At 37.4% G+C, this 56,464-nt stretch overlaps 11 protein-coding genes across 19 annotated transcripts; 7 read left to right on the top strand and 4 right to left on the bottom strand.

Annotated features, from left to right (window-relative positions):
* Window positions 1–441: 441 nt before the first annotated feature.
* On the top strand, window positions 442–5,222 carry LOC140761217 (calcium-dependent protein kinase 3). Its single transcript, XM_073098464.1, has 7 exons — window positions 442–1,351; window positions 1,755–1,898; window positions 2,056–2,208; window positions 2,903–3,018; window positions 3,119–3,286; window positions 4,457–4,687; window positions 4,774–5,222. Exons 1-7 carry the CDS (start codon window positions 685–687, stop codon window positions 4,921–4,923), a joined length of 1,629 nt encoding a protein of 542 aa, XP_072954565.1. The 5' UTR covers window positions 442–684; the 3' UTR covers window positions 4,924–5,222.
* Window positions 5,223–11,098: 5,876 nt separating this feature from the next.
* LOC140761706 (jasmonate-induced oxygenase 1-like) lies at window positions 11,099–14,749 on the top strand. Its single transcript, XM_073099139.1, has 3 exons — window positions 11,099–11,698; window positions 11,799–12,132; window positions 14,255–14,749. Exons 1-3 carry the CDS (start codon window positions 11,208–11,210, stop codon window positions 14,498–14,500), a joined length of 1,071 nt encoding a protein of 356 aa, XP_072955240.1. The 5' UTR covers window positions 11,099–11,207; the 3' UTR covers window positions 14,501–14,749.
* Window positions 14,750–20,239: 5,490 nt separating this feature from the next.
* LOC140761612 (uncharacterized) lies at window positions 20,240–26,201 on the top strand. 3 transcript variants are annotated; one of them, XM_073099026.1, is made up of 9 exons: window positions 20,240–20,774; window positions 20,893–21,480; window positions 21,681–21,984; window positions 22,075–22,354; window positions 23,126–23,233; window positions 23,819–24,097; window positions 24,502–24,645; window positions 25,477–25,698; window positions 25,967–26,201. In XM_073099026.1, exons 1-8 carry the CDS (start codon window positions 20,519–20,521, stop codon window positions 25,648–25,650), a joined length of 2,133 nt encoding a protein of 710 aa, XP_072955127.1. In that variant the 5' UTR covers window positions 20,240–20,518; the 3' UTR covers window positions 25,651–25,698; window positions 25,967–26,201. The 3 variants fall into 3 exon arrangements, with proteins under 3 accessions (XP_072955127.1, XP_072955125.1, XP_072955128.1); XM_073099024.1 differs by lacking the exon at window positions 25,967–26,201 and having other exon boundaries at window positions 20,241–20,774; window positions 25,477–25,942; XM_073099027.1 differs by lacking the exon at window positions 25,967–26,201 and having other exon boundaries at window positions 20,247–20,774; window positions 21,684–21,984; window positions 25,477–25,942.
* Window positions 26,202–26,568: 367 nt separating this feature from the next.
* Window positions 26,569–29,084, top strand: LOC140761765 (uncharacterized). 2 transcript variants are annotated; one of them, XM_073099230.1, is made up of 4 exons: window positions 26,569–26,728; window positions 26,811–26,974; window positions 27,406–27,748; window positions 28,865–29,084. In XM_073099230.1, the coding sequence occupies exons 2-4, from the start codon at window positions 26,826–26,828 to the stop codon at window positions 28,928–28,930; spliced, it is 558 nt and encodes a 185-aa protein (XP_072955331.1). In that variant the 5' UTR covers window positions 26,569–26,728; window positions 26,811–26,825; the 3' UTR covers window positions 28,931–29,084. The 2 variants fall into 2 exon arrangements, with proteins under 2 accessions (XP_072955331.1, XP_072955332.1); XM_073099231.1 differs by having other exon boundaries at window positions 26,575–26,974.
* A 1,505-nt stretch (window positions 29,085–30,589) lies between these two features.
* Window positions 30,590–31,799, top strand: LOC140760980 (uncharacterized protein At4g08330, chloroplastic-like). Its single transcript, XM_073098110.1, has 2 exons — window positions 30,590–30,835; window positions 31,247–31,799. The coding sequence occupies exons 1-2, from the start codon at window positions 30,756–30,758 to the stop codon at window positions 31,638–31,640; spliced, it is 474 nt and encodes a 157-aa protein (XP_072954211.1). The 5' UTR covers window positions 30,590–30,755; the 3' UTR covers window positions 31,641–31,799.
* Window positions 31,800–34,170: 2,371 nt separating this feature from the next.
* Window positions 34,171–37,088, bottom strand: LOC140760978 (uncharacterized). The gene is made up of 6 exons (XM_073098109.1): window positions 36,738–37,088; window positions 36,628–36,655; window positions 35,464–35,691; window positions 35,322–35,385; window positions 35,171–35,230; window positions 34,171–34,646 (listed from the first exon to the last, which is right to left on the bottom strand). The coding sequence occupies exons 1-6, from the start codon at window positions 36,848–36,850 to the stop codon at window positions 34,588–34,590; spliced, it is 552 nt and encodes a 183-aa protein (XP_072954210.1). The 5' UTR covers window positions 36,851–37,088; the 3' UTR covers window positions 34,171–34,587.
* A 3,509-nt stretch (window positions 37,089–40,597) lies between these two features.
* On the bottom strand, window positions 40,598–41,159 carry LOC140761255 (uncharacterized). Its single transcript, XM_073098517.1, has one exon. It carries the CDS (start codon window positions 41,102–41,104, stop codon window positions 40,796–40,798), a length of 309 nt encoding a protein of 102 aa, XP_072954618.1. The 5' UTR covers window positions 41,105–41,159; the 3' UTR covers window positions 40,598–40,795.
* A 511-nt stretch (window positions 41,160–41,670) lies between these two features.
* Window positions 41,671–43,941, top strand: LOC140760827 (DNA-binding protein S1FA). 2 transcript variants are annotated; one of them, XM_073097854.1, is made up of 3 exons: window positions 41,671–41,791; window positions 41,898–41,984; window positions 43,456–43,941. In XM_073097854.1, the coding sequence occupies exons 2-3, from the start codon at window positions 41,952–41,954 to the stop codon at window positions 43,669–43,671; spliced, it is 249 nt and encodes an 82-aa protein (XP_072953955.1). In that variant the 5' UTR covers window positions 41,671–41,791; window positions 41,898–41,951; the 3' UTR covers window positions 43,672–43,941. The 2 variants fall into 2 exon arrangements, with proteins under 2 accessions (XP_072953955.1, XP_072953956.1); XM_073097855.1 differs by having other exon boundaries at window positions 41,722–41,786.
* A 1,925-nt stretch (window positions 43,942–45,866) lies between these two features.
* On the top strand, window positions 45,867–47,001 carry LOC140760826 (uncharacterized). 2 transcript variants are annotated; one of them, XM_073097851.1, is made up of 2 exons: window positions 45,867–46,174; window positions 46,253–47,001. In XM_073097851.1, exons 1-2 carry the CDS (start codon window positions 45,989–45,991, stop codon window positions 46,811–46,813), a joined length of 747 nt encoding a protein of 248 aa, XP_072953952.1. In that variant the 5' UTR covers window positions 45,867–45,988; the 3' UTR covers window positions 46,814–47,001. The 2 variants fall into 2 exon arrangements, with proteins under 2 accessions (XP_072953952.1, XP_072953953.1); XM_073097852.1 differs by having other exon boundaries at window positions 45,868–46,174; window positions 46,277–47,001.
* A 1,077-nt stretch (window positions 47,002–48,078) lies between these two features.
* LOC140760825 (probable serine/threonine-protein kinase PBL26) lies at window positions 48,079–50,565 on the bottom strand. Its single transcript, XM_073097850.1, has 5 exons — window positions 50,197–50,565; window positions 49,574–49,758; window positions 49,303–49,492; window positions 48,774–49,165; window positions 48,079–48,649 (listed from the first exon to the last, which is right to left on the bottom strand). Exons 1-5 carry the CDS (start codon window positions 50,282–50,284, stop codon window positions 48,329–48,331), a joined length of 1,176 nt encoding a protein of 391 aa, XP_072953951.1. The 5' UTR covers window positions 50,285–50,565; the 3' UTR covers window positions 48,079–48,328.
* Window positions 50,566–53,010: 2,445 nt separating this feature from the next.
* Window positions 53,011–56,221, bottom strand: LOC140760824 (protein IQ-DOMAIN 3-like). Of its 4 annotated transcripts, none has more exons than XM_073097847.1 (6): window positions 56,011–56,221; window positions 55,798–55,925; window positions 55,347–55,697; window positions 54,430–54,651; window positions 54,163–54,282; window positions 53,011–54,066 (listed from the first exon to the last, which is right to left on the bottom strand). In XM_073097847.1, the coding sequence occupies exons 2-6, from the start codon at window positions 55,870–55,872 to the stop codon at window positions 53,326–53,328; spliced, it is 1,509 nt and encodes a 502-aa protein (XP_072953948.1). In that variant the 5' UTR covers window positions 55,873–55,925; window positions 56,011–56,221; the 3' UTR covers window positions 53,011–53,325. The 4 variants fall into 4 exon arrangements, with proteins under 4 accessions (XP_072953948.1, XP_072953949.1, XP_072953950.1 ...); XM_073097848.1 differs by having other exon boundaries at window positions 55,798–55,920; XM_073097849.1 differs by having other exon boundaries at window positions 55,798–55,911.
* Window positions 56,222–56,464: the final 243 nt, after the last annotated feature.

Raw genomic sequence — 56,464 nt, 5'->3', positions numbered from 1 at the left:
TTTTATTATTTTATCCATATTTTCCTAAATTCTTTTTTTCCTTCGTTTTAGTCAAAGTATTTATTAGCAGCCCCTCCAAAATAAATAAAAATAAATAAATAAAAATAAAAAAATAGCAGCAGCCCCTATATTACCTCTTGCATACGTCATTGCGACAGTTAAGTTTTAACGTTCGATTCTCTCACACGCCATTGGCGTGATCAACTGAAGTTGGAACCGACTTCCCATTGAAGTCCAAATGCCTCTATCATCGGTTTCTAGAAGACGAGACGAGCATTTAATTTAAGTTAATAACTCCTTTTTCTTGTGATATATTTGCAGAAAGAAAAATCAGAAAAAGAAGGGGGACATATTTGCAAACTCGTGAAGAAAGTAGGAGTTCTTATATATATATATATATATATATATTTATATATATATATATTTATCATTATTTTTTGGGCAGGAGCAAAAAGCTCCCCAAAAATTTCGCCACTCTCCTTCGGTTACCCCGACAAAAGTCTCAGCTTCCTCCAAACTAAAGCTGACCCCCTTCTTTCCGTTCACACCTTTCCCCTTCCCCTCTTCTCCCTTCTATTTTTCCTTCTCTAAAGCCCCCAAATCCACGACAGTACTCCCAAATGTGGAAACCCTAGCTAGGGCTTGCGCTTCCGGATCGCCGCCGGAGTCAGAGGAGAGACCGAGATGGGCAACTGCTGCCGCTCCCCCTCCGCCGCCGCTCGCGAGGACGTCAAGTCCCACTTCTCCGGCGGCGCCGCCGCAAAGAACCACCACTACCACCCCAATGGCGGCGCGGCCGGCGCCGGCGGCTACCACCACAGCCCTAAGCGCCTCACCGTCCTCTCCGACGAGGTCTCCTCCGCCGTCTCGTCGATCGACGAGAAGTACATCCTCGACCGCGAGCTCGGGCGAGGGGAGTTCGGGGTCACCTACCTCTGCATGGATCGGAACACCAAGGAGCTCCTTGCGTGCAAGTCGATCTCGAAACGGAAGCTTCGGACGGCCGTCGATGTCGAGGACGTGCGCCGCGAGGTGGCGATCATGCGGCATTTGCCCAAGAGCCCGAGCATTGTGAGCTTGAGGGAGGCGTGCGAGGATGACGGTGCGGTGCACCTCGTGATGGAGCTCTGCGAAGGGGGCGAGCTATTTGATCGGATCGTCGCGAGGGGGCACTATACCGAGCGGGCTGCAGCCGCCGTCACGAGAACGATAGTTGAGGTGGTGCAATTGTGCCACAAGCACGGCGTCATCCACCGTGACCTCAAGCCGGAGAATTTCTTGTTCGCTAACAAGAAAGAGAACTCGCCACTCAAAGCTATCGACTTTGGGCTCTCAATATTCTTCAAGCCTGGTGAGTGCTAGCCCCACCTAAGATATGATCAATCGGCAATACAATGCCCGCCTGATTAAGAATATTAGTAATCAGTGCAGATAGTTACTAAATCAATTAGTAAATATAGCTTTTCTTAATTTTAGTTGTTAGTGTATGCTAATTAGACACACATAGAAAGTGAATATTAATAGGTAACGGGCTTTAGTTTTTATAAGTTACTGTCTGATAGAAGAATTTCTTTCTCTCCTATGTTTAATGATGGCTTGCCATTTTTCGAAACTTGTTCCCACTTCCCATTGCAACAAGAGTTTGTTGGTTAGAAAGAAATTAACGGAAAGAGAAAAGAAGAACGGGACATCTCTACTTCTAATCTTGATTGTAGGTATGTCCTCTGTTCTGACGGTAATGTTCGGTTTTCTAGGTGAAAGGTTCTCTGAAATTGTTGGAAGCCCTTACTACATGGCCCCTGAAGTTTTGAAGCGGAATTATGGACCAGAAATAGACATATGGAGTGCAGGAGTTATTCTATATATTCTGTTATGTGGAGTTCCCCCGTTTTGGGCAGGTAAAATTTTCATGCTTAAGATGCTGTCCTCCCTTGTCCTTAGGATTAATACATCACCCTGTTATGGTTTTCTCTGGAACCTCTAATATATTTCAAAATATTCTTTTCGCCAGTCAAAAGTTTGACTAATTCAAGTTTTTTTTTGACTAAATTACAGAGACTGAACAGGGGGTTGCACAAGCTATTCTTCGTGGAAATATAGACTTTAAGCGTGAACCTTGGCCTAGTGTTTCGGAAAATGCGAAAGATCTGGTACAGCAGATGTTGGAGCCTGATCCAAAAGTCAGATTAACAGCGAACAAAGTTTTGGGTATGGTATTTCTTATGCTATTGCTAGCAAAAAACTACTAAAATTGTTGATTGCTTTTTCTTTAAGCACTCCTAGGTTGTAGTTACCATGTAGTGTTGGTTAACGTACAATAGATACTTGTGTTCAGGTGACCCAATTTTTCTAGTTGGCTGCATTTCCTGTGTTTATTCCTTTGAGATCTAAGATTTAACTGAGTTGGCTGACAAGTATGTAGGCACCTCCCAAATGTTTTCATCTTTGTTTTCTTGTGCTATATAATTTGTCTTTTAAAGATGAAAGGCTGGTGAAGTTCTTGGAATCACAAGAAATAGCATGACATTATGGAAATGTATGTTGAAAACATGCTTTTGTTTGCATATTTTTGAATAGTTTAGGCCTAGAAGTATCATTAATATCTTCAGAATTCTTAAATAAATTGTCATCAGAACCTCCAGACTATATTATGTTTCTTTCTTTTCCCATTCTTTTTCTCGTATGTTAAAAAGTGATGCGCACCTTGTCTCTCTCTCTCTCTCTATATGTGTATAATAAAATAACAGTAGTGAATATATTGTAATTGGGGTTCTTAATATGTTAAATTTCATTAAGTATGACAAGAACAATTTGTCACTATTATATCTTGTGTTTCAGATTTTGAGACCTACAACCTTTTGTCTTTTCGTGTGATATATTGTAACATCTTTGTCACTTGCAGAACATCCTTGGCTTCAAAATGCTAAGAAAGCTCCAAATGTTCCTCTCGGAGATGTTGTTAAGTCAAGGCTCAAGCAATTCTCAAGGATGAACAGATTTAAAAGGAGAGCTTTAAGGGTTAGTTGGCATTTCCTTTTGACCCAGTTTGTACTTTAGATTCCTCAGGTTCCGTTATGAGCATATCTGGATTCTTAACCAGAAATCCTTTCTTAATTAGGTTATTGCTGATCATTTGTCCACTGAAGAAGTAGAAGACATAAAGGAGATGTTTAAGATGATGGATACAGACAACGATGGAATTGTTTCCCATGAAGAACTGAAAACTGGACTTGCAAAATTTGGTTCTCACCTTGCAGAGTCCGAAGTGCAGATGCTAATTGAAGCTGTAAGTTTTGCTTTAGTATGATTTTTTATTTTTGATTAGCTTTGACATTGATAAATATGAGGCTACCATTTTTGAGGCAAGTATTAGGCCAGTTCCATTTTGCAAAATTTTAATAAGCTTTATTTTAAATAAGTCTTGGAGTTTTTCATTTCTTTTCCTTTTGGGCTTTCCTGAGTAACCATAAGAACTTGCCATCTCTATGAGGCATCCATTTTGCTAATGAAATTCTACAGGTTCAGTGTGCTAGATGGTGGCTACAATACAGAGTAGAGTAACTACTATGTTCAATGAATTGCTCTTTTTCTCTATTTTGGTGAAATCTTAACTTGTCATACAGTCTTGTTGTTTTTGCTGTTGCTGTTTTCTCATAAAAGGATTTCACCTTTTCCAGTCAGAACTACTCTCGGCTTTGCTTCAATGATCATCTATCTGTGCCGATTAATCAATTGAAGTCAGATTTAGTGGGCATTACAGATCTCTGTAGATCTTTTTTTCAAATATATATCTTTAGAGTGAATTTGACACATTTTTAGGAAAGCATCTGAAATTTGCAAATTCTGTTTATATATATTTCGAAATGGAAAGCTCTGTTAGGATACTGCATCGTCCTTACTTATCTTGATTCTTGAATTCTGTCCTTGTGCCACCATGTTCCTGCCTTGAGAGTATGTCAGTGCCATGAATTGTTCTCTTAATGGTGTAACCATTTGCTGAATTGCGGGAAAAAGGACCCCTGTTATGTGTAATGATAGTCTTGTGTCGAGTTGAGAGAATCTGAGTCAATTTCTTCTATTGACTGTGCATGTCTCTCTACAACATAAAATTCTGTTTTAGGCTTATGTAGTGGAGGATATACTATAATGCTCAGTGATGTGGAAATAATACTACAAAAGGGCAGGAAATTGAAGTGAGGGGTAAAGCTGCTGGAACATGTGATGAGGCTGCGTAATATCTCTGGAAGGACATGGATCTTATCCATCCTTGGAACTTTTAATCACAAATGTCACATTTTTTTGTCATGTTGGTCTCCATCATTTACTCGGGTGTATATTCTAGTTAGTAGAGTAGATCCCTTCAGATTCTTGTCTTGTCGGATTGTAATAAGTTTAGAATGATGGGTACCGCACATTCTGAAATTCAGAAATTCTGATCTACAAGTTCATCAAACAGGTAGATACTAATGGAAAGGGAAAGCTAGACTATGGCGAGTTCCTGGCAGTGTCCCTTCATTTGCAAAGGATGGCAAATGATGAACATCTTCGGAAGGCCTTCTCATATTTTGATACGGACAGGAATGGCTACATTGAGCCCGAGGAACTTCGAAAGGCGCTGGTGGAAGATGGAGCTGCTGATACAATGGAGGTGGTAAATGATATCTTACAAGAAGTTGACACAGACAAGGTGAACAGTCTCTTCTTTCTGACAAACCTGCTATAATTCTATCATCATTCACTTGTCTTATTAGTGATGTTTCTTTTGTACTTCAGGATGGCCGAATCAGCTATGATGAATTTGTAGCAATGATGAAGACAGGAACAGATTGGAGAAAGGCATCGCGTCACTACTCAAGAGGAAGATTTAACAGCCTTAGCATAAGATTGATGAAGGATGGGTCTTTGAATTTGGGCAATGAGTAAAAGCCATTGCCTGGATTCTTGATTCTCTAACATGAGGCAGTCTACCAAGCAGAAACAATTTTCTCTTTCTTATGATTATTTCGGGTGGGAATCTTAGATAGGCGGAGCCCCAAGATTCGCTTACCCTGTAATTAGTTCTTCCACAAGTGCAATGGGCATATCTAATACGTACTTTCTTGCCACGTAACAATGTCGGCATTTGATTTTGCCCATTCTGTATCTGCTATCAAAGTGTTGTACAATGTTGGTTTGTTGTGATCTTCAGATGAACTTTGTTAGTTCAGTATGTCAATTATTCTCATAGGGTAATTCAGCAGTTGTGATGCAACATTGTCAAAATAATGTTCATACGAGGGACAATCTAGGACTTCCCATTTCTCTCATCACCAGGGATACAAGGGAATGAATACCACAAGCGCAGGAAGAAATGGAAATGTAGAGCTGAACATACTAATTCTCTGTATATGTAGCAGAATGTACATAGATGTCTTTTGAGATAAGTGGGCTAGGCCCAGTTAGATTTGTTGATGAAAGTTCAGATGTTAATTTGCTTCTCTAGTAGCATAGCAGGCAGCTTGCTTGTAGATTCTAACCACAAGAAAAGGAATATGTGGAACAAAATAATAAGATATCCTGTTATACAGAGTTGCAGACTTGGGATATTCTGGTTTGATTGGATGGTGAATATTCACCAGATGCAAACTAATAGAATATTAGCGTGAATATGTTTGTTTGTACGAGCCAGTGTAATAACACTGCCGCTCATAACTTTAAGTCACTTTTGCTATTCATGATCGTGTTTTTATATACTGGAGTAGTTCACCTTTCGATCTTATCTATAATTCCGATATGAAATTTAGTCTACATTCAAAAAAAAAAAAAAAAAAACATGAAGGAAAACAAAAAATCAAGCTCGAACTTTTTTTTATTATCAACGGCTTTTTTGGAATAAAAATAAACGTTTCTTCTAGTGGTGAATTTTTTTTATTATTATTCATGAGTCTGAATACTAGATATAGGCCGAACAAAATATCAACTCTATTTAGATATAGAGACACTTAGATTCCATCAAGTTTTTAACTGCTTAGTCTAGGTTTTAAATCATACGCGTCACCGAATAATTGCTCCGAACCAAATGCCGCCGAAACCTGTTCCAAACCGTTGCATTGCCAAACTGTTTCTCTAAACTAACCGCACTGCCGAGCTATCAACCGAATCGAGCTAAACCACCAACCACCAAATAATTTCTCTACAATATTATTTGGGATTGAAATTAAACTCATGACCTACTAGAGATGGTTGGTCTTTTTTAACCGCAAACTTAACATCATCCGTTCTCCATCCTCTCCCCTCTCCTTTATTTCTAAAATACACATTACGCCACGCAGCTACTACTACTGCTACTAGACAATAATCCAAAAAAATCTTTTCCTTATTCGGCAGCAATCAAACACTCTTCCTCTCTGTCTTCCCAATCCACATCACTTTATCCAAAAGTGGCTCTGCCCTTCTCTTTCCTCTAATCTTCTTTTCCGAAGAATATCGCGCTTTTCGGCTTCATGGTGGGCCTAAAAATTGGCCCATTACAAACAGCCAAATGGGCCGCCGCAAAACGCAATACGCCTAATAAAGCCAAACGAAAAAGTTCCAGATATGCAGCAAATTTATTGGCTCTCTTGATTCAGACCACATAGAGAGCTTGAAGTAGACATTATATTCAAATATTATTATAAAACATATATAAAGTTAAAAATTTCAAATTATTCCTTCTTTAGTTCTTTGTCGACTAAAACCTTTTTTTTTAGTAGTCCGTGAATCGACCGAGCATTAGAGCAAGAGATTCTCCACCAAAAATGCCGACAATTGATGTCATAGCTTAGGATAGTTGAGGGGTCTGATTGTAATCCATTGGTATTTACTGCATACATTATTTTTTAGTGTGTGTTTAGATGGTGAGAAGTGGGGAGGAGAGAGAGAGAGAGAGAGAGAGAGAGAGAGAGAGAGTTGGAAGTTTAAGAGTAACTAATATTGGTATTGTTTAGTAAAAAACTAATGGTGTTTAATAAAAATAAGTCATTAATATATAAAATAATCTCTAAGTAAAGCACAAATCTTCTGTTTACAGAATTTTTGATACAAAAAAAAAGAACTTGTGAAGCAGGATGTGAATATGGATATATTTGACTAGAAAAGTATAGAAAAAAGTATAAATTAATTATTATGCTATTTTGTTATGCTTTTAATCATAGGAGGACCCTCTCTGGAAGCTCTCCTAGTAGTTGCTTTCATGACATTAGCATATAAATATATTCATACATAAAACATAAAAGAAGAAGAAGATATAATAAGACTAAGAGAGAAACATATGTGAGAAAACCTATATGAATCCAATTAATTATTTAAATAAATAAATAAAGGGGTGTGTTAGAACATCATAGTACTACAACTACCATAAGCTGGTAGTCTTGGTAGTGTTATTTATTTATATTGTAAAGATTAAGGAGAAATCTTTTGCACTTGTGTTAAGATTGGTGAATTGTGGTATAAGGAAATCATGAAGAAGAAAGTGAGAGCTGAACAGGACTGCATTAATTAAGATCATTTAGAAGTCAATGCTAAGAGATCCGTTTAATTAAGACTCTTAACAACCAATCATGGGATGCTCACATTAAGCTCTTTTATTATGCTAAATTATGAAGCAATTTGCTCTCAAAGTCCGCAATTTATGTACCCAAAAGTATGCCAATTTGGGCCTGTGAGAAGAATGCTTCATTGGGAACATTTTAAAATTTTGCAGCCAAATTAGATTGTTGATCATATCTAGAGTCCCTTTGATTTGCTTCAAGATTACATCACTGCTTCTTGATTAGAATAAAGTTCTAATTCATTGTACCTATCCTTGGTGAAGAGAAGTTGGATAAGCAATGAGATCAATTAATTTGGGATTATAGATGCACTTACATTTTAATGCTTAATTCTGAGCATCATTAGATGTTATCTGGATTTAGCTTGAGTAATAACTGAGATTCAATGCATCATTTGCACAAAAAATATAAAATGATTTATTGCTTTGTAAATTAATTTATTTTCTTATTTTACTTTATAAAAATTAATAAATTTTAGTTATATATCACTGAATTATTATTACTCTAGAGACGGCGGGCCGATAATAATTATCTTTGGTAGGAGAGGAAGAATTGAGATTTGGTACGAGCTGACTATATGCATATGGATAATCGATGAGTTAATGCATATCTAATCATAAGCCCGGACGAGAGGCTAGAGTCACGATGACATAAAAATGATAACAAAGATACCAAAGTGACTCTCAATTAGGGATAAAGACTCAATTGTACTCTCAATTTTTATTAAATTCAACACCTTCGTTTTCCTTGTGATTGCATTCAAATAATTGCGTGCTGTTGCAAGGCGTTGAATAAAAGATACGATCTGCATTCAAAGAACTAATTAATTTTGTACTTCAAAACTATTAACAAGCTAAGTTGACTCCTTAATCGCATTTAGGGCATGAGGTTTAATCCCAAGTTTCTTCGTGGTTGATTACCTTCAGGTGGATTAAGTTCAAAATATGTTCCTTAATATGTGCAGGAATTCGCGCCACCTGCATGGAAAGATTAATTAAATAAATAAATTCGAATTAATTATGGGTAATGATGTGAAAAGAAAGCTAAAACCATGTGCATAAACAGCTGCAGTGTGAACCTTGGGGCTTCAAACGTGATGTGGTCGGTGTGAAGTCAAGTGAGATCCAAAGCACCAAAAATTGACTTCTGATTTAATACTAGATTCCCATGTTATTTTTGCTTAATAATTATAAAAGATAACAAAGGTAGTTATACTATAAGTTTTGTGATAAACTTTGAATTATAAGTTAGGTATGCACCTCAAATTTTTTGATAATTTAAGAGCTTATAAATAGGGCTATTAAAATAGTTCGCTAGCCAGTGAGCTAGGCTCATTACGCCAAGCTGGATCTTTTGGCTCGAAGAGTTAAATGAGCCAAGTAGAGCTAGACTTAGGTCGGCGCATGCTAGGCTCATTACGCCGAGCTCCACCTCGTCTTTCTCCGTTTATCTCATATCCTTCTCTTATACACCACCCTTGTGTTTGGCGTCACCGCCCCTTCTCAACCCTAACTTTCTCTATGGCAATCACTGCATTTGGCTCTCCTCTCCTCTTGAAGACTATGATTGGTCTATCCTCCTCTTTCTCTCCTTTTCTCCTTTAAATCCAAACACCGCTTTGCCCTCTCCCTCGTAGTCTTTATTACTTTCTTCTTTCTCAGCTTTATCACCGTCGTTAGTTTCTACCTCTTCTTCCTCCACGCAGTTGAATCGAATGCCCCTAATTTCCACCGACCTTCTCTTACAGCCTTATTAAGCTATCGAGCTTAAAAGGAGCAGACTCGAGCCAGCCTGTTCCCACTCCTCTCAAGCTCAAGCCGATAAAAAATTGCTATCAAGCTGTGCTAAGCTAGCCCAGCTCACTTAAACTCGACTGGTTTATATCGCTACTTGTAGGCTTCCTGATGGATAACAAAGTTAACCCTCCCCAGTAACTAGTCGTATAGCTAAGCCAACTCTCTCATTTATATAGAGCATAATAGATTAACTTCACTCATAATGCACACGGTGCAATCAACCCTGCAAAAAATTTCTTTCCAGACCCAGTTGAGAATTTAAACGTCTCCCAACCAATTTATGTTAGTTCTTGGATCTACAGACTAACAATATCCTAAAAATCAACTACGCATCCCTGTATATTTTGTTGTCTAACTTATATAGAGAAGCGATTTGACTACCTAAAAGTATATCAATCATACAATTTGATAACCAGGAATTTATTTTTAAGATATGCCTCTTTGCTGGTATTCGTGATTGAGCGTGATCAAGATTAGCCGATATGCACGATCGACACGTATTCTAAAACATGTCCACGTCATCGAATCCTCTCTTAATATTCTATAGTTTAGGGGCAAAAGAGTAACTATGCACGAACAATATCTACCATCTTAGAAGAATAATTGTAAAGCAAAAAAGAGAAAAGAAAATAATAAAAGACTCGTATTGTGGTAGCTATGGGTGTTAATGGCGTCACATGCGTCTTCCTTTTTAAGTCTCCTGACAGCTCTTTTCCTGGAGTGGATGGAAAGTATTAACGGTTAGATTCATTGCCTTTTTGTTGTCGGCACGACGAGACGACCCCGTCGACCGCGCCGTACTCCCCCCCCCCCCCCCCCCGGGATTCACGACCACCGGCCACAGTCCCAACCTCCACCACGTTCCTAATTTCTGGAATGCGACATGCTATAGGATCGGCCGCAGCTACGATACGCCCGAAGTGATGCGCCGCCCAATCCGAAGACGCCAGGTGTTTATCTAGTCAGTTTCTTCTTCTTTTTTTAATTTCTTTTTGCAACCTTTTTGGGACCGCATAGCCGACATCGCCCGATTCCGGATGCCAATTAGATAGTACGCAGCCGAGAAACTGACATAAAAACAGAGTCCAGCGCATCGATCCAACCTTCTGTTTTATAGCACGTTTGGATAACCGTCCCTTTCGAGCTGGGTTGAGCCAATACGGGTCTGTCCTACATTAGACATATAAGTCATGCCACATCCAATAACTCTCATTATATTAGAACATAAATATATATATATATATATATAAAAGTCATTAAACGCGGCATCTACGTTCACGAGGTTTGCCGCACTTTTTCACACATATACCTCAAGCTTAAGGAAGTACAAATACTAGTATATGCTGACATCATATTTATTTTTAATTATAGAAATAATGAAATTAACACTATTCTCGAAAATGCTCATTTGCATCCCGACGTCAATATTTTATATAATTTAATGGATAAATGATCTACTATTATTTAATCTCAAATGTCTTATTAAAAGGTAAGATAAGATAAGTTAAAGAAATGTAAACATATAATTTAAAATTGGATGAAATATTTTATTTTATATTTAAATTAAATTAACTCGAGGTGTCACTGGAATTTTTTGACAAATAAAATTCTTCTATTTATAAATAATAAAAATGAAATAGTTTCATTTGCAATATAGTTAAAATGTAGGGTGTTATTCGTACTTTTGTTCGCTTCCGATCTTCAATCTCTATAAATAGCCATGGAACTCACTCTCTTACACCTCGTACTCTTGAAGCTTCGCTAGCTCGTTGTTCGTGTTATTGTTGTTGTTGTCTTTCTTCTTCTTATTGTTGTTGTTCTTCTTCTTATTATTATTATAATCATGGACTGCTTCCAAGAGTGGCCAGAGCCCATTGTACGCGTCCAGGCTCTATCCGAGAGCGGCGCGGGGGTCGTCCCCGACCGCTACGTGAAGCCGCTCTCGGAGCGGCCTCGCGACGCGGCGCCAGGTAAGGAGCTGAGCATCCCGATCGTTGACTTGGACGGCCTGGCAGGCGGCGCAGCCGGGTGCCGGGCAGCCATCCAGGCCGTCTCGGACGCGTGCCGCGAGTGGGGGTTCTTCCAGGTGGTGAACCACGGCGTCAGCGCCGAGCTGATCCGCAAGACCCGGGAGGCGTGGCGGGGCTTCTTCCACCTCCCGATGGCGGAGAAGCAAGCCTACGCCAACTCCCCCAAGACCTACGAGGGCTACGGCAGCCGCCTCGGCGTTGAGAAGGGCGCCATTCTCGACTGGGGCGACTACTTCTTCCTCCACTTCCGCCCGGGCTCCATCAAGAACCTTAACAAATGGCCTTCTCAACCCGATTCTTGCAGGTAATTATAATTAGCCAAATATCGAATTCTCGATCGGACAGTTAGTTTAGTTATATATTTGAAATGATGAGGGTCTGAGACGTGAAGTACGTAATTGTAGAGAGATCACGGAGGAGTACGGTCGAGAGGTGGCGAAGCTCTGCGGGGTGTTGATGAGGGTGATGTCGATAAGCTTGGGGTTGGACGTGGAGTTCTTGCAGACGGCGTTCGGAGGTGAGGAGGAGGTGGGGACGTGCCTGAGGGTGAACTATTACCCGAAATGCCCCCAGCCGGACCTCACGCTGGGGCTCTCGGCGCACTCCGACCCCGGGGGCTTGACCGTCCTTTTGGCCGACGACCGGGTGAAGGGCCTCCAGGTCCTCAAGGGGGATGCATGGGTCACCGTTCACCCCGTCCCCAACGCTTTCATTGTCAACGTTGGTGACCAAATACAGGTCACCTCTCTCCCCCCCCCCCCCCCCCCCCCCCCTTACTATCTATTTAATTCTTATGTTTCATCGGATATTTTCTTTCATTTCACACACTATATTTTATGTCCATTTACACCTTACTTAATCATAGAAAACATCTAATATAAAGGTCCGTTCGGGATCAGAATGTTTTAATTAATACTATATTAAAAAATACAAGGGGCATAAGTCATAACTGGTAAAGGTGGTTCAGAGTTCAGTGTGTTTTTCTTTTTGGTAGTTTATTCTTTAACAGTCGAATTAGAAAGAATGGAAATAATAATAATAATAATAATACTAATAATAAAGGACGTAAACCGCAATAAGAATACAACATAGGGTGTGACATAAGAAAACCTCATATGCCCAATAATGTACTTCAATCATGAGGCAATATATGGTGGGTTGAAGCTTTCCCAATTTGTCAAGTATCATTTTGGGTGTCTCTCCGACCAATTCCTTTCGAGTGTTGTGATATTGTCCTAATGGGAGAAAGATTTTACGGACTATGAATCGATGTACCACAGAAAAAAAGCTTTACTTTAGTTATCTACTTGCCTACTTGTGAATGATTTAAAAAGAACCTAAAAATCTTGGTCAAACTGGGATAATTATTATGGTTATTCTTATCCTATCTAGTAGCTTATAATTTTTTTTTAGTATTTTCAAATTATTCTTATTTCATTTGCCTAATATATATTTTGAGATTAAAAAACAGTAGTTTTAGATTTTTGAATGTGTGAGATTCGGTGTTTGGATAAAATTTTAATATCTTAACGACTTGATTTCGTCTTAATTTATTTGCAATCGATATTTTTGTTAGTCTTCAAGCTTATGTGAAGACTTACTTTAGATAATTAAGTTATATCTATCTATCTATCTATCTATCAAATTATTTCTTCTTAACAAATAGAGGTCATTATTTGTTAAAAGAAAAATATATTATTCTTATTAAGCTTAAAAAATAGTCGAGTTCTAGTTACTATAAGCTAATCAATGATGATATTGAGGATATATCCAAGTAATATTCCATCATAAAATTGCTAATAAGAAAGCCACCATTAATTACAATAGTGTTAGGGCACTATCTCCAGTCTTTGGATATGATATGCATGTTGTGTTTTTAGCTACCATATTTAAATCCAATAGCAAAGTGGCTACTAGACCATGTGGTTCAACTAAGGGAGACCCCCAAGATGAATCCTACATAGTGTCAGCCAATAGGAAAAGAGACAGGGCTTTCCTTCCTTGGATATTGGCCACACAATACTATTATATATTTTTATTCCTTCCCCACATGAGATCATAATTAATTTGTAGGATAATTATAGATTCGATGATAAAAGAGTTAGCTCTCCCTAAGCTAATCCTCTTAAGAAGCAAAGCCAAAAGAAGTCTAAGTATATACAATGATATGATGAAAACACTAAGGAAGAAAATCAAACTAGTGACCTATGATGAGCTGATAGAATTCAAACCATTGACTTATAATAATAGTCTCGCACAAAAGATCACATCAGGTCAATTCCAAGTTGCAGGCCCAAGTTGTTATTTATTAAGTTCTCTATGCCATTCATTTGCCAATAGCTTTCTATCACAGTCATTTTCTAGTTCTATTCATTTAGGCCCACTTGGGTACTTATTTTTTATGTGACAAAGAACGCCGGATGCTAAACTAGTTGCTCTATGATGCAGTGTATTTGCTTCTAAAGTGCAGGTATATTCTGTACAAATCCAATCTCCTTTTGTCACTTTCAAACATCTGAACATAGACCAAAAAAGAAAAAGAAAAAGAAAAAACTCAAATCAGAGTCAAAATTCTGTGGGACTCAGCTCCTATTAACATAATAATGCATGCCATGTTCCTCTCGCATGTGAGATTTTCTCTAGGCATTAGCAAAGAATATAAGCTTGACCATGAATGATTATGTCATGAATCTATGATGACCAAACTATATTCATCTTATGTTATGCGGAAATGAGACTAATTTTTATGGCAGAGATCCTGTACATCATTATCAAATGTTTGTAATCGATGCGTTGGCATACATATTGTCAAGATTGATCCACAATCGAATTTTAATCATAAATTTTGTTTACTAAATAGGTGTTGAGCAACGCTGTTTTCAAGAGCGTAGAGCATCGGGTATTGGTGAATGCTGAGCAGGAGCGTCTCTCCCTTGCCTTCTTCTACAACCCCAAGAGCGACCTCCCGCTAGGGCCGGCCAAGGAATTGGTGACACTAGAGCGGCCGCAGCTCTACCAACCAATGACCTTTAGTGAGTACAGGTTGTACATCAGGAAGAATGGCCCTAAAGGTAAAGCCCAAGTTGAGTCATTGAAGGCTAAGTGATTAAACCCTAGATCACTTATTCGATCAAAATTTATAGTTTCATCTCCTCTTATTTGTCCTTTTGGTTCATGGCGAATAAAATATAAGTTGGAGATCAGTAAGGAAAGAAATAGTTAGAAGCATGCTTAATTTGTATTACCCAATGTGTCAAATTAAATGTACCTATTAACTCCTTGTTATGTATGTGTCAAATTAAATGTACCTATTAACTCCTTGTTATGTATAAATTCTCTACATGATCAATGTTGTGCACATTGGATTCTTGTTCTATGAGTATGTATGCCACTCCTAATTTACCAACAAAAATTAATAACAAAAAAGGGAAAATATATGGCAAAAATATCGAAATATAACATCTAACTACTAACTATGAAAAATTTCAACCATTGTAAATTGACTGTGTTAGATAACCGGTTCACCTAATAAAAATTAGAAAATAGAGATATATAGTGCCTATCTAAACAATTTCTCAAAAAAAAAGTTTGATATCTTTTGACATTGACTCACACGAACGAAGAGATGTATATGAACAAAATATTTATTAGCCTGTTACATAACAAATTAACAAAAAATATAAAAATAATTTAAGCGTTAAAGCCCACTCATTTGGTTTTATGGTATCTTCTTTCCTAACTTAGATTCACGAACAATATTCTACATTTGTAATTAAACAATAAATTATACATATTCTAGATATAAAATATATTATTTCAAAGTATTTCACACGTAAGTCTAATTATAATTTTACCAAAGTTATTTCAAAATTCTTTTTAGTTATCTTATTTCACAAACCATAAATTTTTTGCCACACTTTCTCACTTATTCTATCTCTTGTTACTTATTTATATCATTTCTTACTCAAACATACGTCCAATTTTATATTATATTAAAAATAATTATTATATCACCGTTCTAATTTATAACCAAATATCAAACCGTCGTATTCTAGATTAGAGGTATAATTTTAAAAATAAAAAATTAGGGCCAAAATGATTTAAGGTTGTGTTAGGGGGACAAGAATATCTAATGATATCAAATTAAAGAAAGGATAGCAAGTGGTGGATAAGTTGCCGTGCTTCTCTAAAACCCAATAAATTAGCATTACGCGGTAATTAAATATATTCCATGTTGGTGGGCCATTTGCTGTTCTTTAAAGTTTAATCCACCAGTGATGCGTCAGCCCAAGAGATAAGTTAAGTTAATGCCAGGAAGGCAAATAGTAATAATAATAGTAGATAGTAGAAACTTTATCCAAACAATGGACATCCACCACTCATTAATTTAATCACATTCCCCTGTAAATTATATTATTAATGCCCTTGAATTTATCAAATTTATTTTTCACAGTGCTAAATATTTTGTGAAATATTCTTTGTTATGTAGCCCCAAAAAAAAAGAAAAAAGAAAAAGAAAAGTTAAACAGAACCAAACAAAGAGTATCTTTTAATTTATGTGATAATTAGGGTTCGAAGTACAAAATTACTTAGTAGATAGAATAAAAGACAAGCAGATAACTCAACCAATACCAATAGAGAGAGAAGTACAAATGAAAACCATAGTGAGTCGTGGGACAAAACGACAACGTAACGTGATTTTACTAATTTAATTATATTTAATTTTTATTATAATAAAATTCCACATAATTTAAATATGTGATGTCGTATTAGAATTTAGTATTGAGGAGCGTTACGTTAGATGTAGAAAAGTAGGTGGTATATTTGAGTTCAAAGAAAAGACCCAGTGAAGTGTATCAAATCCAAGTGGGAGATTTTTATATTATTTTTTCTGTTGACATATTTATTGAAAATTATTATTATTTTTTGTTTTATTATAGTTTTTAAAAATAGAGACAGCGAAGCATGAATCAGTGAATCACGTGATGGAAACCAACTTGTCATTCGAATTAATGTGACACTAAGTTTTTAATCAATTATTCCAATTCCTACCGGGGATTAAAAAAAAGAGCATTAGAAATATATGATGAGCTAAAGAAAAATCAAGGAGAGGTTTCATCCGCCCGCCAACGTGGCAGACGGCTTCGTAGACGTGTGCAATGATGTCAGATGGCGTGACGTCAGTCTTGAAATCTTACAGCAAGGCCCAGGGCCTAAGGCCCGACTAAGAGCCCATGACTGTTGTCCAGCACGTGAGTGCACGTGCAATACGGCCCATCAACAAGAGCTTGGGATGAACCACCGAACTTCTTTTTACAAAATTACGGATTACACCCAATATTTTAATTATTTATAAAATAACTTATATAATTTAGTAAATATGTTGGGCTAAATTTAAACTAACACTCTAATAATATTCCGTTAAGTAGAAATATTTTTATTCTTAAAATAACTAAAATACCCTTAGTATGACTTAATTAAGAATATTTTTATAAGTAGAAATTTAATTAAGTTTAACTAACAGAGTCTATACTTCTTTAAAATTTTATATTTCTATAGATACTATTTTAAAATTGTGGTACTTACAGGATGAAAGATACAATTAACTGAAAAGAGCATATAAAACCAAAAAAATATATAATTACATTTTTATCCCTTTTACTAATTTCTTTTTTAAAAAGGTATCTGTGTGGGGAAAAAGAATCAAGAGTTTTAAAGTAGATAAAATCTAACAAATAATTTACCAATTTATTTTTTTTTAAATTAAAAATATTAAACAATAAAAATGTGATAGTTTGTGAAACTATTCACGTCTCTTCCCTCACTTACTCACAAGCAAACACGCTTTTAATAAGAGATCTGCGAGCTCACCATGGATGGGCCAGCACTGTCGAAGCCTTTTCCCATGGATGCTTTGTTGCAGGTGACCTGCTACCTGCCTCAAATCTAACAACCACACAGCGACTTGATTGGATTGGATAAAGCATTAAAGCAGCATCTTGCGACCCTTGCCGCAATGCACTAATTAAGGGTACCCCTTCCCAGATCTTGCTGCATAAAAGCGTTGATGTGGATGTCTGACCTATAAATCCATGTCCATGGATGCTTGCAGAAAGGGAGCACTGCATGATCCTAATCCTAATCTATGCAATGCGAAAGACTAGTGTTTGCCAGTTGGCTTCCAAACTTCACTGAACTGATTTCTGTCAAAGATCTGAACAAGAACTGCTCCAAATATGATTTAAAGAGCAGAATCAAATCTATGAGAAGCAGAAGAGCAATCCTAACTCTGTTTTTGATGATCTGATCAATGCACCCAGAGCACATTTGCAAACACAGTATGGAGTATTTTGTTTAATTAGGAAAAGTCCATAGGCATAAATTTCTTTCATTCCTTGACGGTAGATTTAAAGCAAATATATCACGTCGAGATACCAGCTCGTCCTCAGTAGCGAGAAAACGGTCATACGACAAAGAAGTCCTCATAATTTAAACAAGTCTTGAAGCAGAGCAAGGGCATTGGGCTTGCCAAGTACTTTCACAAGTATCAACAGCAAAGCAAGATGGACTAGGATTTTTCATTCACTTATATATATATATATGCATGTCAATTCTCCGATCAGAGTATGATATCTCATCGGTGCTCTCTAGTGGTTGAGTTTTATAAGTCATTAAAAATGTTATAAATTTGATTTCTTTCCACCAAATTCATTTTAAAAATATATATATTTAATTATTTATATCAAAAAAAGGTTAGTCAAAGAATAGCTTGAATTGAGTGTTAACAAATTTTATGTTAGTGTATCAATATGATATCCTATTCATTGTGTGCCACTCTAGATATATTAATTAGTTATCTCTATGTATGGATATCCTTCTTAACTTATTAATCATTACAAGTTTAACTGATTAGCAAATAACTCTCCGCTAATGAAATTTTTATCTTCTCGGCTAATTTTTGGTTCAGATTTTAGCTGATTAATTGTGGAAAAAAATAATTCTGGAAACGATTATTACAAAATTAAAAACTTATGGGATGTAACATGTAAATAAGAGACTTTTCTCTTAACAAAAAATAAAAAAAGAATTTCGAGGGGTATCTGTGAAAAAAATAAAAACTAATATTTGGGTTTCATACATCATCTCCCACGGTGGTTCCTCCTCAGCTCCTCTTTCTCCGGAACTGAGATTAAAATACGTAGTTCCACAAGGCTCTTCTAGTAGCTTCACAGAACGCTAGGGGACCTGGTCTCTCGAGCCCAAGATTCTTCGCAGGTTAATATATTATCGATAAAAAAGATGACATCAAACTCGTATTTAAAATTCGAAGTGGGCCTTTCGTATTATGCGACATGGGGGGTAGGTTGGTGGGCCATTTCGTAGGTGGGGGCATGCTTTTCCTTGATTTGAAAGGAGTATACTTATTGGATTCTTATTCCATAAATAAGTCTGACTTTTGCTTATGCGATCGTTCCGGGCTTTTCTGTATTTATTATTTATTAAAAAAATTAAAAATAATTAAATTGTAAAAGGCCCAGTTCCGTAAGTTACATTGTGCGCACCGAAGAGTTTTGTTGAAAAAGAGAAGGTATGGGAGGAATCACAGTACTATTGGCGGTTCTAATTCCTCTTACTTTTCTCGCTTCCAGAGTTTTTCCCGCCGGTAGTAGATATTTGCCTCCTCTCCTTTTCCCTCTCCACAGATTTTACCCTCTTAATTATTTTTTCTTTCTCCTTACTATTCTCTCATATTTCTCTAGTCTTTCTCCCTCTCGGTGTTGTCCTCTCCTCGTTGTCATCCTTATGATTCCAATTGGTCTTTGCTAGATCTATGTCATGTTATCTCTCCTCCCTCCTTTCTCCATCTATCTTTGCACTGATGTTAGTCCATTCCACTCTTTCTTCTACTCCTTCCTCGTCTCCCCGGATAGTGTCTCATCCCCTTCTTATGGTCGTGTCCATTCTCTCCCTTTGCTTCTGTGTTGCTATTGTAGCTGTGCGGCCATTGTCTTTATGGTTTGTGGTGTTATTATTTTATTTTTCCTCTATTTTCATCGGCTACGTGTTGGCGATTGTTCCATTTCTTGCCTCTCTCCTATCGCCTCTTTGCTGCTGCCATACTACTCCTTCATTGTGTGTAGTCGTAGAATCCGAGCCATTTTGGTTTTAATTTTACTATTAATTTTTAATTGGTTGGGGATTCTCTTTCTCTAGTTTAAAGATTTGCAGAGTTGTGTCTTCAAATGTCAGATCATCATGGCAAAATCGTTGGCTAAAATTTAGGCTCTTTACACATGTGAATTTTATAAAGTTGTATCTAGAATTATATTTTATTGTGCCGTAAAACTTATTACCTTATTATCACTATTATAATATTTATTTATATAATCAATTGTGAAACTTATATTAACTGCTGCCATTATTCTCCTTTATGACAAAATAAATAAAAAATAATTTAGAGAGTTCAAATGGGGCATAAGCAATTTAATGTTTAAAACAATAAAAATATACTTTTGTGTGCTATATATGTTTTATTATAAAATGTTATGCATTTAGTATAAAAAAATAAATACATAGTTTAATCTTACTGTTACTAAAATTAAAATGCTTTTATTTATTTATAAACAAGTAGCCCAAATAAAAGAATATATATTATTTAAAAAATATTTATGTGATACTTTTATTCTAAATTATGGTATCAAACTATCAAAGTATCCCCTAACTACCATGACTTGACGTCCTTATCCAGGAAGCTGCGCCAGACGTTTTCAAAATGTAGGGCGGTTATCACACCGCGTACCTGCCTTTAAAGTGAAAAAGCGAAAAGGTGGGGTGTAAATATCACCCCGACCACCCACCGGAATGGAAGGGACGAGAGAAACCGACACCTCACCACGTGTTTGGGTTGCGCCCTTTATCTTCCTACAGCTCTCCTTGTCTCTTTCTCTCTTTGCTCCTGCTATCATCACTCTCCCTGGGGCCCACCGCACTCTTTTCCCACCTCCTCAAGGTTTGGTGACCGTACCCACCCTCAAAAGTATGCGGCTGCCCAGAAGTATGCGGCCCCCTGGTCCTCTCTCCTCTTCTCCTCCTCCTCGCGTGAGGAAGCTCTTGGGATTCGCGCATGGCGGCGCCGGGATTCGAGGAGGTGATGGCATTCCTGACGGGGCACGGCTTCGCCCGCGCCGCCTCCGCCCTCCGCGATGACGTCATCGCCCGCGGCGGCGCGGGATTTGACGAGTCACCGCCGCCGTCTCTCCCGCCTCTCCGGACGCCCGCGACCAGCCGCCGCATCGATGCCGACTCCGCCGCGCCGCCGAGCTCGGCTTCTAGCTCTGGCTCTTCCGACGCTTTCGTCAGCATGGGCTCTCCACCTTCCGGTAACATTCTTCAGTCGACACGGATTTAGCTCTATGTTCTCTCAATTTGCGATCTCGAGTCCTTGATTTGAATCGAGTTTTTTTTAAAAAAAATATTTATTAATCTCTTTCGGAGCAGGATTGCTCAATCCATATGGGATTTGGTCGCCGCAGCGGGCCAGATCGGAGGCCTCGTCGTCGTCGGAGGTGGAATTTGGTACAGCTCGCGAGTACATCAACTCGGATTTCTTTAATGAGGGTTGGTGGTACGACGATAAGAACGATCCCTTCCATTTGAAGAAGAGCTCGGATAATGGATGCGACGGCGTGGATAAATTTATAATGCCGGTTGATTCAGAGGAGAGGCCTGGCAAGCCGGAAAGTTGCAATCTTGGTTGTGAGGGTTGTGCTGAGATCTTTAATTGCTCATCTCCGCTTTGCGATTGCTGCACTGGAGCTAAGAAGGTTGATGATAGGAAGGAATTGGAGAAAGTTGCGGCATCGAGCTCGACTGTGTATGGGAGGTATCAGATAATTGATGATCATACCGAGACGTTGGATGAGTGCGGCGAGGATGGATTTCCGTTCAAACGGGTCGATGAGCAAGGCGGAGATGTTGTGTTTGAAGGCGATTTGCTTCTAGATGGTACTCGGGTAGATGAGAAGAAGACTTTGGAGGAATTTCAGATGCTTAATTCATACGCAGCTGATGCGGGTATTTTTGCAAGTGAGTGTCTGAAATTTATGATCTTGATATACTAGTTTGTTGATTTTTGATATTTCATGTTCAATAGAAGAAACCCATGAATTTGTTAAGGACATTGCACTGTAGTCTGATCATGCTTTCCCCACTGCCCATCTTCATGTAGCTCTTGTTCTATATGCTTGGCATTTTGATATTGGTTTTTGACCCTCATTGTATTTTAGCAGGCTCTGAACCTGCAAATGAGCTGAAAAATAGTGAGAAGTTGGTAGAAAGTACCAGGGTAATTTCTGTAGATAATGTGGATAATACAGAGTTACAGAAAGAAGGCTACACTATACAACCTTTTCCAGAGAAAGATGATGCTTATGAACTAGGAGACTATGGACCAATGAACAAGGATTTTCAGGATTCTGGTGCTGTTCTGGTCGAAGAGGAGGACCCAGAAACCAACGTTGATCTTGCTCTCTGCGATTTTCATAAGGAATATGAAACATTTGATCTGAGAATAATACATCGCAAAAACAGGTATAGCTTACAAACTTTTATGCAGTACTTTTTGTTGCATTGAAGAAAGTCCATCAAGTTGCCCTTGTACTCACATGTTACGCACTACAGGACTGGTTTTGAGGAAAACAAAGATCTTCCTATTCCTATGAACATGGTTATAGCAGGAAGATATTATGTTACTGAGTATCTTGGTTCAGCTGCATTCAGCAAAGTTGTTCAAGCACATGACCTCCACACAGGAATGGATGTCTGTCTTAAGATAATTAAAAATGATAAGGATTTCTTCGATCAGAGTTTGGATGAGATCAAGCTCCTCAAGTTTGTAAATAAATATGACCCTACTGATGACCACCACATATTGCGTCTCTATGACTACTTCTACTTCCAGGTACAGTTTAATTATATGATAAAGGGATTTCACTTTCTTTAGCCTTTGTTTTGCAATTTTCCCTTGATACCTTATATAATTATCAGCCTGTTACAATAGAAATACAAACTTAATTTTAATTTCCACCTCACAATTCTAGGAAAAAGTGTCAGGGACTGATCTGAGAAGGCATCATTCTCCATCTCACCTTTTGCTCAAATGGCACAGTTGTACATGAAGACAATTCAGTGCTTCAAATTAGTTATCACTGTGATAACTTTCTATGGAACTTGTCGTATGCAAAAGTTGTTGATTAAAAGTATGAGGAGAAAGTATGTAACATAAGAGACATGAATAAGCAGTATAGGCAAGCATAAACTTAATGAGTGGGTTCTGATGCAACTAATAGATGGTAGATAGGCAAAGATGCAGCATTACAAGAAACCATGAACTCTCCCTGGCCCTTTATATGAATCGTGAGGCATATGCAAAGCTTTTAGCGACCGAATTTATGCTTCACCTCCTTCGTAGGTGTTTTCTTAATATTTTCTATCATGATGATTATATATTCTTTGCATTCATGAAGCTTTTACATATTCACTCCTATTTATTATTCTATCATGATGATTATATATTCTTTGCATTCATGAAGCTTTTACATATTCACTCCTATTTATTATTTATCTGATTTAACTGTGGATCTTGTCCCAATCAATGTCATCTATCAGAGCATAAAGTATAATTAGAATTTGTATTACTCATTTAGTGATGTCGTCTCAATAAATCCTACAGGAACATCTTTTCATTGTCACTGAACTACTGCGAGCAAATTTATATGAATTTCAGAAATACAATCAAGAATCTGGTGGGGAGGTGTATTTCACATTGCCCAGAATACAGGTATCTCTGGCTTTTTTCTGGAGGAGAAACATGTGCTGCATTTGTTTAGTATTCATCTGTGATATTTTATAAGGTTTAATTTTGGAATAGTCTGGATATGTTTTACGAGTTTTCTATCCTGTAACAGATTTTAGTGTAGCCAATTCTGAAGAACATGGTGCAACAAAGAAGTGTATATATCTGATTAGTTTACCTAATTGGAACCAATTGTACATATCATAGATTTACCAGTGAACTCAGGAATACTTATTAGCATCTGATTTTATACAAGGAAATTTAGATAATGGCATGCACTGATATCAAAGTTCTATGTTGACATGCACTATCTTTTTTGGAATGCCATCTTTCCAAAGCATAAGAGCTGAGGATGTCATTTTTTGGAATTTTCTCCTTTCCTTTTTGTTGCATTGTGTTTTACTATCATTGCCTCCCGAATCCAACTTTAGTTCTAGAAGTAACTTAGCTTATGGCTTTTGTATTTCTGGAAATATGAGGTGAAATTTTCATATTTCTTTTGCCTGTTATTGTATTAATCAAAAGAAAGAAGGATTGCTAAACTTAAATATGGTTTCTTGTGATATTAAGGCAATAGCTCGGCAATGTTTAGAGGCTCTGGACTATCTACATCATTTGAGGATAATTCACTGTGACCTAAAGCCTGAGAATATCCTTATCAAGAGCTACAGCAGATGTGAAATTAAGGTTATTGATCTTGGAAGCAGTTGTTTTTCAACAGACAATTTGTGCTTATATGTCCAGTCACGATCCTATAGGGCTCCTGAAGTTATTCTGGGTTTTCCCTATGATCAGAAGATTGATGTTTGGTCCCTTGGTTGCATCTTGGCTGAGCTGTACACTGGTGAAGTAAGTTCTCCTTGATCTTAGTTAAGCTGTAAGTTAAATGATTTTTTTTTTATCTTAGTAGACACTTGATTATGTTACTATGATATAGCTGGCCGAAAAGATGTACTTGATGGCCTGCTTGTTTCAGTTAATTTTGTTTCATAATCCGGACCCCATTATGATAAGGCTGGTTCCTCCAAAAGGGAAGGAAAAAACACACACGATAAAGGATGGTTGTGGAATGCTCTTTCAAGAACTTTGTCTCTACATCTTGCTGAAAAGTAATCAGCATTACTAAGGGCAACAGATGTAACATCTTTGCAATTTGTTAGAGATTATTTTGTGTTTGAGTGTTTGTTTTCATGCTAGAAGTGCAGAAGAGCACTCATTATGGATATAAGAACCGAGTCTTTCTACTGTAACAGGTGCTGTTTACTAATGATTCAGTTGTCATGATGCTTGCTCGCATGATTGGTATAATTGGTCCAATTGACATGGAGATGCTTGCTGTGGGACAGGAGGTTCACAAGTACTTCACAGAGGACTATGATCTTTACTATAAAAACGAGGTTCCGCCTCATTCTCTTGGTTCTTTCACTGTCAATCCTGGACATTTTGTACCAAATTACTTGGCTGTGAATTGTGTGTTGCATTTTGTTTTATGTCTTATATGTTGCTATTCTCAAACTATAGAATTGCTTTCAAATAGTTATGTCGACATTGAATTCTTGGAAGTGTTCCAAATTGAATATGCAATATTTATATTTAGGCAAATTATATTTTATGCCACTATGGTTAGACCTAAATTCACTTTGCCCTCTTATAGTTTTATTTATATCATTTTACTCTTACATGGTGTTAAACTGGAGATTGAATTTAAAGATTTTTATTAGAAATAAAGTTGTTGAAAATTGGATAAAACTTTTAATGCATCTAAAATAATACTTATCGAATTTCAAATAATAAAGATATGATAAATGTATTGAGCATATATATATATATATATATATATATATATATATATATTATATCTTTGTCATATAAAATACGATCGGTATTACTTTAGATGTGTTTGAAAGCTTATATAATCCTATACAATTGTCTCTAATGAAGATTTTTAAATTAGACTTATGGTTTAGGCCTAATTATAAGGAGGTAAACTCTAATTTCCCCTTTATATTTTTATGGCCATCTAATCTGGTCAAACTTTTCTGGTGTCGGAATGTCTAGTTACTGTTTGACTAGGAAAGAGAAAATATATTGTGTAACTTGCAGCTGACCTTATATATAATAGTTACTCTATTCATGTTGGTAAAGCATTTTTGTTTGCATATTGGTTGGTTAAGATTATCATGAAGTACCTCTAGTATCCCTAACTACTTTTCTCTTTTCTTCTTCAGGAAACAGACCAAATAGAGTACTTAATCCCTGAGAAGTCCTCATTGGCAAAACATTTGCAGGCTTCTGATACTAAATTCATTAATTTTCTCTCTTATCTGCTCCAAATAAATCCTAGAAGAAGACCAACTGCTAGTGAAGCATTACAGCATAGATGGCTTTCATTCTCGTATTAATAATCACCAGCACCAACCTAATGCAGGTCGGCGAGCTGTCTAATAATGGTAAAGTTTTACTGATTGGAAACATTTCTCAGCATCTGAAAGGGTCACTGCTCTATTGTTGTCTGTCAGTGATTTTCAGTATTTAAAGAGTTGATTCATTCATGTTTGTTATGCATGTAAATATCACTAAATTTTGCATTTACATGTACAGCGAGTTCTGATGATAGTTGATGTGATGTGAGATCATCTGTTATTTAAATCCGAAGCTTATTGATCATTCACTGATTCGGCTTCCTGCTGCTTATATTTTCTCTTGTTTCTGTTATAGTTATCATCTGCTCCTTGATAGCTTTTATTGTGCTTATTGCGGGGATCGTTCGCAGCTTGATTATTGTGTTGAGCCAAGGGAAGCTCTCAAATCTTTAGATGAATGTGGTTTACAATGTTGGTTGCTATTGAAAATTTTTGGATGGAAATGGCCATTTTTTTTGGGATTTCCATTGAGAACTTTTTGATGTAACTGCTCTTATGTAATACTTCTGTGGTTTTGTTGCGGCGTAGAAGAGAAATGGCACTTCATTATACGAAATAGTAGCTCAAAATCCAAGTAAAATATAATAAGGTTTAATATGTATTATTCCTTCCCTTCTACCAAAGGAAAATGCTACCATATGTTTTATTAAATTTCTCTTAGTTTAATATGTATCTGATCAATTCAATCTGATATGAGAAAAAACGAAAATTACTATTTTTCTCAACAAATAAAAAAAAAAAAAGCCAAAGCTATACATTAAAATAATGAGACCCTTTTTCAATAGTTCTCTATTAGATTCTTCCTGGATGTTTACTTACATATCTGTAAAGAAAGGAAAGAGAATAAGAGGAATTTATAAATAACGCCCTGTGTTTTATGTCTATTATTATTTAACCCTGATTCCTATCGAGTGTTCCGCTTACCCTCGTCTCTACATCTAATCCATTCCCTCTCCAAATTCTCATTCACCGCTCAATTCTCGCGTAAATGTTCGCTCTCCGTCCAAATCCTCGCCTATAATTCTGCCGCTTCTCGTCTTCTCTACAAAATCCGAAGGTTTCAAATCTCAAAACCTCTTCGATCTCTTTCCTAGCATCACTCTACAATTGTAATCGTTGATCTCGTCCCATATCTCTAGTTGAATTCCTCCTCCATGGCGGCGCCTAAGATTGTTAAGCTGAAGGTTATCGACGCGACTCCTGAGAGCTTCGCCCAGTTCGGCCAGGTGATCTCGTCTTCCCCCGACGGAGACGAATTCGGGCCCCGCGATGCGCAGTTAGATCTCAGCCGCGGTGCTCCGAGGTATCTCTTTCTCGATCTATGATTCCTTCTCTCTTTTTGATTTATTTCTTCAATCTTAATTTGCTGAAATTTGCACTGTTTCTACGAATTAGGTTTTATTATTTGAACTTTGTTTTCCCCTCTTCAAGATGCAAAGCCCAAGGGGCACTGCGAATTTATCATCCTCAAGAAGGGTTAAGTGATAGTTGGATATATAGAATGTCTTTCACCTCCGATTAGAAGGCATTAAGATTGCTAAAATCTTTCACAAATAATATTAATTTGAATTGGTGTCAATTGGAGAAAGTTTAGCTCTGAAATCCAAATATATTATTAAGGAATTAGTATGTGTCTATGTAGAATTAAAAATGCTTCATGCAATTGAGATGAGTACTATAAAGAACAGCTTAGAGTAATGTACAAATAGTAATTACTTCTCTTACTCCTCACAGGTTCTATATTATGCATCTAAAAGACCAAGAACTCAAATTTTCAAAGATCACTCACCATGCAAGTGTAACCCAATGCCTTGGTTCTATTGGTGGGGAAGACTGGTATCTTGGAGTTGTTAAGGCTTCCATATTGGATGGAGCGGACACTCATAATGAGGATGGAAAGAAAATTGCACGATCGTCTTGTGGTCACTGTTATCTGCCGCCTCACCCTGATGACGTTCATGTTTTCCGAGTTGCTGGCCCTAAATTTCTCAAGCTTAACATTGGGACATGGCATGCAGGCCCACTATTCAAGGCAAAGGCAATGAATTTCTATAACCTAGAGCTAAGCAACACTAATGTAAGTTGCATCCTTCTTGATGTTTTCTTTAGAGGTTGTAGTCGTGCTATTCCTGGAATGCCTGAAGTGATTATATGTCATGTTCGTATGTTCGTTTGTAAGATTGTTATGTTGGTCTGCAGTATCAATGAGTCAGAAGGGGGAAAAGTTCATTGCACATACTATTTTTCCTTGCCATGTTTTCTCGCATAAGGTTGTCAATCAAGTATCTGTTTCTATTCTCCCTCTAATTTGTCTTCTTATGTCCTGTTATAGAATTACAAGAGTTATCCTGACTGACATTGCAATGGATGTAACTTCTTGAACTGTTATCTTTAATCTTTTTTTGGCATTCTTTAATGGTGAGTCACATCAGACATTGATTTAATAATTGTCTGTGCTATATTTTGCCACGATAGTAAGATAAAAGAAATCTTGTAGAGTTCTTTGGCACTGCCGTACTGTAACCTATAAGTAGATTGAATTATTGGAAGATCATCTCCCTTTTAAGTCCATCTGAAATACCCATATGTTCACAATGATTACATGGAGATATTATTAAAAGGTGTTCTACCCAGCTTCTTGCTTAAACGTATGGCTTGTCCTACACTATAGAATGCAATTGACAAGTCATTTTCTGAATGGACCCCCAATATCAATCTTTAGGGGCCAATTCTTTTGGAGCACCCTTAACAATAGTCTGTCTTAACATTTATTTTTTCATAATAGTACATGATGGCCATTCCTATGGTCTTGTAGACTGTTGTCCCTTTTACGGCACATGAGGATGACCCCTGTTGACTTTGCGTTATGCCAGTTCAAAGTCAGATTGGTGTCATCTTCTAACCCCTGTTCTCTAAGGTTCATAATATGTTTTGAGTTCTTCAAAATTCACCCCTTTCTTTTGTTTCTCACAGCAGAGAACTCATTCCATTCAAAAACAACTTCTACTGTTAGTGTTTGGTTAAGTTTCCTAGTTGTAACTTTTGGTGATATGTCTGATTTTCTGGGAGCAACTACCGAAAAGAGCAAAATCCGGTTTGTTAAACTTCTGAGATGCATATTCTATGGTTGTTTGCTATTTTGTTTTAAGTGTAATGTTATTACTTGCCCTGACAGAGAGATCATCTTAACCAGGTTGTGGACCACACTACCCATGATTTCCTTAAGGCGGATGGGGTGATTTTCTTGGTTGATGATTAAACCTTGTACGTCGGAGCTAATAATTTCAATGTCCTGTTATCTGTATATGGCTTGCATTCAGTTGTGAAAAGCCAACTAAGGCATACAGTTCTGCCAGACTACTTGACATGAAATGGCTTATCATAATATATATGGTGCATGACTTATGTTACAATCTGCTCCTGAAATGTTATTCCTCTATTATTAGTTGTTGAAACTCATATCTGTCAACTGGGTGTCTCCTTATGTATTCTATTAATATTGCAAAGGTCAGTTCAGCTCATTCAAGAGAGTTATCAAGGTTGTAACTCTGCTCAACTTTGTACGAAAAATTCCTAGCATGCCATATACATCCGTGTGATATTTAACTAAAGGAAGCAAATCTCAATTTTTTTTTGTGAGATTATATCTGGCAGTTGGGTTTTAATATTCATCTGGATTTTTTTTTGGGAGAATTTTTAATATGCCTCTGGACTTGTTTATTTATCTTTCCTCTTAAGTTCAAGACTACATAAATAAGCAGCCCTTAAAAGGCTTGATATTGTTAAAGAAATGCTTTCTAAGTTTTTGTTAGATAACTTTACTTCTTCTATTCCAATGTCGTAAATTCTGTTCTCTCTCGCACCACTTTTTTTTTTTAATCTTTTTTCTTGGGATTAAACATTTCATATCTCGACTACAAGGAAAGTGGACTAAAATAATAAAAGAATTGATCGTTCAATTCGAATAACATTTTTATTTCTCCACCCATCAGCTGCAATGCATCTTATCCCATGTAAATAATATGAAGTTTTATTAAAAACATCATACATTTTATTTATCTTATGATACACACCATATCATATAAATATTATTCTTTATATTTTGCTTAAAATGCTTCAAAATCCCTCCGTCGTTAGTTTTCTTAACAATATGTTACAATATAGATGAGTTAAATAACTTTAAATGCATAATAACCTTTATACTATTGAATAATCTTGAATAAGTTTTTTTTAGCTTAAAATAAAAATAAATGAAAAACTAGATTTGTAAAGTCAAGTAAAAAGTAATTTAGTACTTTATTTTTACTATGAAAATTGGTGGAATATTCTACATTTCATTAGCTGAGTAAAATTAATTTAAGCTGATTTTGAGGTATTTAAAGCAGAATCCAGGGTAGAATAATAAATATATATATAGTAGGGTGTTTTTCAATAAGTTTCCCTAATGAGAAAATTAGTTTTTTAAGCGTACAAACCCATAGTACCAGAGTAGAGAGACTGAGAGCCATCCATATTTATTAACGACCGCTTCTTCTCTGCGGTAAGAGTAATTAGTGTTTATCAAAATATTTAAAAGTATTACTGATGAAATAAAATATATTATATGCATGTTATTTTTTTACAATTATATTATTTTAATAATTTATGAAATAAAAGATAATAATGAAAATTTAATTAAATTCTATCTCTTCAATTATTTTTTAATTATCTTTATATATATCTCTCTAATATAATATTTATTAGTTTAAAATTAATTTAAACTAGAATTTGATAACCGATATATAGGGAATCAAATTTAATTTGAAGTCTATCTCAGATAGAGAATCAAATTAAAGTTATCTAGTGTTAAACTATATTTGCCTTTATTGTATTATTATACGAGGAGACACCCATTGAGACTTCCGTTGCTTTAATAAAAGATTAATCTCTCTTCCACCTCCAGCCGTACTCCTACGCGGCTCTCACTCGGTGGCCAAGATCGCCTTTTTTTTCTTCTTTCTCTTACTCGTTTCCAATCCTTTCTCTCTCCTCTCTTCCTCCCTCTCTCGAGTTCGCTCTCTCATCTCTGGATTCTTGAACTCCAGATGTTTCTCCAAGAGAGCTCCCGAAACGGAGCAGCGACGTCCCTCGCGAGAGTCTCGTCTATCAAGGACGTCACTTACAGGTCATCTCTCTCTCTCTCTCTCTCTGCTCATCATTTTCGACTTCTTTTGATTAAGAAATGAAACCCCTGTTTTCTTTTACATATTTGATTCGCTCGAGAGGCCCAAAACCCTAGTCTTCCAATCCGTTGACTGATCTCCATATCGTGGTCAGTCCCTTGTTCATCTATTTCCTGAATCAGATAAGCGAGGTCCGAATAAATCAGTTAAGGAAAGCAACTGGGATCTCTTCGTGTGATAGATAAGATAAGAAAAACCCTAATTGTCCAAGGATCTATTAGATATATGTATATCTGTCTGGTTTTCCCATGAATTGTGGTAAACAGTGTTGCAGTGGCTTCAAATTGCTTTTTTTTTTACTAACTCCTGTATCTATGGTCAATTTAGTAACTTCTCTCATATGATTCTTGCAGCTGTGGGTATTGCGGTTACGATTTGAATCTGAGCTCTTCATTTAGGAATACTGATAACATTGGCTCGAAGTATGGCAAGGCAATCAAGAAGGGGGTTGTCTCCTTCGTGGCAATCGATGAGAGCCGATTCACTCAGAGCGATGAGTTGAGCTGCGTGCCTTACTTCAGCTCAAAGCACTCGTGGGGCCTCTTCAGGAGGAGGACCAGGTTGCTCTGCCGGAAGTGCGGAATGCATGTCGGTAGCGCTTACGATGAGGATTGCTCTTCAGATTTGTCAGATGATCCAAATTCAAGCTCCGGGAGTAGTGGTTCCTCAGCACGGAAGAATTATAATATCAAAATCAGCGCGTTGCAGCCCTCCTCAGATGAGTCAGGTATTCCCCTCTCATCATGATGGTTGATGTGAATGGATTGTGTTGGTTCCTTGACAAAAAGATTGCAATCTGAAAGGCCTCAAGAAATTTTAAGTTGATTAAAATTTGGTCATGCTGGTTACCTACGCCCATGTTGTACAAAGATCTGTTTGCTTGGTTATGAATGAGTGGTTTGTGTAGATTATGAGAGTTGTGCTCCTTATAATATTTCTCTTGTGTTCATATCATGAATGAAAATTAAACTTCATTTTAGGAATAATATTGTTTTCGCCAATAGATGGAAGTTTGGATTTTCTTTTATGTGCTTTCAGGGGAAATTCTTACTCTAGCTGTTAGCTTATTTTCATTTTGGGAGTGGATATGCCTTGAACTATGTTGCCTTGCTCTCCAATAAGTTTTAAGTTATTGTATTTATTATAGCAAGGTTAGGCTAGTTTGTCGAATGTCTGATGAAGAGTGCATATTGTGCTAGGGATTGATGGAGTAGGATGAATGAATGAATGAACATTTGAAAATAAAGCCAAAAGAACATCAAACATGATTGTATATATGCTACAATATTCATATGGGATGAATGAATCTGCAATGACATTTATAATTTTAATTAATACACCATTTGCTATGCCATTTCCCTAAGCTTGTTAGGAATCCTAAAAATGTAATGTCCACCTATTCATAGAACATAAATACTTCTATCTACAAGAAGCTCATTCATATGAATGTCCAATCCAACATAGCTTGAGGTTGGTTTGAGATTCTCAATCATAATAAGCCTGAAATAGTTTCTGAAGTTTTAACCTAGCCTACCAAATGTTCTGATCAGGTCTGCTCATTTTAGTTGAGCCAAACCAAGTTGTATCTCCAGAAGCACTAGCATATGGAGACGTTGTGTGCTTTTCCATCATAGCTTTTTGAAAAGGACTGAATGAGTGAATAAATTTGACAGGAGTTTTGATGATAAAAGCTAGATCAAGATCCATGGTTGTGGTTTAAGGTGATTAATTATGCTTGTCAGCAGAAGGGCAGCTAGTTCAAGAAGGTTCTTTTGGTGATTATCAAATGTTACATGGGTAGTTCTGCCAAATCTGAATATTAAAAGATCCACAACTAGTTTTTTCTCTGTAAAATATATGTTAAACCAGAGTGAATAGCTTGATATTAGGTTTGCTGACTTTCGGGAAAGAAATTCCAAATGCAATGCATGATTCTGGCTTTAAATGGATGACTATTGATCTGCATCGTATTAGTAACTGTCACTTTTCATAAACTAAATGCAGATTTTATCCATGGCCTAAAAGGCTCTTTTTTACCATAGAAGTTGCTTTCATGAGTATTGAGCAATAGGTCAAGTATATCCGAAGTACCGTTAGACCCCCTCTTTGTTTATTTGACTTCTTTATTCTACTGTGTAAATTTCCACATTATTGGAGTCACTGTCATCTTATGCAAGACTTGTCCACACTTCTTGCACTACTACTTACAGCTTATGTAGATTCTTAATCTTCTCCTTCCATGAAAGAAGGAATTAGGGACATCATGGATACAATGGTATATTGATATCGGAAAGTGTTATATGGAGGACAATATATATTCTTCCAACAAAATTTATCAATCCTATTATGAATATTGTTGGCTAGTGCATTATGGTGAATGCTCAACTGTCATTTGGTGATAAACAATGAGGTACTAAGCTTGCTATCACTATCTCTTATTTAGTTTTCATGCAACCTAATACTGCCCATGTGATAGTACACTACCTTTTATATTAAGAATATCAATTTGTACTCTTTCGTGATTCCATAACAAGAGTTGCTCTCGAGCTGAAACCAAGTCCATACATGCTTGTGGAGGTTGGGTTGGTTTCTCTCATCTACATCTATGTTAGCCGGTTGAATTACCACTAATTGGTTGGTTTCTGCCAGCTCGAAATCTATTGTTGGAAGCTTCTTCACTCTAATTTCCTCCAAAACTGACCCCCATATTTGATCCCTTTCACATGATGGAATATTTGTTAGAGCAGATATCTGCTTGTAATTATTCTTTTCTGAACAAGGTAGGTGTATACTTTATAAACTTTGTAGCAGGTTAGCAGCTCAATTGGATTATGAAGCTTGATCATTTCAGCTCACGGAAGTACTTTTTAAATCTTGGGGACTGTGCTCAGTTGGTCAATGAAACTATTGTTTGTAAGAATTTCTGAGTTTGAATCCCTATTAGTGGGGCACTACTAAGTTCTCATTTTTCCTAGCATCTATGATGCCATAAATCAATATATCCTTCTTGATGAATTTTAATTACAGTCTAATTCTCAATCTTTTCTTGAAAGAAAAAGAAAAGAAAAGAAATATTTGCTGATGTCTTTCTTCGCAGCTGTATATTTATATCCAGCTACCAATTTAGACACTACAGAATGGGACTTGAGAAGAAATTACGTGCTTCATTGTCATAACCGCTAAAAATTGATCTTTTCTCGGGGCAAAACGGGCCAAGCATAATGAATTCATACTCCTGTAGTTAAATAACAATAATCATAATTGCAGAGAAGTCGCATTAACTCAGTGAAGCTGCAAGAGACCAACTTGAATTTCTCAACTAACATAACAAATGCTTCACAAGTAAAGTCAAGCTTGCAGGATGTGACAAATGGGTATGACAAGCTTCACAAAGGAAAAGTTTTTCTTAACAAAGAAAAGAAAAGAAGAAAAGAGCTTCACAAAAGTCTATCCTATCTTTCATTGACCTCGAGTCATACACTATTAGTTCTCAAGGATACAAAGAGATTGCCACATAATCCTCCAGTCCTACTATCTTACAACAAACAAGGAGTTCTCAAATTTTCATACAACTAGTCATTTAAATAGTGGTACATAATGGCATAGGATGAAATGTATACCCAGCTTTCAAACACACTATATATTGATCAATGGAATGTTTATGGAGCGGATTGAGAAGATGGAACCTATTGTTTCAGCTATCTAATATTTGACTGCCATCTATATATTGCTTGTGAACCATCTTCTTGTAATCTGCAAGGACAAAAGAAATGATGGGGTAGAGTACAATAGAATAGAGATGTTGCAATGGCCTAAAGGCTGTGATAACAAAGTTCTAACTTAAAGTATACTATTTTTCATAAAGAAAAAAATGATTGTTGCTGCATTTTGATCACAAGACAGGTGATATATAAATGATGAATTTCCTGAGGAAGCAACTAAGTGCTCTACAGACCTAGCAAACAAGCTCATCATCAGTGTGATTTCCCAAATGCAGTCACTTGTTAATAATATCTACAGGTCTCAAATTTGCAAAGCAAAATCAGTTATTAAAGGCCTTGAGGCTAAATTAGCCACTTCAGCAGCTAATTACTAATTATGAAGCTTGGATCGCTTCTCAAGCTGAGACAACTGTTTAAAAAAAAAAACCAGTGCATGATGGAGTTGTAGTATCTAAGGAAGCAAATTGTCCATGATCACACAGCCACCGACCAATGATCTAAGGTTTTCCATGATTAAAAGGAAAAGCAACAAAAAGAAGTAGAAAATTAGCAGACCTTCTTGGTTGTTCCATAGTGTCGCAGCATAGCTGTTGAGAGGACTCTCATTGTTGGGTTCTGTGTCAAATAACATGGAATTCAGCATCAAATATATCCAACTAAGTAAATACAGACAGACACTCCATAGAGATATGGAAAAATAATTCACCTCCCAGTAAGCTCTGGATAGACAGAAGGATAGTTCTGCAATCATAGGCAGAAGACCACATGTCCTAGAACATAAAGAGAAGATGAGTAGAATAGACTATATCTGGTCTGGAAAAACTATGTCATGAGAACAATTTGAATACCTGAAGGATGTCTAAACAAATATTGCCACATTGATCCACATTTGGATGGAAACATGGGGTCTCAAACTTAACCTGAGGAGGTTTAAATGGATAGTCCACAGGGAAGCGTAATGATAGCTTGTAAGACAAACCTTCATATGCAGTCCCTTTACTTCCTTCGATAGTACCAATCCAAGAGAAAATGTTTTCGCCTTCTGGAAAGGCCGATACTCCAACATCTCCACTCATCTGAGGAGAAGGAGAATGATCATGCAGAAAGAGAAATAGAGGAAACCTCGCTCATTTCAAACCCACATAAAGAAAAACCGAGAAAACCACAAAAACAAATACACTTCAGAAGAAATTAGAAAACAATATCATATACATGACAGCAAACGAAGTGACGATCTGTGTCCATTGTGACCAAGAAATTTGCTCTAACCAAAAAGCATTACTTGCAGTCAGAGGAAGTGCAAAGTTGCCTGCTTGTCAATCAATGAACGGAAAGAAAACGTTAAGAGGAAACCATTTCTGGCAAACATAATTGATAGGACCAATCACATATACTCAGAGTCTGCTTGTAGAATGTGAATACTTCATCATCATTTTCAACCAGCCTATTTCTTCTGCAGGCTGCCAACTTCAATATTCAATTTTTTTTATTTTTTATTTTCACTTCCAACCCAGCTGGACATTATAACAAAAAAGACTCCATGAGCTTGAAGAACATGCTTGTGGCTAGCAGCCTAATTTTACGCAAATTTTAAGACCCAACCACTTCCTAATGCTGGCATCGAACAGTTCTGATGAGTTCGCAAAGACTATTCAGACAAACCCACTTCAACCTACAGATAGGGCTATAATAGACTGCCCAACTAGGTCCAAAGGTTTTTTTTTTCCCTTATGCAATCTACAGGAAAAGATTGCAAGTTTACAGAAATCCAGATGACTAAGATCTAGAAATGATAGCATATTATATAAAGGACTTGATCTGATTCACCATTTACCACTCCCAAAAGTAAGGAAACATTTCACACAGAGTAACAATTACCAAATCCAGGGTTCCATTTACCAATTTATCCATCAATTCGTACAAGATTCAACAATTCCAACCCCAGATCACGACGTATAACAGAAGTAAACAAAACTACGCGACCGAAGGGAACCAAGAATCGAGAAACGCACCATGAGCGACATCAATTCCTTCTGAAGCCTGCAACCAAATGAAACAAAGATCAAATCCCCTCCCCCAAAAAGATCAAATTTTGTTCAAAAGAAGGCGTTCTAATGAAAACCTCTGGGAGACGGAGGTGGTATCGACTGGACTCGGCTGGGGCTTGGGTTGCTTCAAAGGAGGGGCAGGAGATGGAGGAGGCGCGGTGGCGTTATCCACGTTTAGGACCTCCATCGTCGAATAAACCCCCTATCTCTCGTCTCTATTCTACTTCTAAACTATTCGTCGTGGGAGTATTACTTGGCGAATTGGAATTGGAGTAGGAGGATTGGGGATTAGTAATAGTTATCGTGGAGTAGAGAGAAGGGAATAAGAAGGATCTCGGAATAATAAGAGGGGGCGGTGGAGTGCTGTCAATTCTACCGGCAGGTAGGGCTGCTTTATCGCACATCCATGTGTTCATCTTAACTTATCCCACCCGTCCCGTATCGTTGATTGGCCATTATTCTAGCATTAGAGAGCACCGATATTGGATAAGAGGGATGTTATTCGAGAATAAATAGGTAGGTATTCGGACAAGAGGGTGATAATAATATAATCAAAAAGTAATTTTGGTGCCAAATTATAATAGAAGACTCCGAAAGTTGCCAAAATTAGACAGATAGGCTTGTCATTTCATCCACCATCAGAGCTACCGTTCGGTACGAGAGAATTCATTTGGCAAGGATTTATCGGAGGATTTTTGCGCATCAATATCTTATCCACGTTTCTGTACGTAATAGGGTGGGGTTTATGCATGGATAAACTTTCTATCCAGGAAAAAGAGTGGCACTAATTTACATGGAATTTGTGATTCATTCATCTCTATGTTTCTTTTTCTTTAGGCTAGAGTTCAAATGGTTAAAATGACTTATATTGTATAACAATATAAGTGTTCTTAAATTAAGAATCCTGAAGTGAAACTTAAGCCTTTACTTTTCTGAAAATAAAAGATTAGTAGTTGTTTAGTCCCTACCGTGTTTTAATGGACAATCTATGCTTATTATCATTTTCTAAATTATGCTATTATAAAATATGTATGTAATTTTGACACCCTGTCAAATTTTTAATTAATAGAATACAAGATCAAATGAATAGCTAACCAATCAGGAACATTAAAAGGAGTTTTTTTTTTCCTCTCCTTGGATTGAAGTTGAGTCCAGGATCAAAAGAGGAAGGAAATTAATACCATTTGAGAGGATCCCTCCTCTCCATCAATTTGGTTCTACTCATCCAAGTATCTGGATAGGATATAGTTCAAGATGATGAACCAAATATTCCAGCAATGTTCTGAGCTGATCACTGATGTACAACAATCAGGAGATAGAAATGATATATGGAATAGTAGCATGTCTACCCTCAGGGAAATTCACTTCCCTGAAGAGAGATTACAAAGTTGACAATTGAAGAATGAAAGCCCCAGAAATTTACATGCAGCAAATGGACATGAAAACATACACACTGGCATTGTGCCTACTTGCCTGACTCATTTACATACACACTGGAAACCCTCCTAGCTTAATCATACAACTTGTAAATCTAAGTTATCCATACAATCTGTTCAACCCATCTTATCTGCTTATTTTTTCTGCTCAATTTACTTATTAAGCAAGTTCAGATACTCAGCAATCAGGAAAAGAATCCACTTGCTACATGTAAAACCAAGGTACCATGCTGCATATAAGTTATTGCATGTAGATTAATCTTTAGCTTTACCACCATAGTAAAGACATCTTGATAAAATTGAGTGGAACTTGGACGGATATACACCTTCTGTGGGTTATGACAAAAACTAAGCCTAAACTTTACTCTTTATAAAAGCTTTAAGCCTCTTCCAAGTCACATATCCTTAAAAGCAACAAAATCATTCACATGCTCATATAATTCCACCAGACATTCTCTTACTAAAAGTGAAAGCCTCTTTAAAGCCTCTTTAAAGCCTCCAGCATATCTACGTCCCCAAGGAGGACCATCACCTATGTCCCCTTAAAAAACCTGTTATATATGGCATCTGACACAGCAACATTTATCCAGATTCCCTATAAGAACCGTCCATCTTAATACATTGCACTATAGCCTGTAATCAAGAATTTAAGATCTCATTCTAAGAATTCTAGCAAACAAACCTTCAAATGTTGAAATAATTCCCTCTTGCAAGCATAAGTAGATAATTCTGACAAAGACAGAAACTCTGAATCGACTTCACCATAATTTAAAAATTCAGAAAATATAGCAACAAAAAGTGTTGTTTAATTTTATTAGCAATACGTACATTGCACCATAAAATCTATTTCTTATGCAAAATGCTTATAGGTAAAATCCATCCAGCCTTATATTTTCTTTGGTTGCTAATATGTCCACCACTTAATGCATCTTCAACCTCATCAGACTTAGTGAAGGATTATTCAGATTAGATGATAGAACAATTTGATACTGTCATTTGCAGTCTCCTTATATTGAATAAGTTGTTTGCACATTCTAGGGATGACAACCATACGACTGCCGCCTTCCACAGCACTAGGTTTGTATCTCCATATGCTTTCTCTTTCTCCACATGTACTTCCACAGTAAAGTTATGTGTTACTTCTGAGGTGCCAGATCCAATTTATTTGTTGACAAAAGAGTGAAATGCCTAAAATATAGATTATTCATATTAATAGATATAGAATAAGTGAAAAACCATAAGTGGCCCAGAGAAGTTTGTTAGTCCTAGAACTTTAACATGACTTTGCATCTGTATGATTATTTTAGCCAAGAATATCTGTTGGCAAACATTTCTAATTGTCACAATCATGACTGAAAACCACCTATAGAAGATTTCAAAGAAGCATGAGTCTGGAACATCTAGCAACTCACATGTCCTTGCACCAAGGTAAGGAGACGGATCGAAATGAAGCTACTAGCAATGAGAAAATTGCATGTTTACAAATACCTCATCATAATTTTTCTTATCCAGCATAGACCCAAAAAAACTGATTAAGAAGCGATCATCTACTTCATATTTATGGAAGCAAACAGCATCATGATCATATATGAGGTAGTCTATTGATTGGTGACTGTGCTTAATTTAATGGTACTTCCTGATCAAGTGATTGGCATAGCCCAAATAGAGGACTTCAGCAAACTGCAGGGAAGCAGAAGAGTATCAAGGAAGAATAAAGAATAGGGACAATATAAAAAAGAGCAGATCCTTGGAGTCATAAATGAATAACAATCTATAGTATTACAATTCACCAAAACAATGCCTCTAAAATAAGCCAACTGACAGTGAAGAAAACAAACAGGATCAACGTTCAGTTTTCTTTAACATTGATCTCAAGAAACATTAATCCTAAAATCTTTGTACCCCACTGACGAATTTTCCTTTTCTACAGCCGCATGGAGAAGTTGAGAGACCGAGTACCAATTGAACAGATTGGATGGCCGTGTCATTAACAGATCAGCCTCACTTAATGCCAAGAAAGGATCACAGAGCCTCAGCATACCAAAAGGAATTTTAAAATTCATGCAATTTTGTTCTTGTACTATGACAGAGTGTAGATATCTGCACAAATATCCACTTGCTAAGTTACAGACCCTCCGCATAATAGAGAGCTCATTACCTGTTTACGAACTAAGCAAAAATATTGGATTCAAGTTCCCTCCTGGAAAACACGAATTGCTCCAACTTCTACCATAATGTACAAAATACGTTACTACTAGAATCTTATGAACTAATTACTCAACTCTCTCTTCTCCCCTTGAACTTCTTGGCAAGTCAACAGATGGACGTCTAAAAATTAATAAAGGAACAATCTTTTTTGGCAGAATGTCCTCGAATTGACTCATTCAATACCTTAGAATTATTAGTTAACATAGAAAGGAGGAATAGATCTCCAGCACAGCACCAAGAACAGCAATTACCACGAACAACAAATAAGCGAGCACATTAACAGGGAAACATAGTAAAAAAGAGAATTCATTATCCCTTGCCTTAAAAAAAAAAGGAAATTTCTTCAAAAGAGACGTGAGATGAGTTCAAATACGATTAAACCCTACACTTCTTTTGGTCCCAAAAGAAAAACAAAAACAAAACTAAGAAGGCAGCTTTCGATCAAAAGGAACCAAAGCAAGATACGGGTGATCCCTTACAGAGCCGGATCAAGCAGCCGATCTATAGCGATAGAGCTTGCCGAATACGTGGAGGGCAGTGACGAATCCGATGAAGCAAAGGCTCATCACGAGGACGACGGTGGGCGTCATCTTGAGCCCGGGTGCGTCGTCAGTGTAGAACCTGAGCATGTTGCTCCCGCCGCCGCCGCCGCCGCCTCCAAAACCACCGCCACCGGCCACCCTGCGTCGCCGGAGCCCCGCCGCGGCCGCCGCAGATCCACGGGGGCCCACCGTAGCCGGCCGGGCACCCGATCCAGCGGTCGATGAGGACTGGGATTGAGAGCTACCTCTCGCCATCGTTGATGTAGGAAGAAGAAAGAGGAAAGGGAAGAGAGAGAGGAGGAAAATTGGCTTATTTTTCTTTGATTCGATTTTATACATGGAGGAGCCTGAGATCCATTCGGGAACTACGTTGTGATAAGCCGCTAGAACATTATAAGGAGATAAGGATATAAAAAACTAGGACGCATACGTGTCTAAGTTAGGAGGAGACGTGCTAAAAGGAAGTGCAATAGGATAATAGCATTCAAAGGAGGAGCAGGAGAACGTGGAGTCAGGATGACATGTGATCTGACAAATAGCTCAACTGCCCCCCTTGAATGCACAAGGGGAACCATTCTTAATTAAATGTTCTTTTTATACCTTTCTAATCTCTTTTTGTAATTTTCCTTGCATTTTTATTGCCTTATTTTTGGTGTTTTTTATTTAGCCTTCTGCTGTGTGACAAAGAAACGTGTACTCTTTTAACATATAATTTTAGATAATTGAACCAGTCTTTATATAAGTATGATGAGAAATATTCTGCGGAATATAATAAAATTTTGTAAATTTGTGTAGAATAATAGCCCTTTTGGATCTTTTAATCCGGATCTCGTATGCGACACTTTTACAATCCAAACCCAATAATTTTGATATAATGCCTCGTTTACATTGGTCAACGAAATGGGGATGAGAGCGAAAGCAGCGAGCGCGTAGGGAGGTAAGGTAACTCGGCTTCTCCCTCCCGATCGTAGATCGAAATTGGTAGATCTGGTTATGCGTTCGTCGTTAACTTTTTTTGATTTCTTATTTTATCGAATTTAAATCGTAGGCACGGTAAGAAGCTGGAGTTGGTTTTCTTCGGTTGGATCGCTCGTGAATTGTGATGGCAGATCAATTCTCGTTCACCGATGGCGGGGTATTTTTTTTCTTGATATCTTTTTCTTTCCGATTTGACTTCAATAAAAACTTAAAATTTTTAGTTTTTTCTTGAGATTTACCCTAATTGATAAGATGTTTGTTCTTCTCCGCTCAAACCCTAGTATCCTCTTTCCCTCTTCCTCTAGGTCTTGTTATTGCTGAAGAATTGTAATTTACTTGATAGGATTCGTGTAATTAGAAATCGCATTACCTTGTGGCTTGGATGGGCACCAATTCTGTTTCTAGGATCGTCTGTGTTGTTAGAACAAGTTTTTCCGCTGTACCTTTTGAGAGGAACTGCATAAATAATTTGTGGTCACACCAGTGGTAAGGTGATGGCGCTTCATGTGCAAATTCATATATGACTTGCATGTTAGTGCTTTCAGTTGCCTAAACAACCACATTGCTTTGTTGATTTTAGATTAGAATTTTTCTCAACCCCTCTTTATCTCTATCAGACTGGTTAACGCTTACCAGGACGTCTGCAAATACAACTACATTTTTTCCTTCCAAATGAGTTTTAGGTGCTGAATTGCACATTTGTGCTTAAAATCCATAGGTTTTCTGACATTTATAACCGTTGAAGCATAATGAAGTGCCAGATAAATAGAATTCTAGTATAATATTTACTTGAATAAAACTAAGAGATGCGGTTGATGTTTTGGCACATCGTTCCCTGCCAACCCAGGCGCTTTTTTTTTTTTTGTGCTTGCATCTACATTTGTTGCTTACTTTGATAAGAATATACAAGGTTGTACTAGATATTACTTCTGGTTACCTTGTGTTTTTTGACATAATGAATGTATGGTATGTTTTATCATTCTAAAACGGGTGGTTTTGGGGACTTCCTCAGATGGTTCTATGTCAGTAGTTGAATGTCTTCATACTTTCATCTGAAGAATGTAGATTAGTAGCATGCATCACCAAGTTTTTATGAAGAATCTCTATAGTTCTCCTTCCATGGCTTTTATATCGCGGTGAAGATCCTATCATTTCTGCAGAAAATGGGAGCAGAAAAAGTTTAATCATATAATTGTTAATGTGCCTTAAAAAGATAAAGAGAATGTAGTTGTATGGTCATACTTGAAACATGCATATGATCATGAACCCATGCCCTATATCCTATATGCTACGATGAAATTGTATCTACTCTGGCATGCACACCCGCACACCATCAAGTACTAGACAAGTAGTATACTATTGCCTGAGGCCTCCTCCATCGTGGGGATGGGGAAGACAAGATATACACAGTCTTTGTTTCCATGGTTTTATCCATGACAACTTTAGGTGCATGGAGGCAAGCCTTACCTTCAACAAAAAATTGACACCCTCTCACCACCATTTAGCAGAGAAAGGTGAAAATCAGCTGATTGAGTCATTTCTTCCATCATAGTCCATATGTATCTTCTCTTCTATTTGAGAGTTCCTCAGTTTGCTGTCTTTGATGCAACAATGTTTGTTATATACAGGGTAATGTTATCATCGAGGAGGGAAAGAAAGGATTGAACCCAGGTATGGTGGTCCTACTTGTTGTGGGTGGACTTCTGCTGCTCTTTCTTGTTGGGAACTATGCTCTCTACATGTATGCACAGAAGACCCTTCCTCCAAGAAAGAAGAAACCCGTGTCCAAGAAAAAGATGAAGAGGGAAAGGCTCAAGCAGGGAATCTCTGCACCAGGAGAGTAAGGAAGCCATTATAAATTGTGTCAACAGATCAATGCTGCGGTCCAGCTACTTTTATTTGTTACTTACCTGTAGGAATGGGGTTTCTAAAAACCAAAATTGAGTAAACATGGACTAGTTTTCTGGATGAGGCAATCAAATTTTATGTTTCAACATTGCTATTATTCTGTCTTGAACCAATTACGATTAACTTGTGACCTTTCCCTGGAAAATGGTTTGTGATTATTGCCTTATATGATGAAAAGACTGTGAGATTATAAACTTCTTTTTCCACACCATCAGTAAGTTGGTATGATGTATGAGATTTCTTTACGAAGCAGGCCCACTCATGATTCTTTTTTCGCATTGTAGCAATATATATACATATATAGTGCTCTGCTTATGGGTGGAAATATAGTGGTTCTAATGAGTATTGCAGTGTATGGTGCAGGGCATTTTGCCAAGCTGTTGCTACTGCCATGTCGAATTCTTTTTCCCCTTTATTTTAAGGATAAATGAGGACTAGACCTCAGTTAGAGCCTTTGTTTTCTTTGGGTTACTTCAATTAAATGTTATCTTTACTGCTCAGATTTGTTTATTTATGTATTGAATAGATCCTTATGTTTTACTTACCTGTTGATGATTGAATGTTAATAGTCACGGAGAAGTGGATAATTATTGATTAGACAGCGGTCCATCCACAGTTCCATGGCATAGTCGGGAATTGTTTTCAATTTGGTTTGACATCCAATTGTGATAAACCGGGGCATTAGCACTTAAGAAGTCCTTAAAACTTTAATAATAGTAAGATTTAGCTTTTAAACCTATTAGTGTAGACAATTTATATAGAAGATATATAAGAGTAAAATTTAAATATTTTTTTAATACAAAGATCCCCGACAAAGTCGTTACCAGATAGATGGTCTCATGTCACTCCAGGACTTATCCATAGTGCTTGTTCACACGAAGGAAAGACTGAGTGAGATGCTAGGGTGGCATACAGTAGATACATACAAAAGCATAGATGCATATTGTATGAATATATTATGGGCAAATTATACTCTTTGAACATTTTTATGATGCATAACTCCCTAGTTCCTACTCTTTGAACATTTTTTTTTATTTATAAATTATTATATGTAAGTCATGTAAGCAGTAGTTATATAGTATATTTATCTTTATATTTTAGAAAAAAGAAAGAAAGAAATTCACCGTAATTATAAGTAGAAAGGTCGTTTTATCTTTTCTGACTACAATATTAAAAGATATTTTTAATAATTCAAAAAAATAATGTAGAAAGTGGTAATCTGTCAGGAGATCTAAGTATAGTTATACCTGTTCATTTATGATACAATACATTAAGAAAATTAAGGAACAAAAAGAAACAGTCTGAACTCCGAAGCTCTGAATGTTCTCTGTAAGAAATAAGGAGCAATCTATTCCTAAGTTCAAGATTGTACAATAATGTATCATTTCATAATAACAAAAGAAACCACTAAAAACACTCCGATCATGGAAGAGTTGATACTTGAGAGAGAAAAAAAGAATACATCAGACAAGGTGAAAAAAATTTCTAAATCTTGAGATAGGTTGTTTGTAACATTGTATATGCTGAAATGTGGTGGAGAGTTAGATTAATGTTGTATTCAACTATCCAAATCAGTGGCAGCATCAACAGCTAGAATCGTTTGTATATGCTGACTAATACCTCCAATATTCCTTCTTTTCCAACTCCAATGTTCACAAAAAGGCTGTCCAAACTGGAATTTTGGTTGCACAATTGACAAAACAAATTAGGATGATGAAAGAAACTTGACATCGACATTTATCCTATCCGAATAAGCTTGGAATAATTTCAGATCAAGTAGCACCTCAAGGCTGGGGCCTGCCTAATTCATTCTCAGTTTTCTGGGCAGGATAATTTTCAGCTTAGCCAGTGTAGAAAGCAACATGAGCAGACGAATCCAGAACCATAGCTTTTGATTTCCTAGACAAAGCTCCAAGTCAAAATCAAGCTGTAGATGATGTGGTTCATATGCATTAGGAAATTCTTCATTCTGGCTTACACCGCCACGCAGATTAACACATCGTAGCTTAGCCAGATAAAAAGGTATCATAGACAACAGAGAAATGAGCAGAATTCCTAACCACGATAAAGGCATTCAATTAAGTTGATGCAAGAATAAATAGACAAATCTCAGCCATTACCTTGCAGGGGTGGAGGGGTCCATGAAGAATGACATTTTCCTCATCTTCTTGAACCTTAACTCATCTATAAATCGCTTTAAGGAATCTCCTCATCACCCTTGTGGTATAATCTAAATATTTTACAGCAGGAACGATGAAGGACTCCCTCTCATGCCCGCAGGAGTTCATGGAGAGTTTCTGGTTTCATCAGAATATTCTTTTACTGGTACCTACACCCCTCGATTCCGTGATGCCTAGGAGCAAAACCAGCACTTCAAGTTCTCCAGACCTGTCATCAGAATACTATTCAGTATCAGATTCAGAAAGAAACTTGTGGAAGGTGAATGATCATATAATATACTAGAAATTTTAACAGTTGAATATTAGTTCTTACTGATGTTTATTTAATTGAACTCAGCTTTCATCTGAAAATGATAATCAGGAGGCAATTAATACAGATATGACACCGACAAGATTCAGCAACCAGCCTATTCCCCATCAGCAAACACCAAACAGAAACATACTACGGTCTTGCTCATCATTAAACCTGAGTAGGAGTTGCACTAGAAGGGAGGCACCAAGGTTGAAGAGTTACAACAGCTCCTCTGACCTTGAAAACTTCGAGCTGAAGGGCTTCATGGATCTAGGTTTTGTATTTGACAAGGATTCATTGAGCAAGGACATTGTAAAAATGATACCCGGACTGCAAAGGGTGGAAGAGGAAGAGAGCAGAGGCAAAGAGAAGACATGGGAGGATGAGAAACCAGTACAAAGGCCATATTTATCCGAGGCTTGGGTCATCAAAAGAATTTCTTCACCGGTCTTTAGTTCGTGGACACTGCCCAAATCCCCCAATGACGCTGAAATGAAGAAGCAACTTCGTTTATGGGCTACAGAGGTTGCCGCAACGATCCATCTTGAAACATCATTGGAAAACATACAAGTAGAGAAGCCGAGTTCCCCCAATTTTACCTATTAAAATATCAGGATTGTAGTCGTAGCTATTACAGAGGTGATCAAGGTAGTAGTGGTGTTCTTATATTGTCTTGTGTACATAGGAACTGGTGTGGTTTTCATCACCAAAGGTGTGATTGTTGTCATCTTCTCTCATTTAAATGGGAAGATGAAGTAAGTTTGATGCTTAAATGAATATTGTAGTTTAGTTTATGATGCAGATTCACTTCTTACATCAAATTTAGTTTATGTTCAAGCATTTCATAGCTCAGTATAGGTACCAAGAAGCATTAGCAATGATCTTGGTATGTTTAAACATGGAAGGCCCAAATATTTCAAGTCAAATAGCTCAAACCTCTATATTTCAAACAATTTCCTGTTCTTGTAATGTTATAGCAATTGCGTGTATCCAACAGAACATGTGATCAGCTTAAAAACCTAACCATTGTAAAGGGGTCAAATTCCAATTCATCTATAACTCATAACATTGAAAAAGAAGCAACTTTATTCTGCATATTCCCAATTAAGACGAAAAGAACGCTAAAGCAATCTAAATACATACTATATGTCAAGACTATAATTAGCACAACAGCTACCGCTACCTGCATTGGGTCACTCAAGCATTTCATCGAACAATTCAGCGGCGAAAGTCTCCCATCAACTCCCAAACAACTGCCTCCTGTAAAAAAAAATTTTAAAAAATTCAAAGACAACTAATCTAATATCTTCATCGGCTGCTTCGCCCTCCTTGGTCTCTTCAATCTTCCAATCAATAAACGACATCATTCCCAAAACAAAACGCTCTTCGATTACTATCCAACTCTTATGACACTCGATGATCAAAAGATCACCTGAATCCGCGCTAATCTACGGTTTACCCTGCATTTTTAAGAATTTACAAATCACGCCCTAACTTTCCAGGGAAACAAGCAAAATAACCAGCGTTAAATTTTCAATCGAAGTTATACGATGTAGGGGCTTAGTGGCTTGGAGTGTGGATAGAGGAGTTAACTTGATAACGCAGCAGTTTGGACTCGAAGCAATAGCTTCACCAAGCAACGATTTAAAACTTAAACTAAACAGCTTAGTATATTGGTAACAATTTAGTGAGACCTAAATGACTTTATATCTAATCTAACTTTAAAAAGGCTTTAAGACGTCACCTGGCCGCCAATCCTTCCCCCAAAAAGATATTGCATATTTCCAGAATAAAACTGAAGTCCGCAACGAAAAAGGAATAGTAGATGCCGAATTTATTGGCGACACAATTTCTCTCTCTTTTTTATTTTATTTTAACACTAAATTTATCTCCTTTTGCACAATTCGCAAAAGTTCATTCCAGATAAAAATACACACTTCAAATATGCAACAAAAATAAGTCCTCTTCAGCAAATAGAATTTGACTTCTATCTTTTAACATGCCGCCAATTTCAACCACAATCATAACTCTCATAATTCGACGTCAAGTATGAAGCAACTCCGGGAAACAACCGAGCTATATGAGCACATAAAGAACAGAGCTACCATTGCTTCAATCTTGTCATAATTCAAAAGCCTCTTGGACGGCTCTCTCTTGCTCTACGCCACTCTCGTGGTCTGGTTTGGCGTGATTGCTTTGTCCACCGTCCTCCGGTGGCGGAGAGATTGACGCTGGAATTGGAGTCCTCTCGGTTGGTGCTGTTGTTAAGAAGCTCAGAGCCATGACGACGTCGGCCATCAGCGGTCGCACGGATGATTCTTCCTGAAGGCACATTGCAGCAACAGCAACAGCTTGGTTTAATCCTTTTGATGGGTAGTCTTCCTCAAGAAGTGGATCAACTAGCTCAGTGAATTTCTTCTGGTCTCTGAACATCGGCATTGCCTATAAAAGTTGGAACAAAGAATACTAACTCAATAGTGAAATACAAGAACGGTTCAATATGAATAGATACAATTTAATTAGCCAAAGATTCGAAGAAAGAAACTGTGTTTATGATGTTGCATACCCAACTGACAAGATTTTGTTCGTTTATTGCCTTAGAAGTGTCGATAGCTCTCCTCCCTGTGATTAGCTCAAGCAGAACCACTCCGAAACTATAGACATCTGACTTCACAGTAAGATGGCCTGTTCTCGCATATTCAGGTGCGCAGTAGCCGTATGTTCCCATTACCCTTGAGGAGACATGAACTTTGTCACCCATAGGACCAAGCTTTGCGAGCCCGAAATCCGAGAGCTTTGGGTTGAACTGTTCGTCGAGTAGGATATTAGACGATTTGAGATCGCGGTAGATCACAGGTGGATTGGCCTTGTCATGCAGATACTCTAGTCCTTGAGCAGCACCATAAGCTATTTTCATTCTGGTGTACCAGCTTAGAGGCTTCTGATCAGGTGGGATATCTGCCAAGGCAAAGTTTTTAATCATTCTCTAGGTAGAGGAGGCGAGTCTTCAAAAATCAAATTTTTGAAGAGTGTCGTAGAGAATATTCTAACATGTAATCACTATATTTTTCTTAGTATGATCACAAGCACCATACCAAGCAAATGGTCTTCCAAGGAGCCCAAAGGCATGAACTCATATACTAAGAGTCTTTGATCACCATCTGCACAGTATCCTATAAGATTGACCAAATTCTGATGATGAAGAAGACTCAGCATTAAGACTTCCACCAGAAATTCCCTGTTGCCTTGCAAGCCATTCCTGTCGAGTTGCTTGACAGCTACAATCTGGTAAAACAAAACGATGAAAGCGGTAAATCTTCGATTAAGACTACTAATTTGAATTGAGATCACCTAGATTCAATTTACCTGGCCAGACTTTTCAAGGCAACCCCTGTAAACTCTACCAAACCCTCCTTCCCCCAGAAGACAGTCAGGTCTAAAATTCTTGGTGGCTGAGGCAAGTTCGCGGAATGTGAATGTTTGTGCTGCAATATTACCATTAGCGGCTTCTTTTTGGGTTGTTTCAGTGGAGGTCTTCTCACCGATAATTTCTGCGCGCCGATTTTTCCAGAATATGTCACAGAGTTAGCTTTATTTGGAGCAGAAGATAGTTAAAACTTAAGAAGTGTATTTGGTTGATGGTGTAATATAACTACCCATCCAGAACGTGCATCAACTTCTCTAAAGAAAGATTCATCTGTGTTCTAATATATTTCCTAATGTCTATCACCCCATTTTGTATAGCAAACATTGTCCTAGATTTGTTACATTGTGGACAAACAGAGGTAAAATTATAGAGCAATACTATCAGCATTTCTGATCAAGTTATAATAGTTAAATGTACACCTATTCCCAAATCTTCCCAATTAATTCCTAAAAGTTTAATTGTGAATTGCATTACTCTGATCAGATGAACTCTGCATCCAAACATCTACCAAGCACATTGAAGACATGAACAAAGTTATATTCGCGCGATTGCAAAAGCTCACCAGGCTTCGTCGGAGGCAACTCCTTCTTCACGACGGCGTTCTTTCTCCCCTTCCTCTCGTCCGATGAAAAGCAAGGAAAGCAACTCATTTCTCCGACACAAACACTCGTCTTCTTCAACCTTCCAATCTCGTACAAATCATCGAAAAACCCACCTACCAAATTCTTCAAAGAGTTCGAACTCTGCGCAAAACCAACAGGCCCAGGTCGCGAAAAGAAAAGAATCCCCCAAACCAAGAAAATCGAAGCGCTGCAATGAATCAGAAAAGAAAAACCCGGGACCGGAGCCGCTCCAAGTCTACATAACCTTAGCCCAATCACCGGAGAAGGCCTTTCGGAGACTCGAAATGGCCTTCTTCCGCGAGAGGAGAGGGCGGGGAGGGAGTATTCTGAGCTTGAGGCGATGAGAGGAAATAGGAAGAAGGAATAGAACGGTTTATTTATTTATTTATTTATTTATTTTCTTTTTTGTTTGTTTTGAGCCCGGAAGAGGAGGTGAGATGTGAGGACATATTTGAAGGCGGGAAAGGGAGGGAAGGGAAGACGTGGATCCAAATCGGTTGGAATTTGAGGGGGGGGGGGTTTTAAAGAGTGGAATCGTGGAGAAGTCGTTGGGAATTTTGGGGGTTTAAAATAGAAAAAATAAAGGGAGAAAATATTATTGGAGGAGGAAACCACGTAGCCGATAATCGAAGTCAAACCGCGTTCAGTCGTCTCCTCGGAACGATGTCCTGCCTTATTCTATGTAGGTTTTAATATGCAAAGATTCACATTTATATTTGAGTTTTTTTTTTAAGATGAAATTAATCAAAAGCAACCTACGTTTTTATTCTTATTATTATTACATCCTACTTTTTTTGACATCTTTCATTCTGACAGTTTTGTATTATAAGTTTAATCCTTAAAAACACTTTAATTTAAATTTAATTTCATTTCCTAAATTGACGGAATAGGAAGGGTGGATGGATAAGTTTATTCAATTGCACTTCGGTTATTTTTTTTATCTATGATTAAGTTAATTATTGTATATAATTACTTTCAATTAATAAAATTAATTCTGGAGTGTTTTTGAGAATTAAACTCTTAATACAGGCATGGTGTAAATAATAATAAAAGCAAAATATAGGATGTTTTTATTTATTTATTGCAAACCTTCTAAAATATCTTAGTTTCATATTTACCCTCCAAAAGTTGATATTTTATATGTATATCCCATAAAACATTTTATTATTGCATATAGATAGACCTCAACTTCTCAAACCGAACTATATGTTAAGTTTTCATCATTAATGGTGAAAATATATTAATATCTTTATTTTCATTTACTTATTGTTTTCAATTAAAGGTATCCAAGTATTTTCATCTATTAAATATACTAAATCGTAACTTATAATTATAAAAAAGTAATATTAAAAAATATTCATTCAAAGTTTATAGGTTTTGAAGAGCATACACTCAAATATAAAAGTTAAAATTATATATCGTAAATAAAGAATTTGGAGGCGTATGCATGCAAAAGAACCCTTTATGTTTACATGTGTATATGGCGTTCTTGGGTGTCTTCTTATGCATATGTATGTCCAGGCTCCAGCTATGTCTTTATATGTGCATACCGGCGTATGTGTGGAACTACTCATTCCCAAAATAATATTTACATAGAAGAGGATTTCATGGGGGGCATAAAATATGGCAAAATTTAATCTGATGTTAGACTATGCTACTCAAATGCAACTTAGCTAATTCAAGTTAGTAAGATGATTTAAGAGCTCATGAGAGATTCAGTCTCACATAGATTTGGGTTCAATTTTGCATGTCAAGATCTATTTATTGCTTAATTCATCACACATAACACCATTCCTTCAGATATAGTTCAGATCTTATGATCCCCTTATGCTTTGTTGCCCTCGAGGATGCAAAAGGCACCAATATATATATATATATATATATATATATATATATATATATATATATATATATATATATGTATGTATATTTCAGGTCAAAAGAAAGATCTCAAATAAGCAAATGCACTTAGTTTATTGGTATTGTTCAGCTAACATGTTGTCCTATATCTACTTCAATGCTATTCTTTTCTCTAAAATTAAAAACTATCATCAACAAATAATCTTCGTGTTCGTTCTTGTAAACCCTTGTACAGCTCAACATGTTTCCCTATATTTAATCCATAAAACGACATAGTTTTTGCGCGTAATTGTATGTAAATAGCTTTATTGGTGCCATTGATGCAAGATAATTTATAGGGAATTATTGACATAAACGTGGCTTCCATAAATTATCATCAATGACCAAGCTGCATTATCATGTATAAGATATATTTCCCTATATTAAATCCATTCGACGACATAGTTCTACTTCATATACTATAATAAAAGGCAGATTAGTCATGCTTACCAAACAAATTTAGAAGTAAAGCACAAGAATAGATGGCAAAGATCTATATATTATCAATACCTTGGCCATAACTATATAAGTATCACATTGAAACCTGAACGGAAATCTTACATAGTAACTTCTAACATCAAAGATCAAGGCAGTTTGGCGACCCACTCTGTTTTTGGACAGAGTAGGTGTACTTCTGAAATTTACTGAACAAATCTCTTTTGAGAATAAATTTATCTAGGGGTAGTAATTACACCTATGTTGCACAACACTAATAAGCAATACCCCTCTTTACCCACAATGCAAAGTTGCAGAGTGGGGTATTCTCTTAGGTTTAGGTTATAATTTTCTTCGTTTTCCTTTCACAGTCAAGAATAAATAGGAATAAGAAGCCATAGTATGATGCAAGAGAATACTAGCTGTTTAAGAGCATGCAAATACTTGGACAACCAATAATGCAGTATACACTTAAATCTCTTACATGCAACATCTGATGTCAAGAAGAGCAACCGACATCATCCTGTACAATAGAAAGCCAAGGCACTCTCACATTCTTTTTTTGTGGAATAACAGAAATCCTCTACAAAGATCGTTGTTAGAATGAAAAGAAAAAAAAAGGCCCAGAAACAACCACAGCAGAACAAAATCCCTTCCAGTAAAAGCTCTCGCCAAGAAGAATGCACACTAAAAAACAGTGCAACAGTCAATAGTTCGTTCCGGGACTTCCAGCTCTATCCATCGATCGCAATTTGCTCTGATGGCATGGCAACATTCTTCATTGAAGCAACATCGATCTTTGGAGGACCAGAAAACCGCCTCACCCTTCCTGAAAACAGCACGCCAGGCTTATCTGCTATCGGAAAAGACAAACGCTTCTTTGCCGAGCTGATGGATCCCTTCTCAGGAGTTTCAGCCTTATCATTATATACGCTACGATGAACTCGAGACCTTGCCCTGGCAGACTCAGTTGACTGCATGTAGCTGGGGATCGCCGGTACACTTGCTAGGCTGTCATCATCACGTACTGAAGAGCCTGCTACACTGTGCCTCCTGCACCTCTCAGACTGCATGCTTGCTATGCTCTTCAGATCATCCTCCTTGAGGGCAGAACCACCAAATCTTGGGCTTCCTAATTTGATCTTTCTTGTGAATGCCGGAGCCGTGGAAGGGGGAGTCGTCGGTGACTGGCGGCTGGGTCCGCGGTTTGACTTCTGTGCAGCACGTGATGCCCGATCAGGAGTGGTCTCTCTAGAAGCGTATATCTTTTTTGCCACCCCACTTGCTTTCTTCTCTTCCGTAGCAACAATGCGACTAGCGCTTTTTATAGAGGCATAGTCATTGGTTTCTTTATCTGTTGCGGTGCTCGTCTCCCATGGCCTTGCTGCCATCCAGCGCTCCAACCAGCTCCAACCCCACTGGCTATTGCTGGGGTCTGTGATCGTCAGATTCAGAGATCGGGAAGAGCTCCTCCACTGCTTCAAGGCAATTTCAAAGAATTATATCTTTGCTAGGGGACTGTAAATAGCAGCATCGAATTTAGAGACTAACTGGAGCCAAATGCTAGATACCTGATGAGAAAATGCGTATGCAAGTGCCCTTTCTCTTCTTATAGCAGCTTCTTGCCTGCTCAATAGAGTGACTTCAAGTTGTTCTTTGGACTGAAGACTATCATCCCAATCTTCACCCATCTGTTAAAAGCTTGAACAGGTAAATGTAAAGATCCACAAAATCTCGTAAACTGACAATTGCATACTATATATGTCAGATCAGAATGAAATAATCATTAATCTCATCAAAGTTCTAGCACAGATAATGAAATTATGTGAGGTATGTACATTAGATTTCTCTAGCTCCCTTTCACGTTTTAATTGCAGCTGCCTCTGAAGAGCCTTATTTTCCTCTGACATTCTTGTCCTCCTAGAACGTATCTGCAACTGAACTCTCAACAACATCTGCATATATCTCAAGGCATTTTCAGTTTGGCATCTGACTGAGTTTCCATCAACTAGTGACTTCAACCTGACAAGCCCCCTTAATGCTCGCAATGCTCTCCTTGCCTAACAACAGATGTTTGCAGAATCAAGTAAATTAGTTCAATAAAACAGCTTCAGGTAGCACCGATATTATGAAGCTCTGATAAAAGCAAGTTCAAGAGATAGTAGCCTCATTAGGTGCAAACTCACAATCAGAGATGGGGCAGAAAACTACTTTGCTCTCTAGAAAATGAGGCTCCTGAATCATGCTAGCATGTATGTGCTTTTTAGTTGATCCTAAAGTGCAATTATTAAACTGTCCAATTCCATAACAAAAAGCATCTACTTGACATAACTTTAAAGTAGTTTATCAATCGCCTTGCATTGTCTATAAGAAATTAAAAAATAAGTCTTCTTTTACTTTGAATGCCAACAGAATTACCAAATCATTTGAGAATGATGAGTGCATGACAGATTCCATGATACGATCAGTGGTCTCAAACTAGTAAAAATGACAAATTGGAATACAGTTTTAACTTTTCTGACCACCATACTGTAATGATCTTCAATATGTGTTTTCTACCAGAATAGCTGACTGTTTGCTTTGAATTCCTATGAAATTTATTAGAATCAATAAAATTGTAACCAAGAGATCATCTAGCTAATTATAATAGATAAATCAAAAGAGATGCATGCCCTCAGATGCAAATATATGATAGAAACATTTAAAGAACCACATCTGATTTAAAAATCTCTGGACAAGGTTAAAAGTTTTATACCAGGTACCCTCGAAAAGCAGTCTGGATTTTGATTGCTGAAATCTCTTCCATCGATCTACCAGGCATCCTAGTCGTGGCAGTAAGGCGAACAACCTCCGCAGCAGCTTGAGCAGCCACAGCAGCGGCCTCTGCCGCAACGGCGGAGGCCAGTGCCACAGAGTAAGCATGTTGGTTCTGTTCTCCATTCGAGTTCATCAACCTAAGCTCCCTAAACTCCTCAGGAGGAGGAGGAGGTGGCGGCGGCACTGCCGGTAATTGAGCAGCATCTATAACATTATTCTCCGCTGATCCAGATGGCCCAGGATCAGATTGCTCGGAAATCACAGTTTTCCCTTTATTCTTGGACTTGCGCTTCAAATTATCAGAAGAAGAAAATGAATTTCTTTTTATCAGTGCCTACTATGGTTAACATACTTTGGATAGCTACAGAAGAAGAAAGCAGAGATGTTACCTTCGACCTCTTCTCCTCGGAATCAGGGCTAAAGACTTTCTTCACAGCATCAAGCCACTTTCCTTTCCTCCCCATCTCCACCTTATTCTTCTTCTTCCAATCGTATCGCTATTTCTTCAGAACCTTAACTAAACCAACAATTAACAAACGATCCAACTTTTTCCTACGAAAAACGAAAACCAGAAACCCCTTTGAGACCCCAAAAGCTCTTACCTTTCAAAGGCGATGCCTTTCTTCGTTTCCCTCTAACCAACAGAAGTCAAAAAGAATCGCTTGCTTTCTCCTCCTTCGTCTAAAGCGACGGCGGAATATAGGAAAAAAGAAAAAGGAGAATAGGAAGGAGACGCGAGAAGGAATCAAAATACGACCAGATGCTCTGGTGCCCAGGAATTTCCCGCGGCCTCTCGCTCTCCATTGGAGAATGGGGTGGAGCCACAAGAGCATCCTCGCCCACAGAGACCTCTGCCTCTCCGTATCTCCATCTCCTTCACCTGGGGACCCACCTTGGGAGGTAAGGTTACCGGAGGCGGGCCCACCGCCAAGAAGAAGAAGAAGAGGCGTCGCCCCGCTTCGCGTGACAACGGAGAGGAGACGTCGCTTTCCATTTTTATGACCCTCTCTATCTCCTCTCCCTCTCTCTCTCTCTCTTCCAAACTATAATAACAGC

The sequence above is a fragment of the Typha angustifolia genome, chromosome 6 (assembly GCF_048772165.1).
Source record: "Typha angustifolia cultivar Huaian chromosome 6, ASM4877216v1, whole genome shotgun sequence".
Classification (NCBI taxonomy): Eukaryota; Viridiplantae; Streptophyta; class Magnoliopsida; order Poales; family Typhaceae; genus Typha; species Typha angustifolia.
Note: the sequence above shows the minus strand (reverse complement) of the source record. Positions and strands in the feature narration are given on the sequence as shown.

Bases quoted from the DNA above. Each gene is read 5' to 3' on its own strand.
- LOC140761217 (XM_073098464.1), top strand. From the start codon at position 685: ATGGGCAACTGCTGCCGCTCCCCCTCCGCCGCCGCTCGCGAGGACGTC. The intron at 1,899-2,055 runs GTAAAATTTTCA...ACTAAATTACAG, and splicing joins AGTTCCCCCGTTTTGGGCAG to AGACTGAACAGGGGGTTGCA. The intron at 3,019-3,118 runs GTTAGTTGGCAT...TTTCTTAATTAG, and splicing joins TTAAAAGGAGAGCTTTAAGG to GTTATTGCTGATCATTTGTC.
- LOC140761706 (XM_073099139.1), top strand. From the start codon at position 11,208: ATGGACTGCTTCCAAGAGTGGCCAGAGCCCATTGTACGCGTCCAGGCT. The intron at 11,699-11,798 runs GTAATTATAATT...ACGTAATTGTAG, and splicing joins TCTCAACCCGATTCTTGCAG to AGAGATCACGGAGGAGTACG. The intron at 12,133-14,254 runs GTCACCTCTCTC...TTTACTAAATAG, and splicing joins ACGTTGGTGACCAAATACAG to GTGTTGAGCAACGCTGTTTT.
- LOC140761612 (XM_073099026.1), top strand. From the start codon at position 20,519: ATGGCGGCGCCGGGATTCGAGGAGGTGATGGCATTCCTGACGGGGCAC. The intron at 20,775-20,892 runs GTAACATTCTTC...CTTTCGGAGCAG, and splicing joins CATGGGCTCTCCACCTTCCG to GATTGCTCAATCCATATGGG. The intron at 24,098-24,501 runs GTAAGTTCTCCT...CTACTGTAACAG, and splicing joins CTGAGCTGTACACTGGTGAA to GTGCTGTTTACTAATGATTC.
- LOC140761765 (XM_073099230.1), top strand. From the start codon at position 26,826: ATGGCGGCGCCTAAGATTGTTAAGCTGAAGGTTATCGACGCGACTCCT. The intron at 26,975-27,405 runs GTATCTCTTTCT...TACTCCTCACAG, and splicing joins CTCAGCCGCGGTGCTCCGAG to GTTCTATATTATGCATCTAA. The intron at 27,749-28,864 runs GTAAGTTGCATC...CATCTTAACCAG, and splicing joins TAGAGCTAAGCAACACTAAT to GTTGTGGACCACACTACCCA.
- LOC140760980 (XM_073098110.1), top strand. From the start codon at position 30,756: ATGTTTCTCCAAGAGAGCTCCCGAAACGGAGCAGCGACGTCCCTCGCG. The intron at 30,836-31,246 runs GTCATCTCTCTC...TGATTCTTGCAG, and splicing joins ATCAAGGACGTCACTTACAG to CTGTGGGTATTGCGGTTACG.
- LOC140760978 (XM_073098109.1), bottom strand. From the start codon at position 36,850: ATGGAGGTCCTAAACGTGGATAACGCCACCGCGCCTCCTCCATCTCCT. The intron at 35,692-36,627 runs GTGCGTTTCTCG...CCTTCTCCTCAG, and splicing joins AGGAATTGATGTCGCTCATG to ATGAGTGGAGATGTTGGAGT. The intron at 34,647-35,170 runs GTCTGCTAATTT...TTGTCCTTGCAG, and splicing joins ACTATGGAACAACCAAGAAG to ATTACAAGAAGATGGTTCAC.
- LOC140761255 (XM_073098517.1), bottom strand. From the start codon at position 41,104: ATGGCGAGAGGTAGCTCTCAATCCCAGTCCTCATCGACCGCTGGATCG.
- LOC140760827 (XM_073097854.1), top strand. From the start codon at position 41,952: ATGGCAGATCAATTCTCGTTCACCGATGGCGGG. The intron at 41,985-43,455 runs GTATTTTTTTTC...TGTTATATACAG, and splicing joins TCTCGTTCACCGATGGCGGG to GGTAATGTTATCATCGAGGA.
- LOC140760826 (XM_073097851.1), top strand. From the start codon at position 45,989: ATGAAGGACTCCCTCTCATGCCCGCAGGAGTTCATGGAGAGTTTCTGG. The intron at 46,175-46,252 runs GTGAATGATCAT...AATTGAACTCAG, and splicing joins CAGAAAGAAACTTGTGGAAG to CTTTCATCTGAAAATGATAA.
- LOC140760825 (XM_073097850.1), bottom strand. From the start codon at position 50,284: ATGAGTTGCTTTCCTTGCTTTTCATCGGACGAGAGGAAGGGGAGAAAG. The intron at 49,759-50,196 runs GTGAGCTTTTGC...ATCGGCGCGCAG, and splicing joins GTTGCCTCCGACGAAGCCTG to AAATTATCGGTGAGAAGACC. The intron at 49,166-49,302 runs GTATGGTGCTTG...TTGCCTTGGCAG, and splicing joins CTTGGAAGACCATTTGCTTG to ATATCCCACCTGATCAGAAG.
- LOC140760824 (XM_073097847.1), bottom strand. From the start codon at position 55,872: ATGGGGAGGAAAGGAAAGTGGCTTGATGCTGTGAAGAAAGTCTTTAGC. The intron at 54,652-55,346 runs GTATAAAACTTT...ATCTGTTGTTAG, and splicing joins CTGCTTTTCGAGGGTACCTG to GCAAGGAGAGCATTGCGAGC. The intron at 54,067-54,162 runs GTATCTAGCATT...GCCTTGAAGCAG, and splicing joins CATACGCATTTTCTCATCAG to TGGAGGAGCTCTTCCCGATC.